General features: G+C 48.4%; 2 protein-coding genes across 2 annotated transcripts in view; both read left to right on the forward strand.

Annotated features, from left to right (window-relative positions):
* The first annotated feature begins 15,148 nt into the window (after positions 1-15,148).
* Positions 15,149-50,191, forward strand: FAIM2 (Fas apoptotic inhibitory molecule 2). Its single transcript, XM_032786822.2, has 12 exons — positions 15,149-15,940; positions 20,716-20,905; positions 28,103-28,206; positions 28,952-29,016; positions 30,899-30,952; positions 35,774-35,824; positions 36,569-36,608; positions 37,975-38,012; positions 38,879-38,966; positions 40,488-40,583; positions 45,822-45,875; positions 49,966-50,191. Exons 1-12 carry the CDS (start codon positions 15,926-15,928, stop codon positions 50,113-50,115), a joined length of 945 nt encoding a protein of 314 aa, XP_032642713.1. The 5' UTR covers positions 15,149-15,925; the 3' UTR covers positions 50,116-50,191.
* A 20,458-nt stretch (positions 50,192-70,649) lies between these two features.
* The window catches only part of BCDIN3D (BCDIN3 domain containing RNA methyltransferase), a 4,934-nt gene continuing 4,364 nt past the window's right edge, over positions 70,650-71,219 (forward strand). Inside the window, exon 1 of the mRNA XM_032786668.2 lies at positions 70,650-70,865. Coding sequence (XP_032642559.1) covers positions 70,662-70,865 — 204 coding nt within the window. The 5' untranslated portion in view covers positions 70,650-70,661. The remainder of the gene's footprint in view (positions 70,866-71,219) is intronic.

A 71,219-nucleotide genomic window follows, 5' to 3' on the forward strand; every position in this document is an offset into this window, starting at 1 on the left:
AGCCGAAATCCCTTGATTGTCAGTTAGGCTCTTAAGGGCCTAATTCTCTTTGGAAAATGAGACGTAGGCTCCTAAATCAATTAGGCATGGTAATGATGAGTGAAGCAATGTTTAAATACCTTGAAAAATCGGAGCCAGTGTCTACTTAAAAGCTGTAAGTGTTTTCCTTTCAGAAATTTTCCTGTTATATCAGCTGAGAGTGACTGTCTGTCTGTCTTTCTGAAGCTCGATCCCTTCCATGCAGATGTATGGCACATCACAGCCATCCATGCCCAGGAAATGGGGCCAGGGCATGAGAAACTAGCAGGGAATGTTTGGAACCTGGGTGTATCCTCACCTTTGCTGTGCAAATCTGGGACTGCATAGCCTCAGCGGTGTCTGAGAGCCATTGTGGGATCGTTAGTCAGCCCGTATGTCCCATGACTATCCTTATGAATAATGGCAACAAAGGCAGAGTCACCATCCTAATTTTGCTGGTGCCCGAAGGCCTTTGAGCCTTTCTCAGAACAAGTCTAACGTAATTACAAAGATAAAGGCTGTGTGCCTGACTAAATCCCTCGAGAGGAATTGATGCAACAGAACCAATGCCAGCTGTAAATAAACAAAGTGAGTAACCCATGCCCACAAGCCTACAAGATCCATTGGATGGAATGCCAAGTTTCTGCCCTGTCTTAAAGTGGAGTTTGATATATTTATGAATGGTATTATACGGCTGGGGATTGTATGATAGAAGGGGGTTGGACTCGATGAACAAGGAGGTCCTTTCCAGTTCTACCTACCTACATGCTGCAGAACAGCTCAAATGCAAACCGAACAGAGGAGAATTAGACAATTTGTCTAGGTAGGGTGACCAGACAGCAAGTGTGAAAAATCGGAACGGGATCGGGGGTAAAAGGAGCCTGTATAAAAAAAAAAGACCCAAAAATCCCTGTAAAATCAGGTCATCTGTTCGCCCTATGTCTAGGGGAAGGTTCTATCCCTTTTCCTGTCCAGCTTATCCCTCAGGACCGGCAGGGGCTGCTGTTCCCAGGTGCCAAGATGGGATGTCTGATGGCTCCTCTGTCTGCTCCTGTGGAAATCAGGAGAGATCATGCAGCTCTCTTTAGCTGGTACACTTGATAAGTCCAGATGAGCCGCAGTGGGTACTCCTCAAGCATAAGGTAGTATGGATCAAGCTTTTCAAAAGGCGGCCATGGGTTCAAAGAAGAGTCCTGAGAACGATCAAAGGATTAGAAAACATGCCTTAAAGAGAGAGACTCAAAGAGCTCAATCCGTTTAGTTTAACAAAGCGAAGGCGAAGGGGTGACTTGATTACAGCCCATAAGTAACAACACAGGGACGCAGCTCTTCAATCTAGTGGAGAAAGGTCTAGCGTTGGACAAGTCTAGACTAGAAATAAAGCGTCAATTTTTAACTGTGAGAGTAATTAACCACTGGAACCATTTACCAAGGCTGTTGGTGGATTCTCCATCATGGACCATTTTTAAATCAAGATGGGATGTTTTTCTAAAAGATCTGTTCTAGGAATTATTCTGGGGAAACCCCATGGCCTGTGTTACACAGGAGCACAGAGTAGATGATCACAATGGGGCTTTCTGGCCTTTGAATCTATGAATAACAGGACCGTGGTTAACTCAGGGGCCCATAATGCATTATCCAGTGCCCAAGGGAGTTGGGAGCCCAACCCAGCTGACCTTCAGTGGAAGTGGGCTGTCTCCAAAGCGACCAGAAGAGTAAGATCCTGACTCCCCATTGGCTTTCAACGGGAAGCAGGGAAAATTTTTCAAAAGTGCCAAAGTCCCACTGAAAGTCATGCCTTTTGGAAAAATACCTCTCCAGCGCGTGCCCTTGGGCCTTTTCCCTCTCTGTGCCTTGTTTTCCCCTCCCGCCCTTAGCTGTGCCCTGTCCTTTTCGATTGTGAGCTCTTTGAGGCAGGGGCCTCATCCTGTGTGTGTTTGTGTGTATGTACAGCTCCTAGAACAACAGAGCCATGATCTTGGTGGGGGCCTCTGCAAGCTGGTTAAAATGGAAAAGAATTGCCCACCGTCGCCTTCTGCTTCCCAGTCCAATACTGTGTCCTTGAGACTGCCACTCTGAACCACAGGGCATTTAAATATAGATTTGAATTTTATATTGATGGTGTCTATTAAAAACCTGTGAATTTCTTTCTTTCTTTCTTTTCTTTCTTTCCCAACGTCTGTACTTCTACCATGTTTTCTGCAGATTATTCCCTTCCATGCTGATGTATGCCAGCCCTGCCCAAGGGGAATGGGCCAGTGCAAGGGGCAGGGAACGATGGGAACATGGATATACCTGCAAATCTGGGCCGTTTCAATGTCAGCAGTGTCTGAGATCCAACATGTGATCCTGAGTCAGCCTGTCCGTCCCATGACTGTCATTAGTGATAATGATAGCAACTGCAGAGTCCTTATCATCTTTTTAATTTGCAGATACGCCCATGCACCTATAATTCTCTTCCCACTGGTTTCCCATCCACTGGCTCTAATGTGGAATACTTTGAAAGTCAGTGGGACTCAAGCATCTAAGTCATTTGGGGATGTCTACACTGCAGCTGGGCACAGGTCTCCCAGCCCAGGTAGGCAGATGCTGCTAACAGGTATCAAGTTAGTATGCTGAAAAACTGCAGTGTGGATGTTGTGACCCGCTAGGCTTGAAAGGCCAAGATGTAGCATCCTAACTGCTATTTTTATCAGGCTCACTGGATCCCTATTAGCACAAGTCTGTCTCCCCGGGCTGGGAGGTTCACTCCCAGCTGCAGCATAGACCTATGCTGAGGTGCTTTGGGAGATTTTACCCAGTGCCTCTAAATCACTTGAGTGCTTTTGAAAATCCCAGCTGGGTCGATTCTCCAGCTTAGAAGCCACCAAGCTGTATTTCGTTGAGTCCAAGTGGAATGGCCCAGGCTTCTGACTATGCCAGAGTGAAACCGCCTCCATTCCAGGAATGAACCAATACAGAGAGGAAAAGAAAACTCCTTCCCATCAGAGCAACCTGCCCCCCTGCCCAACTGATACAATTCTTGTCAGCTTGCTTGCAGCAAAGATCCATGAACATGGCTACTGCTGAATATGCCAGCTCTGATGATTTTGGAATGAGTCTCATGAGACTCATGATAATGTGTCTCCTTAAAGCCCCAGCTCCTGGAGGCAAGTGGATAGGGAATGATTTCAGCCTTCATTCTTCAAGCAAAAGTAAGTTCCTAGCCCTCGTGGCTGCGGAGGAAGCTTCAAAATGTGACCCCAGTGCATCCTAAAGCCTCAAACAAACAAAAAATAAAATAATAAAAAAAAAAAAGGCAGAAGGCAAATTAAAAAAGGAGCAAATCTTGGATTTTTACACAATCTCATGATTTTAAAGCCAATCACATGATTTTTAGTGAGCCTGGCTCATGATTTTTGAACATTTGGGGTTGACAATACTGTATATAGTACCCCCATTCCCCCCCTCCCCACCCCTGACAGGCAATATTGTTTCCATCTTATCCAGGCTGGGTTTTGACCTTAAGACTTGCATGCCTTCTGCTGTCTGGCCAGACAGCATGTCTACCCTGAGATGGAGTGGCCATGATCTGATGAATATAGATCTGGGACATCAACAGCATGCTGGAGCCATCTTAAGCTGTGCTGTGCAATATCAGGTCTGTGGGGGCTTGGATTTGCTGTGAGCACTGAATAACAATGGTGATAACACTCATCGCTGCAAGGTTCCATAATGGCAGACCCTAAGGGCCAATGAGAAGTTATTTAGCTCCGCCAATTGCAACCTCCCCAGAAGCAGTGGAACCGAGCAAGTCCTGCTATCCTAATACACATCTGTCAGCATCACCAGGCGTAGCAAAGGCAGCCAAAATGCAGCCAGCATGGACAGCTTGTCCGGCATCCATCACTCCAGGAAGATCACTTGACATAGGAGCTAACGTCTTCTCTGCCTATGAGCTGAAACCAGATAGTATTTCATAGACAATGTCCTGTTCACCCAGGGGCAGCCTGGAGCTAAATAGCCAGCCCTATCACTGTCATCTTTGTGCCTCCAGGGAGGTTTGAGACTAGGAGACAATTGCACAAGAGAAGATCTTGACGGTACAGGCCAAAGGTTAGCATAGTTCAGCTGTTGTACCAGCAGTTTCCCTTCCATCATGCAGGGATCTGCAGACGTCCCATTCCTAGTCTGCATCAGCGGTTGGTACGATATGACGATGTCTGCATTTTCCAGGAAGAAGCAGCAGAACCTGAAATTGCGTTCAGGGCTCTAATGGTTACATAGGGCAAGTCGATAGAAAACTCAGCAAAAAATTAGCAAAACGTTTGTTGTTTTTCATTGATTCTTTTAAAGAAGAATTTCTACTAGCTCCAGAGGAAACTCTGTCCCCCCGCTACTCGCATTGAGTAGGTCGGTTGGTCTGTCTGTCTATCTGTCTGTCTGTCTATCTATCTATCTATCCCCATCCACCCTCTCTATCTATCTATCTATCTATCTATCTATCCCCATCCACCCTCTCTATCTATCTATCCCCATCCACCCTCTCTATCTATCTATCTATCTATCTATCCCCATCCACCCCATCTATCTATCCATCTCCATCCACCCCCTCTATCTGTCTATCTATCTATCTATCCCCATCCACCCCATCTCTCTATCCATCTCCATCCACCCCCTCTATCTGTCTATCTATCTATCTATCCCCATCCACCCCATCCATCTATCTATCTATCTATCTATCCCCATCCACCCCATCTATCTATCTATCTATCTAATCTGATCTCGGAGATTTTATTGTTGCCATGCCTACAGTATCTAGACATCTGCCATTGACATGTAAAATCAATAGCAAAGTCTCTCCTGGGCTTCACAGAATCTCTGGCCCTGCTCCATTTCTGGGGGATAAAATCTCCACTTGGGATATATCCATTTATTTGTATGGTTCTTTTGGTTGATATTTTGTTACAGTTTTTTAGAGTGGGTTGGCTGGCTAGATAGGGGTGTCCTTGCTGTTTTTGGTAGGGTGGAAAGGCTTTTCGGAGGAAGGTGTCTGCAGTATTTCCTAAAGACAGTCAAGCTCTGCCTTCACCCACTCTCCTCTGGAAGCTCATTCAACAGCTGGATCTTTCTTGCTGCAGAATGGTTTGTCTTCAGCTCTTGCATGCTTTGCTCTGGGCTTTGGGATCTGCATGGTCCCAGATAGGAATGCAACAGTCGCAATGGTTGGTTATGCTGGAGTATTTCCCCTGAAGTATATAGGTCTACGGGGGGGTGGAATTAGTTACTCCTCAGCTTGAATGAGGGTAGCTGGCCCCTTATTGCTAGGGGATATAATGTGTTGTAAAAATCTCCAAATGAGACACTGCAGTATCCGTGTGGTTTACAGAACGTGCTGGCCTCTGATATCATTTGTAAAGTATTGTTTTAAACAAAAAAGAAATTTTGGAATAGATATTTCAAGGTGGTTGTCGAAAGTCACCCATCTAAATCTGTATTTAGGGGAAGATGCTTATTTAAGTTAATATCTTAGGAGCAAAAGTCTAATTGACTTTCAAAGGGATGTGTGCACCTATATCACTGATAACTATACTGAGCTCTTATCCAGCGCTTTTCAGCAGCAGCTCTCAATGTGCTGGACAAAATAGGTCAGGCACATGATCCTCATTTAACAGATGGAGAACCTGAGGCATGAGGTGGTAAAATGACTGGCCAACCATCCTGCAGCGGACCTGTGGCAGAGCTCGGGATAGAAAGCAGGTTTCTGAGTGGCAGAGCTGTGCTCCATTCACTAGGCAGCACTGCCTACGCTTAGTGTATGTCTCCATGGCAAGTCTCCAGCTGATGAGCTTGCAAGGCTCAGGATATGGGGCTCTAAAACTGCAGTTTTGGCTTGGGCTGGCGCAGGGGCTCTGTGCTCCCAGCGGGGAGAGGGTCTGCATGTTTATATTGCTGTTTTTAGCTGCATAGCCTGACCCCAGTGAACCAGAGTCAGCTGACCTGGGTTCTGAGATTCAGTGTGGAGGGTTTTTTAACCCAGTATAGGCATCCCCTTAGGAACTTTGTAAACACAGAAGTGCTTTTGACAGTCCCAGCCTCAGATGCCTATAGCTAGGTTGGCTTTTTGGTTAAGCCGAGCACCCAGAACTCCAGCCGAAATCAACGAGAACTGCCAACATTCATCACCTCTGAAAACAAGGCCACTTATTTAGCTTACAAAATATGGGGTTTGGGGTGGTTCAGATGGTCACACATAAAAATACTGACTATAATTATCAATGGGTACATTTCAGTACATCAAGTAAATTCTGCTCTCAGTTAATCTGCTGTAAATCTGGAGCAGTGCATACGCCCACGGCTTGAATATTGTGTGCAGTTCTGGTAGCCCCATCTCAAAAAAGATATATTGGAATTGGAACAGGCAACAGGAAAGGGCAACAAAAATAATGAGGGGTATGGAACAGCTTCCATATGAGGAGAGATTTAAAAGATTGAGACTTTTCAGCTTAGAAAAGAGATGACTATGGGGGAATATGATAGAGGTGTATAAAATCATGACTGCTATGGAGAAAGTGAAAAAGGAAGTGTCATTTACTCCTCCTCATAAAACAAGAACCAGGGATCGTCCTATTAAATGAATAGGCAGCAGGTTTAAAACAAACAAAAGGAAGTACTTCTTCACACAGTGCACAGTCAACCTGTGGAACTCATTGCCAGGGGATGTTGTGAAGGCCAAAACTGTAATGGGGGTTCAAAGAATGAGAGAAGTTCATGGAGAATAGGTCCATCAATGGCTATAAGCCAAGGTGGCTAGGGATGCAACCACATACTCTGGGTGTCCCTGGCTTCTGATTCCTGGAAGCTGGAAGTGGACGACAGGAGATGGATCACTTGATAATTCCCTGTTCTGTTCATTCCCTCTGGGGCACCTGGCATTGGCCACTGTCAGAAGACAGGAAACTGGGCTAGATGGACTATTGGTCTGACCCAGTATAGGTTCTTATTTGTATGCTCTTTGTTTGTATGTTCTTATTTCAATGGATTCACTCCAGATTTGCACTGGTGTAACTGAGATTGAAACCTGCCCCACAGATTTCAATGTAATTGCTGCTCTCTCTTGTAAATTGGACAGGAACATTTACTCGTGAGGCTTCCCAAACCTCTCATGTGGATGCACAAGGTGCTAAAAATATCCCAGTCCCTTTGTTTCTTCCATGTCGGGGTGGATTAGTTTCTGGAGCAGGGAACCTGTTTCTTATTAATCCACAGCAGTGCCAGGGAGTAGCAGCTGGTATATCTGCTACTATGTGAGTCCATTAGACCATAGGTTCTCAAAGTGGGGATCACGAGCAGGTCTCAGGGGGCAGGACGACCTGGCAGAGGTCCCAGTATGACAATAGATTGCATTGACAAAACCATTACATGGGGAAAAGGATGCAGTCCTGCTATTATGATCTTGAATCAATGCCCAGTGCTCCCATGTGAGGACATTCAGTGGTCCTGAATCAATGCAAGCTCTTTACCGTTGACTCAATTTCACATGACATTCTAGTACGCAAACTAGGGAGGTGTGGTCTAGATGAAATTACTATTAAGTGTGTGCAGAACTAGATGGTTCTTTATCAAAGCGGGGACGTATCTAGTGAGGTCCAGCAGCGTCCGTCCTGGATCACCTACTATTCAATATTTCATTAATGACTTGGATGATGGAGTGGACAGTAAGCTTATAAAATGTGCAGATGACACCAATCTGGGAGGGGTTGCAAGCACTTTGGAGGGCAGGATTAGAATTCAAAACATCCGTGACAAATTGGAAAATTGGTCTGAAATCAACAAGATGAAATTCAATAAAGGTAAGTGCAAAGTACTACACGTAAGAAGGAAAAATCAAACAAACAGCTACAAAATGAGGCATAATTGCCTCAGCCGTCGTATTACTGAAAAGGATCTGAGGGTTACAGTGGCTTCGAAATTGAATATGAGTCAACAATGTGATGTTGTTTTGGAAAAGGCTAATATCATTCTAGCTGTATTAACAGGAGTGTCATCTATAAGATATAGGTGGTAATTGTCCCACTCTACTCTGCCCCTGTGAGGCCTCAGTTGGTAAAAGGTTGAGAAAACCTGACCTGTGAATAGGATTGGAAGGATAAGAGTTTTATCAGTAAATGTTGATAAACATTGATTTCACTGTACGCACAAAAACCCACACACAAAATTTCCATCGATAATAATCAACATTTACAGATAGGCAAAAAGTAAGAAAAATTCTTCTTGAGAATGTATTAGTTTGATTTAAGGCTATTTACTTATATATATTTTTGACATACGATGTTTACGATGTATGTTTTAATTGTTCTAAAACATTAATTTTTTGAATCTCAATTAAATCTAATTAAATAATTGCCTCACCTTCCCCATTGTATGACCCCCATAATTTCTTGCAACTGTGAAAATTTTAATGGCTAAACATAGAAAAAATGCTTAACACCTATGATTTTGTACAAGTGTGAAAATTTAAACTGATAAAAATTGAAAAAAAAATGCTGAAAAATAAACATTGATACTATCCATCAAAATTATTTTTTAAAAAAAGTGTTCTGCCAAGCCTATAAGGAAAAGTTTAAAAAACTGGGCTTGTTTAATCTTGAAGAAAGAAGGTTGAGTGGAGACCTGGTAGCAGTCTTCAAATATGTTACTGGCTTTTATGAAGAGGCCAGTGACCAATTGTTCTCCATGTCCACCACAGGTAGGACGGGAAGTAATCGACTTCATCTGCAGCAAAGGAGATTTAGGTTAGATAATAGGAAAATTTTTCTAACTATAAGGATAATTAAGCACTGGAATAGGTTTCCAAGGTAGATTGTGGAATCCCCATCACTGGAGGTTTTTAAGTACAGGTTGGACAAACACCTGTCATGGATGCTGTCAAGGTTCCTTCCCCACTCTGAACTTTAGGGTACAGATGTGGGGACCTGCATGGACACTTCTAAGCTTAATTACCATCTTAGATCTGGTATTGCTGCCACCACCCCCAAGCACTACCTTTCTTCCTTGGGTAGTCTTGAGAGACTTCACCAATTTCCTGGTGAACACAGATCCAAACCCCTTGGGATCTTTAAACAAGGAGAAATTAACCATCCCCCCTCCTTTCTCCCACCAGTTCCTGGTGAGTCCAGATCCAATCCCTTGGATCTTAAAACAAGGAGAAATTAACCATCCCCCCTCCTTTCTCCCACCAACTCCTGGTGCATTCAGATCCAACTCCCTTGGATCTAAAAACAAGGAAAAAATCAATCAGGTATTAAGAAAAAGGCTTTTAATTAAAGAAAAGAAAGGTAAAAGAAAACCCTCTGGGAGAGATTAGCATACCAGCTACTCTCACAGACAACAGATTCCAAACACAGAGGATGTGCCCCTGGGCAAAAATCTTAATACACACAAGAATACCCAAATTTGATAATTCCCTTAATGGTACTAAGACAAGATACAAAGAAAATAAACACAAACCTATTTATCCCTTTCTAAAACTTACTACTCTGATAAGAGGCTGGTTCCTTGATCTTTTTCACTCCGGCTGAAACTGAGACTCTAAAACAAAGGAAAACTTCCCTCCTTCCTTTTGAAACATCTTGTTCCCCCATAGGTTCCTCTGGTCAGGTGTCAGCTAGGCTAGGTGAACTTCTGAACCCTTGACAGGTAAAAGAGGCATTAACCCTTAACTATCTGTTTATGTCAGAAGCTCTAGGTCTGTTTGGTCCTGCCACAGTGCTGGGGGCTGGACGTGGTGATTTCTTGAGGTCTCTTCCTGCCCTACCTTTCTGTGATCCCATAAAGCCTTTTTGATACTTATGCTAGCCCCCCTCCAAAACGAACACTTGTCTCAGGGACGTACTTGGTCCCGCCTTAGAGCAGAGGGCCGAACTAGATGACCTTTTGAGGTCACCTCCCAGCCCTACCTTTCTATGATTCCATGATACCCCTTTTCATTTTATTCAGCACAGAGATTCATGTTGCGATCTATCAAGAGGACGCAGTTCCACAAAGCAGAAAAACTAACTTAATTTCTCTAAAACTTCCGGGGGCCCATTACTGATGCTTTACAAACTAGTTCAGACGCAACTCTGGATTTTAACTCTCATGCCACATTGAGGTTTTCACCATGAAGAAACTCAGGAGCAAGTCTAGCAAAGCTGGTGTAATTCTTATTTTTTCTCTCCTCCCTACATTCATCACCTAGGCCAACCTGTCAGATTGCTCTGTTACTTTAAGGCACCTGCAGGTCACCTGTTGTTCAATTGATGAGCATTTCAGAGTTCAGTGGCATGCATCTCCGGATCATGTTGTTATATAAAGTACCTTCCTAATAGGTTGCTTTAGACAAGGGACCATACACAGGCATGGAAAGACCATATTCGTTTCAAATGTCACCTGAACCTGTTTCACTCCCAGAGTCCTGGCAGTGCAACCTTGCATACCTGTGCAACCACCTTCACTTAATAGCATTTAATTTACAGGAGAGTGATAAGAACATGTTCTTCTGGGGAGGGGGTGATGACCCAAATGTTCTCCTAAGTAGCTGAATAATTTAATCTCAGGGAGTGTCTTGTCTTAATATTTATCCGTCCATTCATTGCCACCCTGTGGCATAGTTTGTTCTACTTTCAGGGAGGGTGGAATTTTGTTTGCTTTAGTTTTTAACTTTACCATTGTGACTGTTTTGTGAAAGCAAAACCACTCCCCAGATCTGCAGGCATTTAAAGAAGCGTGGAGAAAGTTTTCCAAAGTGGGTTGGGCCCAGATCCATTAAGGTATTTCAACCTCTCAATACCTTTGAAGATCTGGTAATGTAGTGATGTAGGTGCCTCAGACCCACTGAGAGTCAATGGCACTTAGGTGGCTAAATTACGTAGTTGCTTTGCAAAGTTTCATGTCAAGTCTCCATTGGGGGCTAGACAGTGGTGTAGTGTAGCTGGGATACTATCTAGTGTGCCCTCCACTCCACATATCTCCCCCTCCCCCAACCCTTCTTAATAGTTACTGGGTTGGGAGCACAATCCACCCATGTCGGGGTGGGGAGAGGGCAGTGTGGGGTCAGGGTGACAGGCATCTCTCCATTCCAAGACGTTGCCATTTAGAACTACACCATAGAAAGAGCCTTCAATGCTCTAAGGTGACACAGCTAAGGAGGCTGTTCATGGGGGGGATTGAACCTGTGACCTCTGGATCTGAAACAGCTCTACTGCTTGAGCGACAGCCTGCGTTAGCTCAGATATTGTAGCAGACTCATAAACCTGCATGGGGTCCAGCCCCTGGAGGAAGAGAGAGGCCTATGCTGTGTAAACATGAGGTACACTAGGAACACAGGAATTACCAGACTGGATCAGAACCATGGTCCATCTAGTCCAATGTCCTGCCTCCAAGAGTGGTCAGTACCAGACGCATCAGGGAAGGTGCAAGAAACCTTGCAATGGACAGTATGGGGTAACGTGAGACTAGGACATTTTCTTAACCCCAACTGTTAGAAGGTAGCTGATACCCTGATGCATGAATATCATTATTCCTTTCAAAACCCTCTTTACTGTTTTTATCAGAGGTGGGTGAAAAACAGTTTTTTTGGGGGGCGTTGGCAATTTCAAATTCCAGGGAGAAAACCCTGCTTGGGTTTGGAACAAACATGACAGTTTTTCAAATTTTTGGCAAATTGAAAAGTCGAAGAAAGACATTCATGTTGAATATTTTGTTTTGATGTTGAACTTTAAAAAAAAAAAAGTTTGTTTTATTGAAAAAAATCAAAGCCAAGGAAATGTTGAAACCAAAAGTCGTTCGAAACGAAACAATCAAAGCGTTTCATTTAGAAAATGAATGCTGATGTTATTCTGCTCATTGCAGGTTATAAAACCTCACCCACCCACTCTTGTTAATAAACCCCCTAACCTCTGCCTGGGAGGGATAGCTCAGTGGCTTACTTAAACCGAGGGTTGTAAATTCAATCCTTGAGGAGGCCATATAGGGGACTGGGGTAAAAATCTGTCTGGGGATGGTCCTGCTTTGAGCAGGGGATTGGACTAGATGATCTTCTGAGGTCCCTTCCAATTCTATGATCTCTAAGCTCCATCTTGAAGCCAGTTAAGTTTTTTATCCCTACTGTTCCCCTTGGAAGATTGTTTCAGAACTTTGCTCGTCTGATGACTAGACACCTTCACCTAATTTCAAGCCTAAACTCGTTGATGGCTAGTTTCTATCCATTTGTTCTTGTGTCCACACGGGCCCTTAACTTAAATAACTCCTCTCCCTCCCTGGAATTTATCCCTCTGGTGTATTTATAGAGAGCAATTTCTTTAGGAGTCAAGGGCAAAACTCTCATTGACTTCACGGGGCCAGGATTTCACCCCTGCCAAGGAGCTGCATATTCCCATAGCAATGATGCCCATTGCCATGGGGTGAGGTGTAAGGCTGCTTGTGTTAAGACAGCAGTTACCTTAATTCACCCAGCAGGTTTGCTGTGCCTTCTTTTTGACACCCATGGATATTCCGCACAATTGCATTAAACCGAAATTGCTAGTGGTTTTGAGCAGGAGTGACGTGTAATCCCCTCCTAAATGACTATTAATGATTTTTTTACAGCTCCCCCTGCTTAAACACAGCCTAGCTTGTCTTTTCTGAACTGACTCATGCCAGGACAACGGAAAGCATCCTTCAAACGAATGAGCAACCGTGAAGCGGCTCGATCGGTGAGCCTACGTAGCTCAAGTGGAGCAATTCCAGACTGATGCTGGTTCAGTTCACACAGCTTCTGTGTGTAGACAAGGCCTAATGCTTTCTGTAATCTGGAGCAGAGTGCACCAGTGGATTGTACAGGAGACAAGGGTTCAAACCCTGGCCTGTATAGGCCAGACCTTCCAGCCTGCAGCTCACTGACAGAAGGAAATTGTACAGCATGTACAGGGATAGGAAGCATTTGTGAATGGCTGGATTTGTGATGGAGCATGGGGAACTCTGGCTTCAATTCCTTGTCTCTGCCACAGACTTCCTGTATGACCGTGGGCCAGTCTTGTGATCTTTCAGCTCTTTCTCGATAAAATGTGTATAATAATGATCCTTCCCGCTCCCTGTCTGGAACGAAAACTCTTCTGTTTTCGGGCAAAGAAAAACCTGTGGCTGGCCCATGCCTGCTGACTTGGGCTTGGGCTGCAGGGCTATTTCCAGGCTCTGTGACCCTCCCCCTCTTGCAGCCTGAGCCCAGATGTCTACACAATGGTGAAACAGCCATGCAGCTTCAGTTAGCTGGCATGGGCCAGCCACGGGTGTCTAATTGCTAGGTAGACCCACCTCTGGGTACTAACATGGCCGCACAACCACAGAAGCTAAACACCTCCCACTCTTTTTCATAGATTCATAGACTCTAGGACTGGAAGGGACCTCGAGAGGTCATCGAGTCCAGTCCCCTGCCCTCATGGCAGGACCAAATACTGTCTAGACCATCCCTGATAGACATTTATCTAACCTACTCTTAAATATCTCCAGAGATGGAGATTCCACAACCTCCCTAGGCAATTTATTCCAGTGTCCAACCACCCTGACAGTTAGGAACTTTTTCCTAATGTCCAACCTAAATCTCCCTTGCTGCAGTTTAAGCCCATTTCTTCTTGTTCTATCATTAGAGGCTAAGGTGAATAAGTTTTCTTCCTCCTCCTGATGACACCCTTTTAGATACCTGAAAACTGCTATCATGTCCCCTCTCAGTCTTCTCTTTTCCAAACTAAACAAACCCACTTCTTTCAGCCTTCCTTCATAGGTCATGTTCTCAAGATAATGTGTTTATTCTCACAACACCCCTTTAAGACAGAGGCAGTGCTTTTAGCCTCATTTTACAAATGGGAAACTGAGGCACATAGTGACTGGGCAGAGGCCATGCAGGAAATCTGCGACAGCTCAGGGAATTCAGCCTACATCACCCAAGTCCCAGGCTAGCATTCTAACTATTGCATGGTCCTTCGTCTTTCTGGGCGGTGGCTGACTGCCTCTTGCTGGGCATTTGTAATGGACCTCAGCAACAGGCAGTTTAGAGAGAGCATGTGAGAGCCAGATCCATCCCCTGCCTGCTCTCCAACCCCCCCCAAGCCACGCACAGGAGTCAGCAAACAAACCCCATCAAGAGTTAAAAATAATACAGGCAGAAGTCCAGCAACAGAGTGGAGGCTGTGCAGTTTATTACACTGAAAGTAACATATATGATGACCTGCCCTGTGGGCAGTTGGCCCGTGTATGAATTCAGTGCAAGCAGTTCATGGACCTCAGGGACAGAGTATGGGGTCTTGAGATCAGAGTGGCTGAACTGGAGGGGCTAAGGGAAGTAAAGAGGTACATAGATAGGACTTTCCTGGACACATTAGAGCTGTCCCACTCCCAGCAAGAAGAATGAAAGTTTGGGAGAAGGAGAACATCAAGCAAGAACAGAGGGAGGCAATCCCATAGTTGAGATCTACCTTCCAGATGATGTCATGGTATCCACTTGCACTACCTAATCCACCATGGGAGAGGGCTAGCTCAGTGGTTTGAGCATGGGCCTGCTAGACTCAGGGTTGTGAGTTCAATCTTTGAGGGGGACACTTAGGGGTGTGTGGCAAAAATTGGTCCTGCCTCGTGAAGGCAGGGGGCTGGACTCAATGACCTTTCAAGATCCCTTCCAGTTCTAGTAGATTGGTGTATCTCCAATTATTTCTTTCTTTTAATGGAGTAAAATCCCACCCTTAATTTTTCTGATTACACTTTACATTAAAGTTCCCATGACAAGGGTAAAAGTGTTGCAGAGTGGAAAGGGTTAAAGACTGCAGCTAGTCAAAATTCTGAATGGGGGCTCCGACCCTGGAGTGTTAAGTCCCTGTTGAATCCCTCCTTGCGTTACAGAGGTGAGGTTGAGTCAGGTCTGGGAGTGGGGGCTCCATCCCCTGAGCTGTGAGGTCTGTGATCCCCCCCCACCTGTGTCACAGAGCTGGGTCTGAGCAGGGGGTCTGTGTGGGGGTTGCACCCCATTGCGGTGAAGTTCTCGATCCCCTCCCTGCACCATAGACCCGGGTTTGAACTGGATACATGAATGGGGGCTGTGAGGTTCATGATCCCCTCCCTGCATCGCAAAGCCAGGGCCAGGGCGCATTTCACTCCTCCGTTTCACGCTACAGAGCTTGTCACGGGCCGTCCTTTGATCCCGCAGCAGCTCCAGGACAAGGCAGAGCCTTTCACTCCAAAGCCGTCCTCTCCTCCGTCCCTCTGCCAACAGGGCAAGTGGAGACGGCATATGCGACTGTCAGGGCCGCCAATTTCACTTGGATGTATTCCTGGAAGTTTCATCACATGACATAATTGTTCATTAAAGATTAATCTTTAATTCCTGGAGACGCCAGGACAATCCTGGAGGGCTGGACCCTAGCCACAGTGTTGCGGTGCCATGGGGAAATTACTCACACACCGCCCCGCCCCACCCCCAGGCTGCGATTGGCTCTGATGTGATGTAGCAGAGAGAGAGATGCTGCAAGAAGAGCATCATTTCTGCATCCCTCCACTTCCCCAGCCCCCCTCAGCTTCATCCTGGCACTTGCTGGGTGTCTTTTGTCCTGGCATGTGATTGCATCCTCCCTCCGCCCCCCTCGGTTTTGCCTGGTTTCCTTCCCCCTGCACTGCAGCGTGGAAATGGTACAGTCCTTTCTCCAGCAGACTGGTACCTCCTGGATGTTGCTGGAACATAAGAGCATCAGCACAGGCTGCAGAGGCTGGCTTGACTGCAGCGAGCAAACCTCTCACCAGGCGGGCACAGGAGAGGCCAGAGGCGTTCTCTCTGCTGCTGCTGCTGCTGCTCCTAGTGCTCTGCACAAGTGTTGGTGCACAACTGTCAGTGTCCCAAGCAGGAGAGCATCCCCCGTGAGGCACGATGACCCAAGGGAAGGTAGGTCGGGACTCAAACACCAGGCTCACTTTTCTGCCCCCAAACTTTGCAAAGGGGGAATGGGACTATTTAGGCCCAGGGATTAAAAATTGTAGTGTTGAGATGGAGCCAAGAGCTAGGTGTCCTTGCATGGCCCAGCTGCATCGTGCATGAATCGGGGGCCTATAACAGAAGGGATCTGGAGGGGAAATGGAGTGGAGGGTTATATCACCGGGAGGTTATAGGATGAGTGTTCTGATTCAGTCTGTATTTGTGCACAGCCCTACGGTATCCTGCCCATGCCGAGTTTAGCTCCATCCTTGCTCTTTGTTAAGGCGATGTTTTCTGTACCACCAGCAGGTTGGCCAAAAAGGAGCAGGTTTAACCCCTTCACCCCCTGAGATGTAATTAATTGAATTGGGGTGGGGGAGGGGGGTTGTGCTTTCCCACCCACCCACCCCTATCTTGAGAAGTCAGTTGCTATGGCAACACAGCATCCTCTGGTTCCTCCCCCACCACACACATATCTATATATATCTAATCCTGGATGCTTCTGGGCTGCAGGATTCTCTCTGGCTGAGTTTTACTTTTGAGCCCACACGGACATGATGCGCTGTCACTGTACACACCAGATCAGTGGCTGTCTAGATGTAGACAGTGCCCAGCTACCCCAGCATGGGCTAGTTACATAACCCCCGACCGATATGTATCCAGGGGTTACATAACCAGCTAGTGGTCTGTCCTGGGACAGTGAGATGTGTTTTCTTTCTGGGTAGCTATGGCAAGGATGCTCCTTGATTGGCAGGGGGAGAGTCAGAGACAATATTCTGTGTGCGGTTGGTACCACATGCTATCTCTGATGGGATGCGGTGGGAATCTGAATACAGGAGGGGGTAGATGCTGGGGTGGGTACCAGCTCCTTATACAAGAAATCATTGCATGAAAAGACCATTTTGCAAGGATTCTGTTCCTCTTCCTCACCTTGCGTGGGCTTTCCCCCCCATTTGAATGAGGTCATCTCATCCTGGCTCATATGGCGTCCATGCAATGTCTGCCATTGGTCGATGACAGACAGATGTCATCTGATTCGTTTATACTGGTTTTGCCTAGCTGACGATTGGTTCGTGTCGTGTTATGATGGATTTATTGTGGCTTTCTCTAGCCAGTGATCGGCGCTGGTTGAGTTCACCGGGCCCATCGTTGGTGCGATCTGAGTTGAGGTTGCCAGTGACTGGTGCACGTTGAGCTGACACAACCAGTGATTGGTTGTTATTGGTTTTATCTAGTTGTTGGCTGGTGCATATGCAGCGAGCTCAGCCTGTGATTGGTGTGTAGTGAGCTGGCGTGGTCTTTGAGTGGTGTTTGTGGATACATACAAAACTGCGGGGCTGGCACGTAATGGGCTGGTACCATCTGTAGCTGCTTTGCCCTGTGTCATGCTCATAATCTCTCGCTATACAGGTACATATCCTCTCTATATAGGTACATCTTTGCCTTTTTTATAATTTTGGGATTGTTTATGGGCCCAAGCCTTCTTCCCTTAAAATCAATGACAAACTATCGTTGATTTCATTGATACTATTAAGAACATAAGAACGGCCGTACTGGGTCAGACCAAAGGTCCATCCAGCCCAGTATCCTGTCTACCAACAGTGGCCAATGCCAGGTGCCCCAGAGGGAGTGAACCCAACAGGCAATGATCAAGTGATCTCTCTCCTGCCATCCATCTCCACCCTCTGACAAACAGAGGCTAAGGACACCCTTCCTTACCCATCCTGTAATACCATTACGCTTAACCACCTAGATTATCAAGTTCTCTTTTAAACCCTGTCTATAGTCCTACCTTCACACCTCCTCACAAGGGAGTTCACAAGTTGACGCCTCTGTTGAAGAGAACTCCTTATTGTTTTTAAACCTGCTGCCTATTAATTTCATTTGGTGGCCCCTAATTCTTGTATTATGTGAACAAGTAAATAACTTTTCCTGATTTACTTTCTCCACATCAGTCATGATTTTATATACCTCTATCATATCCCCCCCAGTCTCCTCTTTTCAAAGCTGAAAAGTCCTAGCCTCTTTAATCTCTCCTCATTAGGGACCTGTTCCAAACCCTTAATCATTTTAGTTGCCCTTCTCTGAATCTTTTCTAGTGCCAGTATATCTTTTTTGAGATGAAGAGACCACATCTGTATGCAGTATTCAAGATGTGGGCGTACCATGGATTTATACAAAGGCAATAAGATAGTCTCCATCTTATTTTCTATCCCCTTTTTAATGATTCCTAACATCCTGTTTGCTTTTCTGACTGCTGCTTATATAGCACTTTTCATTCACAGATTTCAGAATGCTTTGTAAAGTAGATGAGTAGCATTATCCCTTTTTACAGATGGGGAAATTGAAGCACAGAGAGGGGAAGTGAATTGCCCAAGGTCACCCAGCAGGTCAGAGCTAAAAACAGATCTGCAGTCTCCTGGGTTCCAGTCCAGTGCTCTATCTGCTAGGCTAGAATGCTTCCTATGTTGGGCCACATCTGTCAGGGGTGATGTAGGAATATTTAATCCTGACCAGCCCAGTGGGGCTGGATTGGAAGACCTCTTGAAATCCTTTCCAGCCTGAAATCCTATGATTTCTAAGACCTTGGTTTTGACCATGGAGGTATGATGCAAAGATGCCTGGAGTACACAAGACTTTCCTTAGCAAAATGATAATACTTGTGTATTTCTGTGCATAAAAGCCTGGATAATTGGTCCCTGCATCACCTGTGAATGAGTTTTACTAGTCTGAGTGGCCTAACTGGGGAAAGGCTTTGGCTCAGGGCTTTTCCATTAGTCATAGACACAGGTGTAAAAGAATTATTACTGAAACTTCCAGCTCTATTTTCACTCTGATTTATGCTCTAGCTCAGCCAGAAGTTATGGGCTTGATGCAGGAATGACTAGGTGCAATTCTCTGGCCTATGCAATGCAGGAGGTCAGAACAGATGAACAATGGTTCTCTCTGGCTTAAAAACTGTTATTTAAATGGTAGTTTCAAAGAAACTTGCTGATGAAAGTGGATCTGCTTCATGTCCAGCTGTCTGGGCTCCATTTGGGAACAGAAACACTCTGCTGATAGTAAAACAGTCCCATGGACATAGAGATTCTTTGATGTGTTGCTGATGGGTCTTTGCTGGATGTTTCATACACGGAAGTTTCTCGAGAAAGTTCCTGGTGTGCTGACTTAGAAACCAATGACAGTGGATAAAAAGCACCTAAGGGCTGATCTACAAATATATTTAGGTGCCTAACTCCCATTGAAAGTCAGTGGGAGCTAGGCACTTTTGAAAATCCCACAAGGCCTCTATCTGCATCTTTAGGTGTCTAAATGCTTTGCCATTCTGGCCCTAGGTGATTTCAATGGGATTTAGGTTCCTAAAGTACCGAGATATTTCTGAAAATTGTACTCCATGTAAAGGATGGAGACCGCAATTTTAAAAACTGACAAGTGGAGCTGCTTGGTTTTTTGTCATCTAAACCTTTTCCTTGGGGGTGCGGGAGGAGGGAGGAGAATTTTTTTGACCAAATGAAATTGTTCATGGGTAAAATGTTTGGTTTTTAGTAAATAAAAAAAAAAATGGGATGGTGAGAATGGTGAGTTTCTTTTTTCTTTGTTGAAGAACTGAACATTTTTTGTAGGAAATGTAGAAAAAAATCAATTAAAAAAAAAAGTCCCTCGGACATTAATTCACATTTGTCGTCAAGCGCTAGTGCCTAGTGATTTTGGATGCCCACTGTGAGACGTCCCAAGGCAGCGAGACTCCGACTTAGGTTAGCGAGCTGCAAGTGTCTCTTTGCAGCCCATGATATTAAAACACATACGATTTAATTATGAACCAATCGAAGCTATTAACCGATCAGGATGCTTTTACTATGTTATTAACCAATTGTAGTTGCTAAAATAATAAGACGTGGTCAGTCATTTAGCTGTGAGAAATATATATATACATAGTAAATGAAACAATGAATTCACATGACTGTGCTCTTTGGGCTAATGTTGATTGCTAATTTGGCTCCTGAGGTCAGAGTATCACTGCTCTAAGGGTTCCAATGGACAGAGGACTCTCCCTCAGCCATTTCCACCGGCTGTGCCTCCTCTCACACTCAGTTGCCTGTAATTTATTACCCTCTGTGTCCTCCCCAACTGATTTTCATCATCTATGGTTTTTTCCTCTCTTCCTTTCCGATCTTTCCATTTATATCTCTAGTTTTCCCTTTCTTCCTTCCATTTGTTCTCTTCCGCTCCCCTCTTCTCTCCATATCTGTCCCTAGCTGGACCTCTCTTTCCTCTGTTTTTTCCTCTCCCTGGTCGCCCCTCCACTCATATCTGTCCCTCGTTGGCCCTCTCTTCTCCTCCTCCATTTGTTCTCTCCCACTCCATATCTGTCCCTCATTGGCCCTCTCTTCTCCTCCATTGTGTCCTCTCCCACTCCATGTCTGTCCCTCGTTGGCTGTCTCTCCTCCTCCATTTTGACCTCCTTCCTTCTTCTTTTGGGATGGGGCCTGGCGTGAGGCTCTGTTCACCCTCCGCTTTCCAACCCTGAATATCTCCGAGTGTACTGGACTGAATTCACGCAAAGGCGAGATCCAAAGCCCATTGAAGTAGATGAGTGTATTTCCAATGATGTTGCTGAGTTTAGGATTAGGCCCAAACCCGAGTTGCCATCTGTGATGTGTCAGCTGATGGTTCCAGCTGAGAGGTTGTTGTTCCTCTTCGTTCTATCTTGGCTATTTTAATCCTAATTTCTCTTTGCCACACAGCTCTCTGTGAATAACAAGCCTCCTAACTCCGAGGGACAGCAGGGACAAGGAGAGAAAAAGGACAATGCGACCGCCCCATCGGCACCCCCGACATATGAGGAAGCAACTTCAGGGGAAGGGATGAAAACGAAGGTGTTCTCCCCTCCACCATCTGTGCCTCTCCACCCCAGCTGGGCTTATGTGGACCCCAGTGAGTACTTGCTTGCCCTGCATTGCTATTAAATTCACTCAGCCAGTTTATTGTCCCCATTTTACTGATGAATGAAGCTGAGGTATAGAGACTTGGCCAAGATCACAGAGCAAGTCAGTGGCAGAGCCAGAAATAGAATCCGGGAGGACTGACAGTAGACTCTCCTCCTTCTCAGAGCAGGAGATAGAATCTAAGAGTCTTCACTGCCAATCCTTTGCTCTAACCGCTAGACCCTACTCCAGGGGTGGCCAACCTTTTGGCTCCGGAGCCACATGTGGCTCTTCAGAAGTTAATGTGCGGCTCCTTGTATAGGCACCGACTCCGGTGCTGGAGCTACAGGCACCAACTTTCTGGGGGGTGTTCACTGCTCAACCCTTGGCTCTGCCCCCACACCACCCCTTCCCAGCCCCTCCCCTGAGCCAGCAGTGCCCTTGCTACTCCCTCCACCCCTCCCAGAGCCTCCTGCATGCCACAAAACAGCTGATCAGGAGGTGCGGGGAGGGACGGGGAGGTGCTGATCAGTGAGGCCACTGGTGGGTGGGAGGCACGGGGAGTGGGGTGTGGGGAGCTGATGGGAGGCTGTGGCTCTTTGGCAATGTACCTTGGTAAATTCTGGCTTCTTCTCAGGCTCAGGTTGGCCACTCCTGCCCTACTTCCTCTCAGAGGGGGATAAACTCAGAAGTCCTGACTGTACGGCCCCTGGTAGGGCTGATTTCTTAGTAAGAAAATAGCTAGTCATGTTATAGTGAATCTCAGGTCGTGTCTTTGGTGGATGCATCTGACTCCTGGCTTGGTTGGATTGAATTTCTAGAGGGGTGTGTGTGTGGGGGGGGGGGATTATTTCTGTTACATCCTGTAACTGCATCCTTAGGGCTCTGGTGACGCTAAAGATGCATCCATGGAGACCTCCTGCTGCAGGGAAGCATGGGACTAGTAAGTTGCTGAGCTGTTTATCTGGAGCTCCCTGAAGACACTTGCATCTTGACTGCCTCTGAATCTTTCTTCCTCGTCCCCTTCTGCCTCGGTGCACCTGCCCGTAACAGAGAGGCAATAAAAAACGCGTAATTGCAAGTTACAATGTTATATATGCACTGGGAGATTGCTTTGACCTATCGACTCCAGACCCATGCAGTTTATGAGCCTGGCAGAATTCCTGTGCTGCAGCTGTGTGCCCAGTGGTATGTGCCATCATATGGATTCCCCTCACCCACCTAGGATCTCCCTGGCAGCTCCCTTGATGGCCACCACATTCCTCTTTCTCTGATCTCTCTGACCCCTGCCTGGCTGCAAGCTGGGGGATCCTATATCCGGGCTGTATGTGTGTGACATTGCATTGTGTTGCATGGACAGGCACTGTGTAATGTACAAAGTACCCAGAGGCAAACATAAATGCATTGAGTGGGGCAAAAAGATGCAGCTTGGTTTATTTTAGCGTGGGAGGCCAAATAGTACCTGCCCTGCTCTTGAATAGGCAGGAGCACTGAGTTCACCTTATTAACAGAGTGGCCAGATCCCGAGGCTCGCACACAGGTTAAATTCTCATTGACTTTGAGCGTTTGCCTAGGAAAGCAGTGAGTTAATGGTCAAAGCAGGGGAAGAAGTGGCAGCATCTTGCAAGTAAGGAGTGAACAGCACAGGCTCCGGCTTGTAATTTTTCCTGGGGGTGCTCAACACCCCCTCAGCCCCAGGCCTTGCCCCCACTCCCCCCCTTCCCCGAAGCCCCCCCCCCTGCCCTGCCTCTTCCCACCCCTGCTCCATGTTGGCCCCACCCCCACTCCACCCCTTCCCCCAAAACTCCACCCCGTCTCTTCCCCACCTCTTCCTGCCCCCTCCTCCGAGCGCGCCCCATCCCTGCTCCTCTCCTTCCCTCCCAGCAGCTCCTGCACATGGTGAAACAGCTGATCGCGGTGGGTGGGAGGCACTCGGAGGGAGGGGTAGGAGTTGATCGGCAGGGCCACCGATGGATGGTAGCTGCTGGGGGGTGGGGTGGTTGAAGCTGGTTGCCAGTGCCTGCTGGAGCACCCACGGGGTCGGCGCCTATGGTGAGCCGGCTTAAAGGGAAAGACGGCCTAGTGCAGGGGTAGTCAATTATTTTTTGTCAAGGTCCAAATTTCTTGGTCAGGGTATAGTCAAGGTCCAGGCTCCAGAGAAAATAATCATAATAATAAAATAACGATATTGATAACAAGTAATTAAAAATATTCCTGGGTCTGTTAAAAGCGTCTGGTGGTCCAGATTTGGCCCGCAGTCCACCTACCCCTGGCCTAGCATTTAAGGTGTTAGCCAAGGATTTGGGTCAAATCTCTGCTCTGCAACAGCCTTCCTGGGTGACCTCGGGCAAGTCACTGAGCCTGTCCGTACCTGTTTCCCATCTGTAAATTGGAGGTAATAGATCACCTTCTGGAGTGGTGCAGGGAAGATAAATGCATTATAGATGGCAAGGGGGGAATTTGATAGCAGCCTTCAACTACCTGAAGGAGGGTTCTGAAGAGGATGGAGCTCAGCTGTTCTCAGTGGTGGCAGATGACAGAACAAGGAGTAATGGTCTCAGGTTGCAGTGGGGGAGGTCTAGGTTGGATATTAGGAAACACTATTTCACTAGGAGGGTGGTGAAGCACTGGAATGAGTTACCTAGGGAGGTGGTGGTGGAATCTCCATCCTTAGAGGTTTTTAAGGCCCAGCTTGACAAAGCCCTGGCGGGGATGATTTAGTTGGTGTTGGTCCTGCGTTGAGCAGGGGGTTGGACTAGATACCTCCAGAGGTCTCTTCCAACCCTGATATTCTATGATTCTATGAGACCTTCAGCGCGTAGGGTAAGAGGAGCTGTATGAGAAACCATTGGGAGGTGAGCTTGCATGCCTGGATATAGGGCAGGTGACAGTGATGCAAAGAAGGAAGAGAGGAGATGGTCTATGGGGAGATATGGAGCTGCAGTGCTTGGCACTCTTGTGTGATGGCTGTGGCCAACCCAGCAGAGACAGAACAGGGCTAACCAGATGAGTCTATACAGCTTGAGCTGGCAGCTGTAACAGACTCATGTCCTCTCTGGCATGGAGGGGTGGGGGGCGCTAGACATAAGCAGACTAAACAATTGCTTAGGGACCTGGGACCCCATCTGCTTTTTTCTGTCTTGTGTGTGGGGCCTCCCCCGTGAGAATATTCCTGCTTAGGGCCCCCAGTGGGCTAGCGTTGTCTCTGGAAGGGGGCGGGGGACACACATTGACAAGGGGCTTTAAACCTTTGGAACTCTAAAATAATAGACCATTCATAACATGTGCACAAAACAGGAGAATTACAAGGATAACCACCCTTCAGGCTGCAGAGCATGCAACAATGGCTGTTCTGCAGAGCTCTCAGTGAACCGTATGGTATTGCACAAGAGGCTCCGTGCAAGGTGGTATTTTTCACCTTCCCACAATGCTGTGGGCATTAAGCCCATCAGTGAGAGCTGGGATGCAGGACTAGATGGGTCAGTGGTGAACTGGGTTTGGTAAATCCAATCCCTGACCTTGCCATGTGTGACATTGAAGGTACATTGCTTAGCATAGACTGGTGCTGGTGCTGGATTATGGAGGGCTGTGTTGAATTTAACTGCACCCTGGATCTGAGGCTGAGAACAGAGACGTTACTGGACTTCCAGCAGCGAGGACTGCAGGCTGAGGCACTTGGGACACAGGGACTCAGGATCCTGCGTTCTGTTTCTGGCTATGCCAAATATTCCCCATGTGACCTTGAGCAAGATATTTAGGCACCTACATCCCTCTCTGTGCTTCAGTGTCTTCGTTTGTAACCTCCAGCTGTTGACACCTGCCTGCATCACAAGGGGACGGTGGAGCTAAATTTGGAATTGCTTATAAAGATCATGGAAAGCCTTGGGTGGGACTTGGTAATCTCTTGGTAAACACTTCCTTCTCAATGCCAGCGGCTCGCTGCATTTCCCTGGGAGGGGCTAGAGAGGAGCAGCGTGGTCTTAAATCTCTTGGTAAACACTTCCTTCTCAGCACCAGCCCCTTTCCGTGTCACAAGCGACAATATTATTGTCATCTGTCCACACTATGATTATTATCAACAGTGCCATCGGCTTCCAGTCAACTCACTTATTGAATTAACATCTCAATGGATTATGTGAGATATATCAACCTTTGGCATTCATGGTACCCCTCTATCATCATTGTCACTGTACATGCCTGCCTATATATCTATCTAACTATGGTATTTCACACTCTGTCTATCTGATCTGATGTACAGTATAGGATGGACGAATGTTTTGAGCACAGAGCTGGGAGCCAGAGACTACTGAATTCTAAACTTGACTCGTATGCCTGTTCTGTGCCTCAGTTTCCCCATCAGTTATCCCTGATCCTCTCTCACTAGATGGTATTGCCTAGTGGCTAGAACACTGGACTGAGACTCAGGATGACTAGGGTCTATTCCTGGCTCTGCCATTGGCCATCTGGGTGACCTCAAACAAGTCACTTCCCCTCCCTCAGTTTCCTCATCTGTAAAATGGGGATAATGATACTGACCTCCTTTGCAAAGTGCTTTGAGATCTAGTGATGATAAGGGCTAAGGACTATTATTCTGCAGCAGCATCACTGGTTGCCACGGCTACGGTTACATCACCTCCTGCCCCCTACTGTCAACTCAGTCATCCAGATAGTCCCGTGTACCTGACGTTTGCTGCAGGCCTGGCTTACGTGTGCTAAACCTCAGCGATGATCCACGGTGCAGGTTTTGGCTTCCCTGTTTGTGTTTCATTATAAGCAAAGAAGGCCTCTTAATAAAGAGCTCTCAGCTCAGGTGGTTTGGGAACAGATCTAGAAGGCAGTAAGGGGCCTCAGTTCTCTCTGATCTAGGATCAGTGCTGAGACACTCTGTGTCTATGAGCAAGTCAGGCAGCAGCCCTGTGTGTAACTCACATCAGGAACAGGACAGAGGACCTCCTTGAAAAAGCAGCCTGTGCGCCTGGGATAAAGTTATCTCAGGGGAAATAAGTTGTCGCAAGAAATGAGGCAGGCACCGGTTAATCTCAGCACCAGAGGATTGCAGAGCTAGCTTAGCAGAGGGCTGTGGGTGAGGGGACAGATGCATCCATGTGGGGATATTTAATATTCAGTGAAAGGTGATGCCTCTGGCCATGGCTGGAAAGTAAGGGTGTAATCTGAGCCCTCAAGCTGGCTATTAAAGATCCCATGACACACTTAGCAAGAATCCGGGTGTTCACCCTGTGTCTTGGTCACACTTCTAATTTGGATAATTTACTTCCGTAAATTCTCCCCAGAAACAGGATTCTGCTCTGACTCTTGTTTGCTGTTCAACAGCTGCTGTGCCTCGCTCCCTGAAACTTTTGAAACTTTCTTTTGATTTCATTTTGATTTTTGATTATTTTTTTATTTTTGATTTTCATTTTGATCGTTTCTTTTGATTTCATTTAAAAAAACAATTCAAAAGCATGAAAAATGTTTTGATTGGGTCGATACAAAACAGTTTGTTTGACCCCCCCCTCCTGTTTTTTCTTTTTCTTTTTTGACTTGTGAAAAACTTTCAAAAAAGGTTCGTTTTCTATCTGACCTGACACAATTCCTTGCCCTGCCCCCCAACTTTTCAAAAGTGCCAGTGAACTGAAAAATCCATTCTTTGCCCTGCTCTGCCATCTACTCCCAAGACACAGGAACCAGCCTGATGGTCAGGTTATGGAGCAATCTTCAAGTGGACCATTGATCTCCTCCTGGTATGACAGAACTTGCCTGGGCTCAGTGGTCATTGTAGCCGGTGTTCTGAGATTAACAGCTCTTCAGTTGAGTTTGTTTAAGGAGAACTGGGACATACTTTTTCTTTTCTTTTTTTTGAGTTATGGCTGTGTAAATCAACTGCCTTTTATTGATTTATTTTTTTTTACAGTAGGTTGTGACCTTTTATGTTGTCACATACGGCAACTCCCAAACCGCTCGTTTAACAGTCTTAAAACTTTCCATGCTTTCAGTGTTCAAAGGTGAGGAAAGGGAAGATTTCCAGAAAGGTGCTCCCTTTATAACAGTTACAGACTGCTGAGAACACAGAGCCTGGTTCTCAGCTGATTAAAGGCCATTTTTTGCCTCTCTGGCTGTGTAAAGTGGACTCACAGTGAGTTTAAACCGGCCCCTGAGAATTCACTTTTGTGGAGGATTTTGTCGACTTAGGGGGTGGGTAGGGAGCCTGGCCAGAGGACACTCTGCTGTGACAGTTGTCTCTTTTTCAGAGCCCATAGGGAGCCACCATGAGAAGTTAGGGTAGCCCAAAGGCTGCTCTAATATATACTGAGAGTGGGCCCTGCACAGTCTCGAATACAAAGTGCCTAATGCCCTCTCGCCATGCCCAAGTTCAGGTAAAGATAATTGGGTGGGCAGTGTTCGCCAGGGCCCCCATCCTCAGAGTCCCAGTGAACTGTCAGCCAGCAGCCAGTTTGTCCCACATTCTGTTGAAATGACTCTCTCCTTCTGCTGAACGACAGACGCCAGGCAGGCCAGTCATGTCCCACAGCTCCTGGTGCCAGCACACTGGCACCTGATTTCTCTGCCTCGGGGTGCGTTACAATGGAGAGGGAAGTCAAGCTCCGGAAGGCGACCGGTGGCTTTGCATTAAGTCCTGCCTGCCCACACCCTAGCATCTGCAGTTGTTGCAGGGGTTACGCGATTGTTCTGATCCTGTAATGCCAGGGCAAGGCCTGTGGTTGCAGCTCCCAGGAGATCTGTGCCTTGAGTTCTCCTCCACAAAGCGGCACTTATCATTGTTGGAGTGTGGACAGCAAAACGCTTGTGCCTCCCAGCTAGGAGCTCCTGATGAAGGGTCTTTTCTTCTCTTGACCTTTCCTTTGGTCTTGAATTGTGTCTCAGGCCAGGCATGGCACTGAGGCAGGATCTGAGCTCAGGCAGGATCAGGATGCAGCGGATAATTCAGAGTCAAAGCCACAGGCAGACGTTCCTGATGTGGTTGGCTGGGTAGGAAGATCAAGGGCTGAGGAAAACAGGATCTAAGCTGGGATGCCTAGTGGAAGTATCTCCCTGGGCTGGTGATGCAGAGTGTGTGGCAAATATCGAGGTTTGGGGGGTCATCTAGGCCTGCTATAAACTTGAATCCGCCCCTGGGGAAGCAGCAGGGCACAGCTGGGGTGACGGGCAAAGCTGGGAGGTGACATCTGATGTGCCTTTTTCTTTCCAGGTGCCAGCCCAAACTACGGCAGTGGAGGGTACCCCGGGGACACAGAGCTACTCACGACCTTCAACTGGGATGACAAAAACGTGCGCAGAGTGTTCGTCAGAAAGGTACCACCTGGGACAGCCTCCCAAGCTTACATAGGGATCCTGGCTGAAGCTAATGGGCCCCAGGAGGAGTGTTTGTGTGGGGGAGGAGAATGAAGTAAGACGCAGCTCCACGATCCCAGCCAGTGCAATGATGCACTAGCTCAGGGCAGGGCTTCGATGGCTCAGGCTGGTGAGACCCAGCGAGCGCCGCGCTGCAGGATCTTAATGCTCACGTCAGTCGGGGCACGTTCAGATCTACATCTGAGCTGCCTGGCTCAGGCCCACTGTGGACGATGAACCCAAAATGGCGCAGAAAGAGTTAATTAATGGTGTCGTATCGGATTTTGGTGATACCGCAAGGCCATCTCCATCCCGCGTTTGGAACACATGTTCTTAAGGAGGATTAGGGCAGCATAATGGTTCCTGGGCCAGATCTCCAGGTGGTGTAAATCAGCATAACTCTGTTGAAGTCAGTGGACCTGACCCCCGGACTGGCTCTAGTGAAGTCGACAGGGCCAGATTTCCAGCTGGTGTAAATTGGTGTTGCTCCACTGAAAGTAATGGGCCAGATTGCCAGTCCGAGTAAATAACACAGCTCGATTGATGTCAGTGGAGCCACTTACATCACTGAGGATCTCTCCGAGGGTTTCCATCAGTGGAGGATCCAGCCTCCTTCTACTGGAAGGGAAGCACGGGGGCAGAGTTTGCCCCCAGCCAGGCATGACTGTGATCCGCACTGACAAGATGCTGTGGTTTCTCGTTCCAGGTCTATGCCATTCTTATGCTCCAGCTCTCTGTCACAGTCAGCATTGTGGCTCTCTTCACCTTCTGGTAGGTCTCTGAGTTAGCAACAACCCTCAGCTCTGATGTCTTACTTGTGCACATAGGTATCTTTTCCTCGGGTATCGGTCACTCAGGTCCTTGAGTATCTTTCATTTGGTCATTATCAGTTACTCGGGTACCTGGATAACTTTCCCTTGAGTGCTGTCTGTCACTCAGGTACTTGGGTAGCTTTTCCTCGGATGTTATCCGTCACTCAGGTACCTGGAAATTTTTTTCCGTGGGTATTAACTGGCATTGATACCTGTGTATCATTCTATTGAGCATTATCTGTCACTCTGATACCTGGATATCTTTCCCATGGGCATTATCAAGTCAGCCCCAGATATGTGGGTATCTTTCCCTTGGGGAGTAGCTTATCTATACTCAAGTAAGCAGTGGCTCCGATAACTTAGTGTTTTGGGTGCACATAGACCAAATTACATTTAGGGTTAATAATAGATCACCATCACTTGAAGAAGTTCAGCGACTTATCTAAGAAGTTGGCAGCCCTTTCCCTCCAGCAGGCTTGGCTGCATAATTGATATCAGTGGGGTGTCTATAGCTGGCTCCTTTTGAAAAAAGTAGTTCATAGTTAATATGCATATTTGGGGAGAGCCCTGGATTCCGAGTTAGGTCTCCTGGGTTCTAATATTGACTTCAGAAGGGAGCGTGCAGCTGCCTGGGAATCAGTCTCCCTGGCTTCTAACTCTAGCTTTGCCACTGACTATGGGCTCTTGGGCAAATCTCCTCCCCTCTTTATGCCTCAGTTTCCTCATCAATAAAATGGAGATCATGACACCGGCCTGTTTGTGATGCTTCTGTAGCTGATTTGTATAGGAAAGTGCTTTGATGACAGGTTCTTATCATGAATATCACTGCAGATATCACAGAATCATAGAATATTAGGGTTGGAAGAGACCTCAGGAGGTATCTAGTCCAACCTCCTGCTCAAAGCAGGCCCATTGAACGAGGCAGCGTACACACACATAGTAAAAGACAGTCCTTGCTCCAAATAGCCGACAATCTAAATGGAGACTGCACTAAGAAAGGATTATTAGACCCTGTGTACAGATTAAGTGACTCACACAAGGTCCCATGGGAAAGCAATGAGGGAGGTGGGAACTGAACCTGTTCTTTATGCAGCTTAAGCTAGTGCTGCCTCCACAAGACTAGCCTTCCTATTGAACAGTTTTGTTTATTTCCAATCAGTTAAACCTCAGCAGGGAGGAAGAATGGCCGAGTGGTTGAAGCGCTGATGTGAGCGACCCAGGTTCAACTCCTGCCTCTGCTATGAACTTCCTGTGTAACCTTGGGCAAGTCACTTAGCCTCTTAAATGCCTCCATTTCCCACCTGAAAACTGGAGGTCTCACAGAAGACATGGGCATTGCTAGGATACCATCGCCCATTGAAACATAGAAATGATACCCCTACGACTACACCCGTCGTAGATTCCAAGGCCCGCAATGATCACTTAGTCTGTTTTCCTGTACAACACTGGCCATAGAAGTTCCCCAGAACAATTCTGAGAGCTATCCTGGGATACAGACATACCCAATAGGCAGCATAGATGCTTCTAAACTAGTCATGTTGCTAGTGCTTATGCTCACATGTGCATGTATAACCCATTGGTGAGTACAGATCCTGGTCAGCACTGACCCACAGAGGGTAGGAGCTATGGAAGCTTGGTGCTATAGCAGCTCCTGCTTTTCGCTCTGGAGATCCGGGTTGAGTCTCTGGTGTGTCTGCCAAGATGGTGGCCACCACCCGCCTGCCACTCTATACCCACTATGCACTTCCTTGGGATACGTTTAGCCAAGTCTGTGAAGTGATTGCTGTTCCGTGTCCTGTAAATGACCCTCCCTCTCCCTTTTCTTTCTCTGTCTCCTGCAGTGAGCCAGTCAAAGGTTACATCCAGTCAAACCCAGCCTGGTACTGGGCTTCCTAGTAAGTATCTAATGCCTTTTCCCATTCTTAAATGGTGGAGCAGATTGTGTATGGTTGAATTTATTTGGAGGCACTTCTAGAGCACGCTGCCACATCAGAACGCCTGCCCCACGTGCTGGAGAGGAAATTCACCTTTGAGACGAGAAACAAACATGAGCCTGTGGAAAACAAGAAGTGCACAACGGAAACTTCAATATAACCTTAGCTAGAGTGTTTGCTACTGTGCTGAGATGAATGCGAACAAAACACTTAACACTATCAAATGTACTGCAGGGCACTTTAAACAAAATATTGTTAAACAGGCAGCCAGTTTCGAAATATCACCTTGTGTTGTTGAATTCAGTAGAAGTCAGAGTTGAGAGGATTTTCCAAGCTGCAGGGTGAAATGTTCAAAAGCGCCCAAGTGGCTTAGAAGCCTGACTACCATTGACTTGAGGTCCTAAGTCACTTAGGCACCATAGAAAAATTTACTCATAATCTATCACTTTTTAAATTGATGAGAAAGACCAGATGGCAAAATTCTACTGTGCCTGCACAAACAGGAGGTCAGACAGATGATCACAATGGTTCCTTCTGGCCTTAGAATCTATGAATCTGTGAAACCACTCCAACTTAAATGCTCATAGCTTGAAAATTACTGTACCAATTTTCTTTATTATCATCAATAATAATAATATAACAATAACAACAATATTTTTATTGTGGTAGCCCCTAAGAACCCACTCATGGACTAGGACCCCATTGTGCTAGGCACTATAAAAATGCAGAACAAAACAATTGATCCTGCCCCAAAGAATTTACAATCAAATTATAAGGCAAGACACAACAGCTGATTACAGACAGACAAGGGAGCACAAGAAAACAATGAAACAATATTGGTCAGCATGCTGAGCAGAGGCCTCAGCAATCCAACTGCTTAACTGTTGTCATATTTTCTTCAAACGTGGCCAGCTTGCTTAGATCTCAGTGAGATCTACAAAACCAGCCAAGTTTGATATATCTGCTTTTATCCAGTATCGTGTTATCTCTGTGAAAAACTGGCACGTCGAATGGGTGCATTATGTTCATGCACTCAAAAGCAGCTGCATGGATGTGATTCAGACTATATAAAAGAAAATTCACCTCTGAGCTGAGACCAAGCATGGAAAAAATCCAAGGGGAATTAGCTTGACAAAGTTATGAGTAATGGTAAAAGAGAGTTAGAATGGAAGCTGAACTCAACTTTGACCACTAAGGATACATCTACATTGCAGCTGGGGTGTGTGACTTGCAGCTTGTGTAGACATACCCACAACTAGCTTTAATCTAGCTAGTTTAGGTACCAATAATGTTATGTTCACGTCATACACACAAAGAAATTAGATCAAAACATAAATACTCTTTTTGGAAGGTTGCAACATAACATTGCTTTATTTCTTAAAATTCAGAATGATAACACATAAGAACCCAAAACAGAGAGGGAGAAAACAGGCTGCTCCCTGAAGCAGAGAGGCACAACTCACCCCATCTTACTATAATCTGTCTGCAAACTCACTGCTGGTGCTCCCAGATGCTTCACTACAAAGCCTCCTAGCCTGCATGCAAGTCCAAGAGAAGTCCCATCCCCCTACTCTTAAATTTATAGCTTGCGATTCCAACCCAGTGCTCATTATCACAAGTAGCAGCAAAGGCGTGGTGATGTGGGCTTCAGTTTGGGCAGCACACGGCCCCCCTGGGTACAGGGCCAGTGCAACCCAGTAGGTGACCTATGCGGTTGCCTAAGGCGCTAGCATTTTGAGTCCTTCGGCAGCGACTGCGGCGGCTGGATCTTTGGCCACCCCGGTCATTAGGCGGAGGGATCTGGGGCAGAGGGGCACAGGGAGGGCCGCCTGCAGCAAGTAAGGGGGAGGGGGTGGCACGCAGGGGAACTATCCGCCTCAGCTCACCTCAGCTACGCCTCCTCCCCTGAGCACGGCGCCCTGCTCTGCTTCTCTCCCTCCCAGGCTTGCGGTGCCAAGCAGCTGATTGGCGCTGCAAGCCTGGGAGGTGGGAGAAGTGGAGCGGTGACAGTGTGCTCGGGGAGGAGGTGGAGCAGAGATGAGCTGGGGCGGGGAGCTGCTGCATGGCTCCTGGGGCCAGGGGGAGCTGCTGTGGCAGAGGGGGGCGCCACAGGGCAGAGGAGGGGGAGCTGCTGCGGGGGGGGCACCTCAGGGGGGGGGGCGGGCGGAGAGCCTGCCACTGGGCTCAGGGTGGGAGGACACAAGGTGGAAGTTTCACCTCGGGCACGAAACGTCCTTGCACCACCCTGCTTGGGTATGTACTCACTTGTGTGGCCCACATATCCTCACTGCTATTTTTAGTGAGCCAGTTAGTTCAAGCTAGCGTGGGTATGTCTACATGCACTGCAAAATCACATCCCTGGTCACTTACATGTGCTTTGCCTGTTGCAATATTTGGGCCAGACCCTCAGCTGATGTAAATGGAAGTTAAGCTGCGCAGATTTATACCAGCTGAGGTCTGTCTGTCTGTCAGCCATTAAAGAATGCAGCAAGAATAAAGGAGGAGTTGAAAAGTATTTATGAGTCCGAACTGGAATGCACTGGATTCGAGCTCAGATCCCACCCATTGGGCATGCTGACCAGTCATCAGGCCTGAACAATCATTGACAATGTATCTTTTTTAGCTGAGCTCCGAGTTGTTAAAAATATTTGCCCGTGCAGCATTTCCTGTGTCCTCTGCAAAGTTAGTGTCTGCACTCCAGCAGTTAATTAAGCAGGTGGAGCAAATGGCCATTAACAGGCCACGCTGTTTCTTGTTAGTTCACACCCAAAACTCAGAGGTGAGACACTAGCTTAGAGAAAGTTGGAGAAAGACCCAAAATAGCAGCCGGAGGAGGAAGCTGGTGAGGATGCAGCGTTCATGCCCTTAAAGGATAACACATTCTCCTCAGCATTGGGAGCAAGGTTTGGTAGATCTGAGAAAGCCCCTTTTGAGAAGCGTGGATTCAGATCCTGTTCCAGATCTGAGCTTCTAATTAGGACCCATACTTGTTATTCAGGCAGATCCCCCAGATATCTCTCCAGCTGCCTTTCCATCTCCTGGCCTCATCGTTTGTCCGTATTCTTCCCTCGCAGTGCAGGGAATGTGTCTGATGCCAATCAGTGTTATTTTGCAGCCCCTACTTTGGAGAAGGGATCCTGGATCTGGGATTTCTCTCTTTCCTTCCCATCTACCCACTCTATTTATCTATTCTTTCTTTTCTTCCTTCCTTCCATCCACCCACACATCATGTCTCTCTGCTATCCATTCTACTTATCCTGTTGTTTTATTTATTCCCTCTGGGCCTGATTCCCATATACACTAAGACCCCGTTACACCACTCTGGCTCTGGAAAGGGACCTTACAGTGGTGTGACAGTAATGTCCTCCCACTTATAGGTCCCTTTACACTGCCAGAGAGGCAGAATGAGGCCTTAGAGTGATAAGAATCAGGCTCCCTTTCTCTCTCTCCGTCTGCGGGAAGCCTCCTTCCACTCTTCCATGATTATTCCAGTCCCCAGCACTTTCTGTGGCTTCCTCCTGCAGGAGCAGAGCACAGATATATCAACGACATGTTTACCAGGGACTGTGAGGTTTGCCACATGAGCAGCCAGTTCTCTGATCACCATCAATGCCTTTGGAACCTGCCTTCTCACCTACCGCCAGGCTGCCTCAAGCACTAGGGGGTTATCGGTTTATCGTTACAGGATAACTGTTGACCCTATGGAAAAACTTGGGGCAGTGTGATGCTCTGGGGAGGGATGGAGGATCCCTTCATTGCTGGGAGCGGGTCAACTCTCTGGAGCTGCTCATGTGTGGAGATGGTCACCTCTCTGGAGATGGTCAGTTCTGGACATGGTCAACTCTCTGGAGATGGTCGACTCTCTGGCAATTTGGCTGCTTGGTTTGTGGACCCGTTTAATGGGTTTTGGGCTGTGTGGGGTATTCTCCCCTCGGATTCCTTTTCCTGTTGAGTTTCTTATTATTACTTATTTATGTATTATTGTAAAGGAAGGATAGTCTGGTGGTTGGGGCACTAACCTGGGTTCAAGAGACCTGGCGCTGAGTTCATGCCCTGCTACAGACTTCCTTGAGTGCGTCACATAGGCCTAAATCCTCAAAGGTATTTAAGTGCCTAACTCTAGGTGCCTAAATATACCTTTGAGGATCTGGGCCTTCCTCCCTCTGAGTCCCAGTTCTCCTTCTGCAAAATGGGGGTTTCTAGCACTGTCCTACCTCAGAGGAATGTTGCACTTGGACACTAGGACAATGGGTGTCATACAAATACCATAGGGTACAGCTACACTCCAAAAAAAAACCCCTCCGGTGCTGAGTCTCGGAGCCCGAGGCCACTGACTAAGGCTCGCCCTCTGGGACTAAAATAGCAATATAGACATTCGGGCTCAGGCTGGAGCCTGGGCTCTGAGACCCACCCCTCTGGCTGGGTTTCGGAGCCAAGGCTCCAGCCCAAGCAGGAATGGTCACACTGCTATTTTTAGCCCCGTAGCATGGGTCAACTCAGCTGACCTGGGCTCTGAGACGTGCTGCCGTGGCGCTTTTTCTGCAGTGTAGATGCACCCAATCTGTCTTAAACCTCCTCCTGTCTCCAATCTGGATCTGGATGGTAAAGCCATTTCCCAGGGTGTTCTAAGGGAGTTCGGCTGTGTAGCACCCTGGTGCGTCAGCAGCAGAACGCAGCAGGAACAGTCAAGCCCGAGAATTGCTCCCTCTCCCACATCAGCTGCATTCAGCGCCAGGTTCTTCCTCCGTCACCCATCCTTTGTCTTGTTCTTCTTTCTCACAGTGCTGTGTTCTTTGTGACATACTTGATCCTGGCTTGCTGCTCCGGACCCAGGTACAATACTTCCTTCTGCTTTAAGCAACCCACTGAACTGATGTACTAGAGCTTTCCTATCACCGCTCAAATCCCATATGTTCTTGACTCATGGCCTGCAGCACACGGTATCCATACCAAAGTTGGATCTCCGAGCACATGCAGCCCAGATGCTGCATTGTCTGTAGCAAATGGGTTGCAGTCATGTCTCAGTGCTGTGCTATAGCAGAGATAATGCAGTTACGTCTCCTTGCCTGAGATTCATGGGGCCACGTGCTCCTAGGCAGCAGACATGATGCAGTTGTGTGTTGGTGCACGGGGCAGTTGCGTGTTGGTGCACGTAGCGGTTGTGTGCTGACGCACGGAGCAGTTGCAAGTTGCTGCATCAGAGCTGCAACTTGGTAGGAAAACTCTAAGTTGTATTGTAACTGTAATAGCAGAGGTGCTGCTCTTGTATCTCGGTGATGCCCAGCCATAGATGCTGTTTGTTGTTATACAGTGAAAAAGCTGCCGTCTTGTCCCAGAGCTGGAGATTCCTGGTTGCTTCACTATAATATAGCGGATGCATTTGTGTCGCAACCTAGAAGTCCCCTGGGCACAGCACTATAGTTACCCAGCAGAATTAACGTCGTGTTGCCTCACCGGCCTGTGGTGCACAGATAATTAATTATGTAATTCACATTATGCAACACATTATGCAATGACTTTAAATCACTCTGCTCTTTGGATAGTGTTGCTGACTGACTGTTTTCACATCACTTGCAGGAGGTATTTTCCATGGAACCTGATCCTCTTGAGTATCTTTGTAAGTAACGTACCTGCACGGTGACCGACCTGCCCTTTGGAGTGTCATCAATTTCATAGAGATTAAGGAATCCAGATGGGACCATTGTGATCATCTCGTTAACACAGGGCATACAGATTGGTCCAGTAATTGCTACCTTAAACCCAATCCCTGCTGGTGGAACTAGAGCTAGATAAATTGAGATGAAGTGGGACTCTGTAAACAAAAAGAAATTTAGGAGGACGCAGGGGCAGAGGGGTATCCGGGTCCCATACAGCAATGTGGAACTAGGGAAGCATCATTCATAGCCCTACGCATTGGGATGTACCCTATTAAACCCCTCATGTGGGCTTTACCCTTTGAAGGTTAGCATCCATCATCCAGAAACAGTTTCCATTGGGGCACCTGTTAAAGGGTTTCGCTGCCCTGTTGATAAAGCTGGGTGCCACAACTGGAGGAATTGAAAGATGTTTACAGTAAATGGATGCCTGTCTCTGTATGGAGCTAAGCATCTGTCTGTAGTAAGCGAACGCAGCTCGCAGCGCTGCAGTGACTGAGGGGGGGATGTGGAGCAAAATTGGGCTGGATTCAGGAACACCAGTTTCATCTTGGTTCCCAGCCTGTGAGCAGACTGTGGGATTGCAGCACTGCCCCATTGCAGCCGCCAACTCCTGTCTATGGGTTGGAATAGCTGCTGCTGCCCTTCTGTGACTCCTAAGTGGTCCACGTAGTTAGGGTTGCCAACATGGTAATATTTATAACCTGGACACTCCAGCAGGAGTGCCAGAACCTCCCTTTCCCCACCTCCTCCTCTTTCTGCCCCCCTCTTCCCCCCAAAGCCCTGCCCTTTCCTCACCTCTTCCATTGAGACCCCATCCCTGCCCTGCCTCTTCTCCTGAGGCCCCACCCCCGTCCACTCCTCTTCCCCTCTCCCCCAGTCACTCGCTGCTTTTCCCTTCCCACCCACCCCTTCCCGGGTCAAGAGGGTAGCCTGCAGAGTCGGGGTTGGGAGCTGCAGCCACCCAACGAAGGCAGAAGGTGACCCTAGCTGAATAGGGACTGGAGCCGGTGATGACCCGGCACCTCTCCCGCTCACAGTAACTGGACTTTGGGAGTCCGTTCAATAGATCTGACCGGACACTGTCAGGTCCCCTTTTCAACCGGACTTTCCAGTTGAAAACCAGGCACCCGGCCGCCAGACATGTAGCCTCATCACTGGGATAGGCCTGGAGGAACCTACACCCTTAGTGGCCAAGAGAACTGGGAAGCCTTCTGCCTTCACCCCACTGCCTCCATGAAGGACAATTATGGGACAGCTCTGAGTAATTATTCGTGGAGTAACTAACGCATACTCCAGTACTAATGCTTTCTCTCCCCCCACCCCTAGACTCTCTCCATGTCCTATCTCACTGGAATGCTCTCCAGGTAGGTCAATCAGTTGGACATCAGATTTCTTTTCCTTATTTCAGCCCCATGTCCCAGCTCTTTCCTGCAGCCCCCTTCTTTGGCTTCCCACGTTAGAATGATCTGAGCGGCACCAGCCCTTTGCTCCTTTCTGAGCTGCTAAAATAGCCAAGCAAAACCTGACCCTTCCTTTGACACCAGCTGCGACCTCCGGTGGAGGCCGGCATGAACTCCGGGTGTTTTGCCAACAGCTGGCTGTGGGGAAGCTCAGATCAACTCCAGCCCAAGAGAGAGCCCGCCCGCCACCACGCGTTGTTGTAGGGGAATGGGCTTTTGGGGAGTCCACTGCCATGCCTGTCGCGGCATTTCCAAGCAGGAGGTGCTGTAAGGAGCAGGGCATGAAAGCTGCCTGTGGGGTGGCTCCGGGCTCTGCCATTCCCATCCTCTCCCAGCCGCTGTGTAGGGAACAGAAGCAGTGTCTAGGGGGCAGTCCCACCTCTCTTAGTGCAAAGCACTGGAGGAATATTAACAGATCCAGACTCCTGCTGGCCGAAGAGGGATAGAGGGAAGCAAATTGCAGGCTCAAGCCTGGCCTTGCCAGCAATTTTCTTCCATCTATAGCAAAAGGAGGATCCACACATCAGTCATTTCTTAGGCTTTTCCATACCTATCTAGCCAGGAACCCCCACTGTCTAGCCATACGGGAAGTGAAGGGTAATTTCAACCCCTGATGCTTATTCATCTGACCCTAGCATCCATGCTGTATCTGCCTACCTCTGCTAAGCCCCTGGAAAAGCTAGATAGGTATGGAAAAGCCTAATTGTCTCTCTCCTTCCATCCATTTGTGGGATCTAATTAGAAATGTGGTTTCTGTGTTCCTTTTGCAGCTATTACAACACCACATCGGTTCTCTTGTGCCTGGGGATCACAGCCTTGGTGTGTCTTTCCGTCACCATCTTCAGCTTCCAGACCAAGGTTGGTGTTGATTTAGTTGGTGTTGGTGGATTTAGTTGGGGGTTGGTCCTGCTATGAGCAGGCAGTTGGACTAGATACCTCCTGAGGTCTCTTCCAACCCTGATCTTCTATGATTCTATGATTCTGAGGTGAGACTATCCCAGCCTGTTGGGCAGGGGGACGGGGGATACATCTCAGGGTGGGGAGGGAGCTCTTGATAGGGAAAGAGGAGCTGACTCTCATACAGCAAATGGTTTGGCCGGGAAGTATGGATCTGGGAGAGCAGCTAAAGGCTGGGGCGGGGTGGGGGGGAGGTGGGGGAAAGGAGGGAATGTCTGACAGGGATGGGAGTTGCAGTATGGGTGCAATATGGGTTCTGGCGAGTCTTGGATTTTGGGTGCAGAGGGATGACAATGCTGAAGTGGATAAATATTGGATATAGGTGGTGAATAAGCTGTATAATAATGATAGGATTTGGAGTTATAAGGTCCAGAGTGTGATGGGTGCTAGGCTACAGGACTTGGGGTGTAGGTGGGGTATGTTGAGTCCTGAACAATAAAGTTAAGGGTACAGGATTTGGGGGTAGGATGAGTGCTGGGGTAGAGGGTTTGGGGTATAGGTGTGGTATGAAGGGTGCTGGGTATAGGTGGGGTCTGATGGGTGCTGGATATGGGGTTTGGGATATAGGTAGGGTCTGATGGGTGTGGGGTATAGGTGGGATCTGATAGGTGCCAAGTATGTGGTTTGAAATCGAGGCGGGGCCAAATGGGTGCTGGGTAGCGGGTTTGGGGTCTAGGCAGGGTCTGCTGAGTGCTGGGTAGGGGGGTTGGGGAATAGGTGTGATATGAAGGGTGCTGGGTAAAGTTGTGGTCTGATGGGTGCTGGGCATGGGGTTTGGGATATAGATGGGGTCTGATGGATGTATGGTCTAGGTGGGGTCTGCTGGGTGGAGGTTTGGGGTATAGGCAGGATCTGATTGGTGCTGAGTATGGGGGTTGGAGTCTAGGCGGGGTCTGATGGGTGCTGGGTATGGGATTTGGGGTATAGATAGGGTATGATAGGGTGCCAGGTTTGGGGTCTAGACAGGGTCTGATGGGTGAGGGTGTGGGGTTTGGGATATAAGAGGGGTCTGATGGGTGCTGGGTATGGGGTATAGGCATGGTTGAAGGGTGCTGGGTATGGGATTTGGGATATAGATAGGGTATGATAGGGTGCCAGGTTTGGGATCTAGATGAGGTCTGATGGGGGAGGGTGTGGGGTTTGGGATATAAGAGGGGTCTGATGGGTGAGGGTGTGGGGTTTGGGATATAAGAGGGGTCTGATGGGTACTGGGTATGGGGTATAGGCATGGTTGAAGGGTGCTGGGTATGGGATTTGGGATATAGGTGGGCTTGTGACTGACAGGGTGATGTGTGTGATGCTGGGTGAGTGGCTGGGCAGGGGGCATGAAGGAGCCAACACCTCATCACTGAGTCCTGTGCGCCTTGCCCACCGCCAGCCAGCCTAACCAGTAAAGCCAACGGCCCCTTTTTGCCTCCACAGTTTGACTTCACCTCCTGCCAGGGCGTTCTCTTCATCATGCTCATGGTGCTGCTCTTCAGTGGGATCATCCTGGCCATTCTCCTCCCCTTCCAATATGTAAGTGACCTCTTCTCTCTGTGGATCCAAATTCGCTCCCATGGCGCCTCCTCTGCAGGGAGGATGTTCTTGCTGCATAGGGTCAGATGGGGATGGCCCGTGGTGCAAACAGTGATGCAGCCTGATTCCTAGTTGGCAGGGGCAACTCCTCTTATTTGGGCACAGGGGTTAAAGGTGGGTAAGGGCCTCCCTCCCCACTTTGGCTGCTTCCCTGTCCTTTCAAACACCGGGCTAAGCTGCTCCCTTGGAATAATCTGGATGCATCTCCCGCTAGAATCAACAGGTTCTGATCTCAGTTAGGGCTGTGTCAGCCCAGTGGTGTCACACTGGATTGACACCAACGTAACCCAGATCAGAGTGACGCCGGGGGTATGTTTGTGAACTGAGCAGCATTGCCTCTGGATGGAGCGAATAGTTCCCTCTAGCTGCCCGTAAGTGGATGTGTCCTTCTAGCTACCCATCAGTGTGTACCTAGGTGCCGACTCCGTGTGTGCTCCGGAGTTGGAGCACCCACAGAAAAAAATAGTGGGTGGTCAGCACCCCCTGGCAGCCCCATGGGTCAGCGCCTCCTCCTCCTGCCCTGTTCCTCCTGCCCACCGGTGCCCCTGCTGAACGGCTCCTCCCCCTCCCTTCCGGCGTCTTCTGCCCGCCATGATCAGCTGTTCCGTGGCATGCAGGAGGCACTAGGGGGAGAGGGTGGAGCGCGGGCAGGAAGAGGCAGGGGAGTGGGCCGAAAGAGGAGGGGAGAGGTGGCGGCTTGCAGGAAGGGGTGGAGTGGGAGCGGGGTCTGTGGTGGAGCACCCCCGGGATCTTAATAAGTCGGCACCTATGAGTGTGGAAGTCACCTATGAGAAGTGTGGGGCATCTGGGCACGGTGAGGCTAGACAAACAAAGTGGCAGCTCAGGGTGATAAATGGAGACTCTCGGTGAGCCGGAACTCACAGCAATTTGCCCCTTTATCAGCATTTTACAGCTGCTGTAGTTTCCACTGAGGATAAATTGCTGAACGAGAGCTCCCACAAAGGAGGGGGTGGGCGGAAGCGGACGCAAAGGCTTGGAGATTGGGGAAGCCGTCACAATCAATCGTGTTAATAATCGTGCAGCCAGGAAGTGCAAACCGCTGAGCCGCCAAACCTTCCATGGGTCAGAAACAGCAGAGGCAAGTCGCCCAGGGTGTCCTATCAGGGAGCAGCCGAGAGTGACAGTTCAGCTTCCCACTCCGAAAAGGGCCAGGGGAAGAACTGCTCAGAGCCACTGTCCATTGGTGTGGCCGATTGGTTCAAACCGACGGGGTGTTAAGATTGGAAGCTCTGTGGGGCAGGGCCTATTTTATTGTTCTGCGGTTGTCCAGTGCCTGTGGGGTCCTGGTCTGTGACTTCAATGCATGTAACAACAATGAAAATAATTAATAACTCCCTGATGGCCAGTCCTGCAACACCCATTTCTCCTCCCCGCAGGATCTGAGTAACTCCTCCTGAACTTCATGGAGTGACTCTGGATTTATACCAGTGTTGCTGAGTAGCAGCGACTTGAACTGCTTTGGGGGGAAAACCCCCCCATCCCCGCCTTGCTACTGCAGAGTTGAATAAACAGCCAAACCTTTTAAATCCAGGAGCAGAATATCAGCTTAGTCTTAGTGATTGTATTCAGAAAAAGCTAAAGTGCTGGTAGAGATAAGCTCAGGAAATTGCCTGTAGCTTGTTGACTACAAGCCATGAATGGAAGGAGGTGATAGACAAGTCAGGGGCTCTGGGCAAATGGGGTTAATTGTATCCACCCCTATCCAGGGGGCAGCAGCGTGCCCGAGTGGTGTGCATACTAGACTGAGCCTCAAGAGATCTGGGCTCTATTCCTGCTACTGGTCTGCTGGGTGATCTTGGGCAAGCCACTACCCTCTCTGTGCCTCAGTTTCCCCATCTGTAAAATAGGGTTTGAGATCTACGGTTGAGAAGAGCTAGATTATTATTACACATCTAGTTTTCTAATCTAGTCCCATACACATCTATCTAGTTATTTTTCCTTCCTTTGCACTGAACCAGATTATGTTTTAGGGATTTTGGGGAGTGGCTGCCTGGAATATCTGGAGCTTCAGGTCTCTCCCCACACCCTTAAAATCCTCTGAGCTGAATAAAGCTCCATTCCCTTATGTGTGGATGTCAGATGTCAAAGGTGGACATGGGGGACTAACTACAAATGGCCCTGGTGCAGCATTTCAGACCGTCCAATGTTGAGAGATGGCGAGGTCCACAGTGAAAACTAACCCCATTGAAGAGCATCAAGGCAGGGATTTTCAAAGTAGCCTAAAAGAGTTAGGTGCCCAATGGGATTTAGGTGCCTGACTCCCTTAGGGTGTGCCTACACTGCCGTTGGAGGTGTGATTGCAGCATCTATAGACACACCTGAGCTAGCTTTAATTTAGCTAGTGCATGAACCAATTGCAGTGAAGCTGTGGTAGCACAGACTGCAGGGTGAGTGAGCTGATTACAGACACATGGTCCCAGACTGCCAGGAACCCCATGCAGCTGTGGCTGCACTGGTCCCAGAGCTAGCTGGATTCAAGTTAGTTTGGGTCCATCTGCATATGTTGCAATCACTCTTGTGACTGCGGTACAGACATTTTTGGAAATCCCAGCTCATGTGTTTAGTGTCCCTTTTGGATCAATGCCAGACAACCCTCCTCATTCAGCCCAAACCTCTGCCCTTTGTGCCTTGCCCGGGAGTGGCACTGATCCTAGATTGACACTGGAGAAATGGATAATGAAATCTGGTCCAACTGAATTAAAGGATTTGTTCCTTCTTGGGAGATTGCGTTGGTTGAAGATGATGACCTTTGCCCTGGTGGCACTGAAGGGAAAGGTACCAGGGGGTCCTGCCTCCCATTCTCCTGCTCTAATGACTGCACCACATTCTCCTCCCCGAGCTGGGAAGTGAAACCAACAGCTCTGGCTCAAAAATCAACTGCTTTAACCAGTCCAGCACACCCTGCCCTTAAAGCTTGGACTAGAACCCAGGAGCGCATTCCCCGTTAGCTGCTTTAACCACAGCACTGTGCTGCCCTCTCAAAACTGGGTGTAGAACCCACCTTTCCTTGCTCCCACTTACATACTTTAATGATCTTCCCTTCTCAAAGCTGGGAATGAAAGCCAGGAGACCTGATGGCCAGTAAGCTGGTCTAACCACTGCACCAGGAGTCCAGAGGCCCAATCAGTGGCCCTGATCCTTGCCCTGTATTCCCCTCTCAAAGCAGAGAATAGAACTCAGGAATCCTGATGTTTAGGCCCCTGTTCTAGTCAGTAAAGTGCTGGCTACTGATCAACGTGTTTGAATAAAACCAGCAATATCCAAGAGGCCACATCCATGTGGCTAGCTCTTGGGGGATTATTGTCATGCTCACCTACCTCACCACCCTCCTGCCATCACCCCTTTGCCACATTTTCTGTCTCTTTCTGCTCTGGCGGACGCGTCTGGCGCTTGACGCTGTTCAGGCCCAACAAAGGTGTTTGTTGTTCCCGACTGACATCCTGCTGCGGGTGGCTAATGACGGTGATTGATTGCAAAGGGGAAGAGGGGGGGTGCTGTTATCCCAGCCTTTGGCGTCTTGTTTTCCATCCAGGAGCTTTTATTTTGCAATTCTTCATCACTGAGCGCTCAACGGACACTGGGAAATGTTGACAAAGGAGGACGTTGCCCAGAGTCTGGCAGCCTCCATTAATCACTTTGGGGCTGCAGTTGTTTACTTGTATCCGACTGGGCCCTATTAGCTGTTCCAGGGCTCCCCAAACAGTTGGGCACATTCCTCTAGGCTGGAGACAGCTGCATTCATAGAATCATAGACTCATAGAATATCAGGGTTGGAAGAGACCTCAGGAGGTCATCTAGTCCAACCTCCTGCTCAAAGCAGGACCAATCCCCAACTAACTCATCACAGCCAGGGCTTTGGCAAGCTGGGCCTTAAAAACCTCTAAGGAAGGAGATTCCACCACCTCCCTAGGGAACCCATTCCAGTGCTTCACCACCCTCCTAGGGAAAAAGTTTTTCCTAATATCCAACCTGGACCTCCCCCACTGCAACTTGAGACCATTGGTGCTTGTTCTGTCATCTGCCACCACTGAAAACAGTCTAGATTCATCCTCTTTGGAACCCCCCTTCAGGTAGTTGAAAGCAGCTATCAAATTCCCCCTCATTCTTCTCTTCTGCAGACTAAATAACTCTATTTCCCTCAGCCTCTCCTCATAAGTCATGTGCTCCAGCCCCCTAATCATTTTTGTTGCCCTCCGCTGGACTCTTTCCAATTTCTTCACATCCTTCCTGTAGTATGGGGCCCAAAACTGGACACAGTACTCCAGTTGAGGCCTCACCAATGTCGAATAGAGAGGAATGATCATCTCCGAGCACAGCTGCTTTAAGCAACTGTCAGTACTGGACTCTGAATGGAACCGGTTCTTTCTTGGAGGCCCAGTGCTTTCGCTCATGACTTGAGGACACATAGCTACTAAGGCCAGTGTTTTCGAAAGGGGCGTCTGATGTGGGGTGTCTTGGTATGAGATGCCATGGGTCTGCCATTCAGAACGGCAGAGCATTCACTGTGCCAGCGGATGTCAATGGCAGCCGGGGGCGTGCAGAAAGGAAGGGCAAGCAGGGGCACCCCCAATAATCGTCAGGGGCACAGAACTCCTGCAGGCGCAGTGGGAGATGGGGATGGATGAGGGAAGAGCAAGTTCCTACCAGGCCTGTGGGGTGGGGGAGAGATCCTGCTTCTGAAAGCAAGCCCTGTAGAGTGACCAGATATCTCAATTTTATAGGGACAGTCCTGATTTTTGGGTCTTTTTCTTACATAGGCTCCTATTATCCCCCACCCCGTCCCAATTTTTCACATTTGCTGTCTGGTCACCCAAGCCCTGGGTGACTCACATTGGGCACCCAAAATCCTGATCCACGTGGTCCCTTTTCTAACTGTGAGGCCTGTGTGTGTGTGAGATCATGCCTTTTCTAAAGGGTCACTGTGATCCTTATGTGGCCGGCTCACGTGGTCTGGTGGGTCATGTGCTGGCTTAGGCAACAGGAGACCTCAGTTCTACGCCCATCTCTGCTACTGTCTTGCTGGGATACTGTGGGCCAATCTCTGTGCCTATGCTGCTTTCCCTAGATTGTGTCCTCCATGGTGTGAACCAAGCCCTCCCTTCTTGCTGGTTGGGTTTCTCCCTAAAGCTGACTGGTGTATCTGTCTATTTCCTGTAGGTGCCGTGGCTCCAAGCCATATATGCCGTGCTGGGTGCGATTGTCTTTACTATGGTAAGCGGCGCCGAATCCCAAGGAATGGGAATTTGATTGATTTATTTGGCCGAGTTCAATCAGGTAGCAAATCGCCTGTCCCTTGCAAGGCAAGACGAGCATGGGGAAGGAGAGGGAGGGGAGTTGTACTGTGGGAGACCTTTCCCTTCAGGAGACCTTCATGTCCAAAGGTGGATGACGAATAGCAAGCCCCATAGGATCATCTGGGCCTAGTCCCTAGTGTGCCTGTGTCTTTATCACAACATCAGGGCCGCGTCTGGCACAGCTGATGGCCCTGGTTTAAGGCCAGACACGGTATGGAGTAGTGGAGGGAGTGAGCTGGGAGCAGAGCTGGGAGAGCCGCTCCAGACGGAGGTGCTTTGGCAGAGTGGTGTGTGTCTCTGGGCGTGAGGTGGTCAAGACCAGGGCAGGGAGGCAGCGAGGGGGAAACCTGCTGGTGACCGAGCAGCCTGGGAGGAACTCTGCAACGCTCCAGGAAGCAGAGACCTTCAGCGTGGAGAAAGATTCATCTGGATATTGATTGGGAGTGGGAGGTACAGCGGGGACTTCATTACCTAGAAAGGAGATCGAATTTCTAAATGTCCCAGCTGGGGGGCCAGGCCATGGGAGACCCAGACAGAGACAGGTCACTGTGGGGCCAAGGAAGTAGCCACAAGGGGGTGCTGGAGGTAAGGGCCCCCTGCAATCCTGCATCCGGCCCCAAGGTGAGGGGCACTGGCAGAGCTGTGGGTGCGGGCAGCCCAAGACTAGAGTAGCAGAGAGTGACGTGGGGGCAGGATTGACGTGTGGAATTTAGGACGGAGATAGCAGGCAGAGGGGGGTGCTCCATTGCAGCCCAGGGGGTTGGTGCCAGAGCTGTGGGTCCCATGCAGAACTCCTTGTCCCCACTCCCAAGGCCCCTAAACTTTTGGGTCAAAAATACTTGCTGTATTACACCAAAAACAAACGCTGGGCCCGTATATGAGCGAGCTTCCAGGCAGCTTATACAGCAAATGTTTCTCCAGAGCGTATTTCAGAGGAGTCACGTTTGCCGTTCAGAAAGCAGGAAGCACTCGCCAAGGGAACGTGCGGGGCCACACCAAATGGGGGGTAAGGAGGAAATCCACCTTGGGGCGAGGCAGAGCCATCTGGGACTGCTAGGAATAGCAACAGCAGTTGAGCAATTTGTTTAATAGCTAATAAAGTCAGTTATGAAGAACTCGGATGTTTTACGATCGCCTTGTAAAACGTGCCCAGGGTTAAATGAAATATAACTGGCTCATAAACGTAGATAGTCAGATCCTCAGCTGCTGAAGCCTATGGACCGGGCCTCTATGGCCAATTATTATTTGTGTCCCAGAAGCCCTTAGGAAAGCCAGACCCCATTGTGCTGGGCATCGCATCTTCGCACACGCTGCCCCAAAGAGCACAGTGCAACCAGGGAAGGCACAGGGACGGGGCGAAGGTTAATAGACAAGACAGACTCAAGGTGGTAGTGGGAATTGGAGACTCAGAGACCAGCCCACAGTCACACAGGTTGACAGCAGAGCCAGCAGTATCATTCAAGTCCCCTGATTCCCCATCTCCTAGACCGGGCCCCCTCTCTGTGCAGTTTGGCAGAGTCACCCAGTCACCGTGCTGGGAGGGGAGGGTATAATTCTTTATAGCTGTAGCGTGACTGCACCTGGAATGTGACACTGGGTTCAGGACAGCACGTTACCAGGCAGATATTTGCTCAAGTGGGAGGAAATGCAGAGAACAACAACAGAAACAATCCTGGGGCTGGGGGAAGGGACTCACAAGGAAGAATCAGGAGCACTCCTTGGCCAAGCAGCGGCCAAGACGGGGGTGAGACGATGGAAGTCCCTGAAGGTAGTTATTGCCAAGGAATCGCTGGGGGTGGGGTATAACCGGGAGGAATGGGATGAAATTAAGAAAGGAGGTAACTTCAGCATAAGTTGCTTGACCACAAGACTAGTCCGGGTGTGGGAGTTATCTCAGTCAACCTGTGGAACTCCTTGCTTGAGGAGGTTGTGAAGGCTAGGACTATAACAGGGTTTAAAAGAGAACTAGATAAATTCATGACGGTTAAGTCTGTTAATGGCTATTAGCCAGGATGGGTAAGGAAGGGTGTCTCTAGCCTCTGTTTGTCAGAGGATGGAGATGGATGTCAGGAGAGAGATCACTTGATCATTACCTGTTAGGTTCACTCCCTCTGGAGCACCTGACATTGGCCACTGTTGATAGACAGGACACTGGGCTGGATGGACCTTTCGTCTGACCCACTACGGCCATTCATATGTTGTTATGTTATCTCCTCAGGGGACGTGGCCAAAGCTTAGTGGGTTGGAACCTGCAAACTGGACAAGACAAAGCCCTTGATTATATGTGATGCGGTGAGGGAGGGCAGTCCTGCTGGGCGCAAAGGCAGAGGCGCTGGCCCGATGGCCCGTGATCTGCCCTGGGGTTATCAGAGAAGTCCGTGGCAGAGGTGGAGCAGAGCCAGACAAAAGTTTAGCCATAACCTGAAACTCAGGACAGGCTCATAGAAACAGTTGCTTAAGGATTGCAAAGCTCGGGAAGTCACGAGTTTCAGGCATGAGCCTGCAAGGTCCCTGGTTCTAGGCCCCCCCTCACCGTTGAACACAGTGATCCCGATGCTTTCAGTCACTCCAGCCCCCTTCATCTGCATGTCACCTCATCTGCTGCTGGTACCAGACTCTAGCAAGGTGGGTGGGCACCGGGGGTGGTGCTCAGGCAAAGAGCTTTAGCTGCATAGTGACAGGCTGCAGCATAGCCTGGAAATTAAGATTGGGTTCTCAACTCCCACTCGGAGAGAACCCTCCCTCCTTCTCCTCGGCTGGAATTGGATTGCTCAGCGCTATGGGCAGGGCTAGAATGAAGCCAGTTCGGGTCACTCTTGTGACCTGCTTCCATGAGCCATACTGGGAGCTGCATCCTTAACCAACGGTGCATAATTCCTCCTGCATCTCCAACCACCGTGAGAATAATCCAGTTAAACTGACCAGACAACAAGTGTGAAAAATTGGAACAGGGGGTGGGGGGCAATAGGGGCCTATATAAGAAAAAGACTCAGAAATCAGGACTGTCCCTATAAAATCAGGACATCCGGTCACCCTAAATCCAATGCACTGCGGGATAATGGTGTGGTAGCCTGGCCAAATCTCCTTTTGGAGTGTAGCACTATCTATCCACCCCCCTACACAAGTCATCCAGCAGGCCTGGGGGAGAGTAAGGACTGGAACCCAGGTCTCCTAAGTTCCCATCCACGGCTTTGCCCAATGGGCCACGCTGCCTTGCCAGAATAAAGTTTTGAAGTGTTTTTGCGGGGTGTTAAACAGCAGCTGAGTTCCACCCAAGAACCAGCTGCATTTTAATAGTGGGTATAATTAAGCAATTCTTGTAACTGTTGATTGGGCTGCCTGGGGGCGAAAGGGGCCTATGCCAAGGGGGATTAGGGGTTTGGAACAGGTTCCATATGAGGAGAGATTAAAGAGGCTAGGACTTTTCAGCTTGGAAAAGAGGAGACTAAGGAGGGGGATGTGATAGAGGTATATAAAATCATGATTGATGTGGAGAAAGTAAATCAGGAAAAGTTATTTACTTGTTCCCATAATACAAGAACTAGGGGCCACCAAATGAAATTAATAGGCAGCAGGTTTAAAACAAATAAAAGGAAGTTCTTCTTCATGCAGTGCACAGTCAACCTGTGGAACTCCTTCCTGCTAAGAGGTTGTGTAAGGCTAGGACATATAACACGGCTAGGTTTAAAGAGAACTGACTCAAATTCTGAGGTTAAGTCATTTTAATTGTGCTATTACGCCAGGATGGGTAAGGAAGGGTGTCCTAGCCTCTGTTTTCAGGAGGATTGGTAGAATGGATGGTCAGGAGAGAGATCACTTGGATCATTGCTGTTAGGTTCACTTCCCTCTGGGACCACCTAGCATTGGCCACTGCTGGTAGACAGGATACTGGACTAGAGGGATCTTTGGGCTGACCCAGGATGGTCGTTCTTATGTTCTTATGTTCAAGCATGTGATGCATTGCCTGATCCTCTTTGCGGGTCTGTTTTCCCTCTCTCTCTCCCCAGTTCCTGGCATTCGACACGCAGCTGCTGATGGGGAACCGCCGGTACTCACTGAGCCCGGAGGAATACATCTTTGGAGCCCTCAATATCTACCTGGACATTGTCTACATCTTCTCCTTCTTCCTCCAGCTCTTCGGCTCCAGTCGGGAGTAAGCGCAGTGAGAAAGCGTCTGTCCTCACTCGGCAAAACAGAAAAATGTTAAAAAAACAAAACAAAACAAAAAGAGGGGGAAATATAGCCAGCCTTTCTGGTCCCTTTGCCAGCTCCATTCCATCTACTGAGCAACCCCCCTGGTTCCTTCTGCAGCTTGTACATATGCTGTTAACCCATTGTGACCCAGAAAGCAAACTGGGGTGGAAATGCTAGACGTCCTCCCACCCCCTGAAATCAAACCAAAGCAGAGTTGGTAGTGCCGGCGGGGCAGTGGGCTGGGCTCTCCCATTTGCAAAGGTCACTAGGGTTCCCCATCTGGCTTTGGCACATTATTGCATGTAGGTATGTTGCTGTGTGTGCTACTGGGATGCAAAACCCGGCTGTGAAAGGGAAAAAGATGGGGGTTGGGAATTTGCTTGGGTCCTGGCAGGAGAACCAGCAGCTGGACAAAAGAAGGGAGTAGGTTAGGGTTCCAGGACTGCCTAGGTATCCACCTTCCCTCCTCTCTCCTGCCTCCATGCACAATCTGAGTCATGTGATTCCAGTAGAGACGCAGCCCAGAAGTGAATGGCACCTCTTGGCAATCTCGCTAGCAGACATCTACCTGGTGCAAGAACAGCAATGCTCCATCAGGGCAGCCCCCTAAGAGACATCCCCAGCACCCTCCAGGCCTTCCTATGTCTCCTTTCTACCAGACCACAAAACTGAGAACACACTTTCCTCCGATAATGCCTCCCACGCCAGGCTGATCACTGATGTGGGACTCACCTACCCAGCCAGCTGCCTCAGGGGATGAGTAGACTGGAGCTGTCTAAGGTATGGGCCCCAGGCAGGATTGGAAACAGGTGTCAAGGGGTCATGGTACCCTTTCCATATTACTAAATGTGGAGGGAGGCTAGGTCCTAGCTAGATGGGTCCCAGGATGGAGAAGGTTGAGAAGCATCAGCCTATGCAAAGCCAGGATCCCTGTGTCCATGGGGAAGATAGTGAGATTGGACAAAGACCCGAGGAGCTCATATGGGCTCATTAGTGTCCTACAGCAATGGCTTCGAACTCTAGATGCTCCATCATGCAGTGTGTTCGGGGTCACCACCACCACAAATGCAGTTGTATTGCTTGGTGAGCATGCCCAGCTTGGAAGGGCAGAGAGGTGTCTGCACCACACCCCAGCGGTACTGCCCGGATGCCCTAGATGCGTGCTCCCAGCTGCAGATTGGACAGCGGGCCCTGGAGAGGTCTTCTTTCTAACCACTGGAGAGCATCACATCTGCCAGCAGGCTTGGGTGGCATTAATGCTGTTGAACAAGCTTCCCTGACCCCACCCTCCTCCATCGCAGCAATGCAGCAGAAGGCTCCTCCTCTTGAGGCGACTTCTGAGATGCTGAAACTACGGAACTTGTAAACACTGACATCATGTGAGTCACCCAAGAATGGGGTGCCAGCTGCAGGCACCCTAAAGGTGGAACTCCGTGCAATTGCCAGGCCTGCTACCTGTCAGCTGGCATGAAGAACCAGGTGTTTCTCGCACTACCCTTTGCTGGTGAGCAGATGTTTCATCACCTCTCCATGGAAGGCACTTAGTACTCAAGAAAAAATAGCTGACCTGCGGCCTGCCGCCAAAGAGGCTGAGTCTGATCAGATTAGCAGGGACAGAACCAAACGAAGGAGGAGCTGTGTTGCAGTTGGACAAAATACCGACATCTCCATTTTTAAAAGCCCATTCTACCAACATGAATAACATGGCAGAGGAGCTGATCTAGGGTTATCCTGCCCCATTGTTGCACCTTCAGGGGGAACCCAATGTAGTTTTGAAGAAGGAAACTGGGGACTACACCCAGGAGTACCCAAGAAATACCCACGTAATTTAGTGAGGGCTGCCCAGGTGGCATTCCAAGAAACCACTTGGAATAGAGTGCCAGGTCTTAGTGCCCTGTGCCAGGTTGTAGGACCCTGAGGACAAAAAAGAGCTGTCCTGCTGAGTCATCCTGGCAGCCAGATCAGGTGGATCCTATTAGCGCCAACCCAGGATATAAAAGGGATTTTCGAGTGTCTTCCTGAGACAGAGAAAGCACTAGGGTCAGGGACAGAGGCGGTCCTTCAGGGAGCAGTTGCAGAAACAGCAAAATTCAGGAACACGCTCTGGTGACAAGTTTCTATTTATTGTTATTTAACTTAACAGTAGAGGGGGCCCTAGGAAAAAGGGTAAGTTTGGACTCAAGCCTGGGTGTGTGAGGAGAAAAGGGGGAATGCCCATGCTGCTGACACCGAGTGGACGCTGAGAAATGCCCACTATCCAGATGGATTGCTGAGGAGCACCCAAGAACCGCCCAGGCGGGGCTCTCTCCCACAGAACTACCCTGAGCTCATGCTATGAAAGGCCAGGTAGTGAAAGCAGCCCCTTTGCTATTCAACTATTCAAGCCCTTGTTTTCAGCTCCCCTGCCCTCCAAGCGGGGCTGCCTTTGGATGCCTCCAAGTGCACCAGTATCTGTTAATATCCCCCATTTGGAAATCAACTGGCTAATTAACTGCACGGCCCCAGGCTGAGATAAGATAAGAGGCATTTAACTAGTATTTAAAAGGCGATCCTTCCCCCTGATAGGGCCCTTTATCTGAAATCTCTTTGAGAAGACCAGGGTATGTGCGTCAGCAGGTTGCTTCTAGCCATTCCAACCCGCTGGAGGGCGAACCCGTGCCAAGCTCTCCATACTGTACATTCCTTCTCTGCTGCTCTCTGGCTTCCCAGGCGCGCACACGCCTTCCACATGTGCCTCTGCCCCACGTTGAGCGAAGCAAAGGAAAGTTACTGTGCCCAGAGGCTGTAGGAAGTAAATCTCGGGCTCCTTTCCTGCGCCGCTGCTGATCTCCTTGTTCAGAGATAATCCTGCTCTTCCCACACCCCCTTTCCCTTCCAGTTCTATATTGCCTGATCGAACTGCATCACTTTTGTATGCATTCGGGACACGGTGTGGGCACTCAGAGGCCAGGGGGATGGGCGTCTGTGGAAGGCCCATGGGCGTCTGTGAGAAGCCCCTCTGAACTTTGCAGCGGGAATGGGGGACAGTTGATGGTGTTGTTCTGGATTTACACCAGTGGTGGCAGAAAACAGGCTTTGGCCCCTCTGGGTTGTATGGCGACATGTCTAGTGTACTCTGCATCTGCAAGTGTAGCCATGCCTTGAGTGCAGGGGGCTGGACCAGATGTCTCGAGGTCCTTTCCAGTTCTATGATTCTATGTCAGTTGGAGGTGTGGTTGCAGCTCAGGTAGGCATACCTCTGCTGGCTTGAATCGAGCTAGCAGGGTTAAAAACAGCAGTGACGCCACAGCAGGGCTGACCCTGTCTTGGGCTAGCAGAGTGAATACTGGGTCATTACCGCTGTTTTTAGCTGTACTGGGTAGTTGAAGGCAGGCCTACCTGCCACCATGACAGTATAGACTAATGCTGGGTGAGGATCCTCAGAGATCTGCCGGCAGAAAGGGGCAGCTGTTTACTCAAGTTATACTTCTTGGTCATAATAATTAGCACTTAACATCTTTAAAACTTTTTACAAACGTATAGGCCAAAATCATCAGCCATGGCCAGTGAGTTTCATTATTATTATTCATGTTGCAATAGGTCCTGGAGCCCCCCTCACGGATCAGGACCCTATTGCTAATGGAAGGTTAAGATGCTAAGAGTTTGATTCCCTTGCATTCTGGGGAGATCAAAATAGCAGAAGAGATCAAGTGCTGGCTGCAGAAGCCTTCCAAGCCAGGACCCAGTTCACCATGGCCCTGCGTCATGAGTCTTCATTTACATCAGTGCAAAGTGGGCACGAAACACAGGTGTAAATGGTGACATGTGGTGCGGGTTTAGCAGAGAAGCAGGCCTGAATGCTACAAGGTGAAAGGAGACAGTTGGGTACATACCAGTCCTGGCACAATTTGCTTCTCAACATATTTGCCCTGCCCATCTCCTCGAGAATGAGTTCTTACGAAAGATAACTCCAATCCACGGATTCATTTGTTTATGAAATTCCTATGGCTTGCAATCAAAGCAAATAGGCTGTTATATATTGTTGCAAATCCATGATTGCATTGGCTCTTCCTAGATGTTGCTGCACTGCACACAGTGGCCATTTAGAACTTCACGGTGACAGTAGAGATAGAACATGGATCTTTCTAGTCCAAAAGCCCAACCCCCTGGGCTAAAGGAGAATCTCCATTAGCTGCTGGCAGTATAGGACCTATGATACACAGTTGAATTCTGTTTCTATCTTGTAGAGTGCGGTGGTGCAGATATATATTAGCTGGGTCAGTGCAATATCTTGCACAGGATACTGCAACCCTTAAAACAATATAGAGAGGAGGGTGGAGGAAGGGAAATAAGTGCCCTGACCAAGAAAATTATTGAGCACTTGGAAACGGGACAGATGCAATTACAGGGGAGAAATTGTCTGGATATCACCCTCACCCATTCCCTAGTTGAACCCTCTCTGCAAGGATCTTAACATAAACTGAAATCACAGTTTCCCTCATTATCTACCCCCAGAGAGCTACTGCAGAGAAGGGCAAATGCTTCCCTCTGCACCTATGCCAGGGCTGATTTTTAAGGCTTTAGCAGCCTCCTGAGTTGCAGTCTTCCAGCCCGAGAAGGACCCGGATCTGGATACTCATATACATCAGGGAAAAGTTCAGCTCCAGGTCCAAACTTTGCAGCTGCCTCCTGCCTCTACAATGGGTAGAATCAGAACCCTGAATCCAAATGCCTCCTGGATTTTGGGAGAAATTTGGATCTGGCTCCAGGTCCAAAGTTTGCCCCCTCTCCCTACAAGCAGCTTGATCCAAATGCCAGGTGTACTTTGGGAGAAGTCCAGATCCGGATCCCCACTTGGCCCTATCTCTTCTGCAGCGTGGAGTGATTTGCCTTTCACTACCAAGGCCTGAGTTGCAGCTTCTGCTCCTGGTCCCCCTGTTTTCCAGTGGAAAACACCTGCATGGCACCTGCTAGTCTCTCTCCAGGGGAAATCAATGGAACCAAAATAGCTTGCTGCCCCTTTGTGTTCCTTGGTGGAATTGCAGGGGCTCCCATCCTTGCATTGTCCTGTCTGTTCAGTCGCTGCTGCTGCTGCTTAGCTTCCCCTGTGGATTGCAGCCGATCCAGCTCTCCAGGTAGGGGCCCGATCCTGTTTCTCGTTGAAGCCAGCAGCAAAAGTCCTCTGTGCTCAGATACAACAGGGATGAGGAAGGAGTTAGCACTGAGCGAGACGAAGCCTCCGTTGGTTTCAGTGATGCAGGAGAGGGGCCCTCAGGGGGACCCATCAGAGGGCGAGGGCTGGGTTTTCCCTAGGTGGGCTCGGGTGAGGCGGGATTGTTTGTCTCCATCCGCACAGCTCCCCTTGCTATGTCCTTGTGCTCTATCCTCAGAATCCCAGCTCCGCCTGTGACCAGCGCACTCCTTCCATTCCTTTGATTTCCTTGTAAATAAAATTTTGTATTTTCTCTGGACTTTGCTAATAAATTGTTGCAAAAGTGGGAGGATCCTTGTTTTTTCTTTTTGACGGAGCCTAGAGTGGAGGCAGAATAACATACAGCAGGCTTTGTAGATTAGATTTTTTTTTTTAAGGCCGGCAAGATCATAGATTCTAAGGCCATAAGGGACCACCGTGATCATCTAGTCCGACCTCCTGCACAATGCAGGCCACAGAATCTCACCCACCCACTCCTGCAACAAACCCCCAACCCATGGCCGAGTCACTGAAGTCCTCAAATTGTGGTCTGAAGACCTCAAGCTGCAGAGAATCCCCCAGCAAGTGACCCATGCCCATCTAGCCTGACCTGTATAAAACAGGGCAGATGATTTTATCTACTTATTGCGGGATTGTGCTGAGTAATTTGTGTTTGACTAAAGCATCTCTTCCCAGAAAGGCATCCAGACTTGATTCCAAAACTTCAAGAGCTGGAGAATCCACCACGACTGTTAGTGGCTTTTGCCCAATAATCACCCTCACAGTTAAAATAAAGCGCACCTTATTTCTCATTTGAATTTCTTTGCCTTTAACTTCCAGCCATTGGTTCTTGTCCTGCTTTTCTCTACTAGACTAAAGAGCTCTTTAGCAGCTGATATTTTCTCCCCCTGAAGCATAGGCACCGGTTTCCTCCAGGCCTGGGAGGGGGGCGTATTCAACCCCCCGCTCAACCCCAAGCCCCGCCCCTTTTCCCAAGCCCCCACCCTCCCCGCGTCCCACCTCTTCTAGCCCAATTCTGCCTCCTCCCCCCAGCATGCCTCCATCCCCCACTCCTCCGCCTCACTCTCAGAGCCTCCTGCACGCCGCGAAACAGCTGATCCCGGTAGGCGGTAGGCGCCGGGAGGGAATGGGAGGCACTGATCAGCGGGGTGGCAGGTGGGCGGGAGGTGCAGGTGGGAGGGGGGGACTGGGTGCCAGTGGGTGCCAAGCACCCATTAATTTTTTTCTGTGGGTGCTCCAGTGCTGGAGCACCTATGAAGTTGGCACCTATGGCCTGAAGGTACGTATACACTAACCAAGTCACCTCTTCTTTTGTATCAGAGGGGTAGCCCTGTTAGTCTGGATCTGTAAAAGCAGCAAAGAATCCTGTGGCACCTTATAGGCTAACTGACGTTTTCGAGCATGAGCTTTCACCCACGAAAGCTCATGCTCCAAAATGTCTGTTAGTCTATAAGGTGCCCCAGGATTCTTTGCTGCTCTTCTTTTGGATAATCTAAATTGAGCTCATACATAGGCGCCAACTTTCCCCGGCACCGGTGGGTGCTTGTGCCCCTGACCCCGCCCTGAATCCATCCTTTCCCCGCCCCCATTCCAACCCCTTCCCCAAAGTCTCTGCCCCAACGCCACCCCCTACCTGCCCCTATTGGACCCCTTCCCCAAATCCCCACCCCGGCACCGCCTCCTCCCCGAGTGTGCCACGTTCTGCCTGCTCCCCATGCCCTCCCAGCGCTTGCTGCGCGAATCAGCTGTTTCACGGCACAAGTGGCGGAAACCAGTGGGAAAAGCAGGCACGCGGCGGTGCCCAGGGGAGGAGGTGGAGGCAGAGCAGAGGTGGAGGTGAGTTGGGACGGGGGGGCAGGGTGGGGATTTTTCCCTGTGGATGCTCCAGCCCCAGCGCACCCATGGAGTCAGTGTCTATGAGCTCATATATACATCTCTACCCCAATATAACGCTGTCCTTGGGAGCCAAAAAATCTTACTGCGTTATAGGTGAAACCGCGTTATATTGAACTTTCTTGGATCTGCCAGAGTGTGCAGCCCCACCCCGCCCCACTGCTTTACAGCATTATATCCGAATTTGTGTTATATCAGGTCACGTTATATTGGGGTAGAGGTGTATATAATTTTATTCGCACAGCTAAATGACTGATCAAGTATTATTATTTTATCAACTACAATTGGTTAATAGCCTAGTAAAAACACCCTGTTGGATTGGTTAATAGTTAAATCACACTGTGTTTGAATATCATGTGCTGTAAGGAGCTGCAGCAGACTTTAAACAGTCCCTTGTGGCTCACAAGCCTCAGTCACAGTATCACAGGTATATATATGTCGCAGTTATTAAATGTGAAACCTATCATGGGGCAGAAGTCCTAGAAAAGTAACTGATCTGGGTCATTGCCATATATAAGAGGGATAATTAGGAACTCTGTGGTGAAGCCTGTTGTGATCCTCAATAGAGTAAATTGCTGATGACTTAGGCTGCTTTCAACACGCCTGGCTTCTTGAGTGGCAGTGTTTAATTAGCCTGGTTTCACCTGGTTGTGCTAATGCAATATATAATAGCCATTGATCCTCAGTGAGGGAAGGTGTGTGCCTGGGCTCAAAGGAACTGCTGTCTGGGATCAAAGCAGTGGTAGGATCCTGTGTCTGACAGAGACCAGTATCAGCTGCAAGAAATCCTAACATGTGAGTTAAGGGGTACCCTGTCTACTGGATTCCCCCTCAATTAGAGGTTGGTTAACACCCTGAAGCATGGGGGCTTATATCACTGTGCATATCTCATAGAGCTGGAAGGGACCCTGAAAGGTCAACAAATCCAGCCCACTGCCTTCACTAGTAGGACCAAGTACTGGTTTTTGCCCCAGATCCCCAAGTAGTCCCCTCAAAGATTGAGCTCACAACCCTGGGTTTAGCAGGCTAGTGCTTAAACCACTGAGCTACCCTTCTCCCCTAGAAATGTGCTACCCCTAGAAGACTTGGTATGGAGCAGACAGCCAAGAGAGCTGGGATGCAGGCAAGGAGCCCCTGGATCTAGGCTATATAAACTGGAAAAGGAAGCTGAGCAAGGGAGGAGGCACTAGGAGCCATGCTGGCTGCTATAGGGTGCAACCCCCCGGTCACTAGCCTGACCTGGGCCCTCATGACTTTTTCAGAGTAGAAGTTTGGTTGCTCCAACTCAAGGTTCTGTGAGGAAAGACCATGTGATCTGGGTGGAGTGGCTCCTCATCTGACGTGATGCTGAAGGGAAAGCGAGAGAGCCTGCCTGTTCAGTTTGTTACACATAAAGGTACAGCTCCACTGTAATTAGACACCCGTTGCTGGCCCATGCCAGCTGGCTGAGGAGATTTTTTCATGGCGGGGTAGATGTTTGGGCTGTAGGACCTTGCGAGATGGAAGTGTCCCAGAACTTAGGCTTGTGGCCCCTGCCAGAATGTCTACACTGCAAATAAACAGCTCCCTACCACAAGCCCTGTGAGCCTGAGTCAGCTGGCACAGGCCAGCCACGTGTTTTTAATTGCAGTGTAGACTACCCTAAAAGAACTAGGAACTTTGCTAGCTGGAGTTGGCTCACAGGCCTTCTTAGAGGGGACTTTTTTTTTTAATGTTCATTTGGTTTTTGCTCCTCCCTTTCTCAGATTCTGTATATGCTTCCTCATTTTTATTTACTCGTATTCAGTATAACAGCAGATGGTCTCATTTGCCACAGAATTCTCCAGATTGTCTCAAATCCCGCTGTGCTTTAGTTCACAATATTTTAGGCCGGTGGTACATGTACCCCTAGGGGTACACAGAGGTCTTCCAGGGGGTACATCAACGCATCTAGATATTTGCCTAGTTTTACAACAGGCGACATAAAACGCACTAGTGAAGTAAGTGCAAACTACAATTTCATACAGACTTGTTTATACTGCTCTATATACTATACGCTGAAATGTAAGGAAATGAATTGGAATATAAATATTGGACTATTTTCTAATTATATGGTAAAAACGAGAAAGTCAGCAATTGTTCAGTACTAGTGTGATATGACACTTTTGTATTTTGATGTCTGATTTTGTAGGCAAGTCATTTTTAAGTGAGGTGAAACTTGGGGGTATGCAAGACAAATCAGGGGTACAGAAGTCTGGAAAGGTTGTGAGCCACTGGCTTAGGCCAATGAGTTCCACTGGCGAATTGAAAAGAATTCCTTAAATGCACATAGCACTTTTCATCTCAGAGGATCCAAACCCCCAAATCACTTTTCCCAGCCTCTGAAATGCAGCTACCTGGGGGTGGTGAAAGGTAGCAGCAGCTTAAATAGCACAGCAATGAGAGATAGAAACTGAGAACAATATGGAATCCAGCTGAAACTAAAGGAGAAAAGGCACAGAAGTGTAATATCAACAGCCCAGAGTTGTCATCGGGGAGGATTGAATCTGGGACCGCTGGAGCTTAGTGCATGAGCCTCTACCACATGAGCTAAAAGCCAGACTTGTTAGCTAAGGCTGTAGAGCACACTCATTCATTGCTCTCTTTAAGTGATCTCAATGCCACTAGATGGGACACAACACCACACCCAGGAGGTGTGAGGGTTACATATGCAGGATGGAATTACCAGCATTGCCATTTGGCTAAGGCGAAATAATACGTGCAAATAGCGATAATTCACTGATTAACTGAACCAGTCCTGGGGAATTAGCCCTGAATTGAAAGACAGATCCTGAGGGATTTGAGAGAAGCTGACCGAGTTGAGTAGGAGAACATTCTATTCGAATAACTTGATGCCACCTGTTCTGGATTTATTGTGGCTAATACAACAGGAGCATCTACATGCCCTAACCAAGTTTGATTCCTCCCTGTTTGTCATTTTCCTCACCCTCACATTGAGACTGCATAGGCTAGATGATTTAATAGGGCTTTACCACTCCAATCTGTGATGCTAGTGTGCTTAACATTCCCGTAACAGGTGGATTTCAGCATGCATTATATTCGGGTTAGTTCTGGTGTGGGAAGTTAGTGATACTCTACTCAAGCTCCGAGAAGGTTTTCTTTGCTGCCACATGGCCTGTTCCAGTGCCCCCCTGTAGCCCAGATCCTCAAAGCAGGTATTTAGATTCCTAACTGTGGTTGCATTCAGTGAGAATTAGGCACCTAAATGGTCATTGGATCAGGTTTTTAGGGACCTGAAACCCTTGTATGGTGTGGCAACACTTTGTGCTTTCCCCTAATCCTCTTCCCCTATGTGATGGGGCATCTGCCTCACACTGGCCCATAAGGGGTTAATAGAACCCTAGGGAGGCTGTGCAGGAGGCAGTCAATTAGAGATGGGCTGCGAGGAGCAACTAATCAGGGCCAGGCAGGCCCATATAAGAAGGACTGCAGGCTAGAGCAGCTTCAGTTGCTCCCTGGTGCTTGAGGAGGGAGAATTGGTGGCCTTGCAGGAGGAAGAAGGCTAGCACCTTGGGCAGGATCAGGGGAGTGAGAGCTAACTCCTGGCTGGCTGTTAAGACTGGCATAGGGAGGCCTGGAGACAAGAGCAGAGAAGGTGCTAGGGCTGCGGGGAAGTGGCCCTGGGAAGTAAACTGAAAGGTTGGAGGGGACACAGAGCATAGCTGCCATCCACAGGGTCCCCGGGCTGGGATCTGGAGTAGTGCATGGGCCTGGGTCCCCTCCCCCCTCCAAGGTCTTTGGAGCAACACAGGTCCAGAAGCACAAGTGATGGCAGGTGAGACACTACTGAGAGCCAGTGTACCGACCTGTGGAGCTGACCCATAAGATGAACAGCAGGAGGCGCTAACATGGTGAGTCCCACCCACTCACACCCAACACACACTCGCATTGGAAGCAGGATGTGGAAAAATGAGGCACAGTTTGTAGGAGGCTGCATCGGCTTTCCCCTCTGCTGACCCACAAATGTCAGGAGCTCTAGCTATGTGGTATACAACTTAGCACTGCATGGTATCTGGTTATTACAATGCTCTAAATGGCTGTGGCCGGGGAAATATTATATGTTATAAGAACGGCCGTACTGGGTCAGACCAAAGGTCCATCCAGCCCAGTATCCTGTCCACCGACAGTGGCCAATGCCAGGTGCCCCAAAGGAAGTGAACCTAACAGGTAATGATCAAGTGATCTCTCTCCTGACGTCCATCACCATCCTCTGACAAACAGAGGCTAGGGACACCCTTCCTTACCCATCCTGGCTAATAGCCATTAATGGACTTAACCTCCATGAATTCATCCAGTTCTCTGTTAAACCCTGTTATAGTCCTAGCCTTCACAACCTCTTCAGGCAAGGAGTTCTACAAGTTAAATATATAAAGATAATATATCATTATACGTTTGTAGAAATTCTTAGAAAAGCAACTGAACTGCGTCATTGCCATACAAACATCATTCTAGCCATTAACATTTATCTAGGAGGGATAATTAGGAACTCTCTGTGCTGAATCATGTAACAATCCTCAACAGAATAAATTGCTGTTGACTCAGGCTGCTTTCGACACTTGGCCTTTTGAGTGGCAGTGTTTAATTAGCTCAGTTTCACTCTTATTGTGCAACCATCAGGTATAACAGCAGGTAATTCTCAGGGAGGGTGGGTGGGTGACCTGGTTCATGGGAACTGCCATCTGGGATCAAAGCAGTGGTAGGATCCTATGTCTGACAGTGGCCAGTAGCAACTGCTTCAGAAGAAGTCGCAAGAAACCTTAACATGTGAGTTAGGGTGTCTACAGGGGTGGATTCTTCCTAACCCCTTCAGTTAGAGGTTGATTTATGCCCTGAAGCATGAGGGCTTATATCACTATGTGATGGGGTGTACTATCCCTAAAAGATACAGTCTGGAGCTGATCGCCCAGACAGCTGGACCGCAATCAAGAAGCCCCTTGCTCTGCCCTGGGGGCTGGGCTATATCAACAGGAAAAAGGAAGTTGAGCAAGGGAGGAGGGACTAGGACAACAAAAACTAGGGCCGAGGTCAGGCTAGTGATCTGGGGGGTGATCACTAGCCTGACCTAGGCCCTAGTGCCTTTGTTGTTCAGAGTAGAAGTTTGGTTGTTCTGACTCACGGCTCTGCGGTAAGAGCTGTATGATCTGGGTTCAGTGGCTCCTCTCCTGACCTGATGACAAAGGGAAAAGGAGAAAGCCTGTCTGTGCACTTTGTTTAATAACAAGGGCTGAATGTACACTGAAAACGTACTGTGACACAGCGACATTAGTAAGGCAAAATAACCACGGCCCTTTAGAGACGTAGGTGTGCCGGGGTAGACAGCGCTTGGTCAACGGAAAGAATTCTAACTACCATCTCTTGGGGAGGTGGATTAATTACAGCGACAGGAGAACCTCTCCCGTAACTGTAGTGAATGTCTACACTCAAGCACTATGGTGGCACAACTTTAGTTTTAAGAGAACTAGGCATTGCTCTGGCTGGGGTTGGTTAGGAGGCCTTCTTAAAGGGGATATGTTGGTTTCTTTTGCTAATTTCGTTTCAGCTTCACCTCTTTCGGATCCTCTACACACGTCCACGTTTTTATTTCCTCCTGCATATTACAACTGTGGATGTTCTCATTTTCCATAGTTTTCCAAACCTTTTCAAATCCTGCTCTTGTTCTCAGTCACGGATGAGCCAGAAGCCGTTGTAGGCAATCACGTTATAGCACTGGCTCCATAAACTTATCAAGTTCAGTCTTAAAACAAGTTAGGTTTTTGCCCCTGCTAGTCGTCTTGGAAGGCTGTTCCAGAACCTCACTCCTGCTTTGTTGCTGAAGTGAGGGCCAGTTAGCAGAGGAAGGCCTAGTTGCGTAGTGAACTCAAATCGTCAAAGTGAGATTTAGTAACCCAGACTTTAATTTCAGAAGTATTTAGGCACCTAACTCTCACTGAAATTGATGGGAGTTATGTACCTTTGAGGATCTGGGTCCACACATCTGGCGTGAGGCCTAGACACCAGAGCAAAGCCCAGTTTCCATTTTGCCAACCCCAAATGCTCAACATTAATGAGCCAGACCCCCAAAACATCATGAGATTGGCTTAAAACTAATGAGACTTTTCAAGAATAGTAAGTCTGGAGTTCTACCTCTTTGACTCCTGGTTTCTGAGCCTTTAGGCTGCACTCTGTTTCCAAGCTTTTCTCTACAACCAGGAGGACTAGAAAATTAAATTTTTTGTTTGAAATGAAAGCTGAGATTCTATGCACTCTCTTGAGGTTGGGAGCTGGGGCTTTAAGAAATGCACTAGAAATCACAAGACCTATGATAAAATTGCAAGAGTTGGCAACAGTGTCGTTGCCATAAAGACCAAAGTAAGGCTTTATGGTCACCTCAGTGAGCCCTAGCTATCGGATTGAGACCTAGTTGCTAGAGTAAAGCCCAACAGGAATACACATGACTCAGGGCTTGTCTATGCTACCGCACGGGGTCGAGCTAAGACATGCAATTTCAGCTACCTGAACAGCATAGCTGAAGTCGACGTACTTAGATCTACTTACCATGGTCTTTTCACTGTGGTAAGTCCACAGCTGATGCTCTTCTGTTGACTCCACTTGCACTTCTCTTTCTGGTGGAGTACTGGAGTCAATGGAAGAGCACTCAGAGGTCAATTATCGTGTCTATACTAGATGCAATAAATTGGCCCCCGCTGGATCGATTGCTGCCCGCCGATCAGGCAGGTAGTGTAGACAAGCCCTTAGGTAGGTCTTCTGGTTGCTCAGCTTTTCTGAAATCTGGACTTTTGAATCAGAGGGATACAAAAATATAATCAATAACTTAAAATTAGATTAAGGAGAAATTTTTTGGTGAATAATAAATTCACCAAACAATGAATTTTTCAAGGCATTGAAACACTTAATTAGTTCAGGTCAAATTTGGCAGTTTCAGCTGAAAAAAATATTTTGGAAATGACAACCATTTTGACAGTTTCAAAATAACTTCTTCAGGCTGGAAAAAAATGTTGATCTGAATCAACATTTGAAACGCGTTTGCCCCACATGAATGTTTTTGCAGTTTTTCATTTAGTTGAGAAAAATCAAAAATTCTGCTTCGCTTTAAAATGAGCCACATTTTCTCCTCAGTTGTTCTGCCTCTGAAACAAAAAATCAATTATTTACTCAGCTCTTCCAAAACCTTTAGAAGTTGCCCATACTAACTTTCCTCTAAAATCCCAAATGCGACATCAACTAACACAGTGGTTCTCAAACTTTTTTTTCCCGTGGCCGACTTGAAAATCGCTGACGGTCTCAGTGGCCCACTTAATGACTTTTCCAAATGTTTGTACCCTTAGCTAACTATTGTAAAGTGCTTTGGATAAAAGCACAATATAAAAAAACCCTTAATTATTAACTTTTTTTGTTCTACAAATAAAAGCTCCCAACTCATATTCTGATATCAGTAATCTTACCTTTCTAATGCGATGAATGTGCCTTCTCTCCCTGCACTGTGGCAGCCCCTGAGCTGGCACTGGGAAGGAGCTGGGAGTCTTTCCCTCTCTCCTCTGACACAGCAGCTCCCGAGCTGAGGCTGGGAAGGTGGGCCATTTCTCCCTCACAGCCGCAGCCCTGGAGCTGAGGAAAGTCACCTCTTTCTCTGTCCACCACAGCTCTGCACATCCCAAATTCCCCCCATCCCCTCTTCTCACCCCACTGTCCCCTCCCACCTACTCCCTATTCCCCCCCAAGGCCACCGCCTCTTCATACATGTGCATCTTCTCCAGGGTCCAGGCACCTAATTAGTGGACCAATGCCTGTGTGGCTCCACTAATTAGGTGGGTGGCCCTTCATTCTCTCGTGTGTGCCTGGGCAGCCGCACACCTTAGAGGGAACTATCTGCAGACCACCTGAATGGATCTCTGGTCCGCGGACCCCAGTTTGAGAACCTCTGAACTAACATACACAATGCTGTGATTTGGAACAAATTTTTCTCCAGCTCGTGTTTGAGTTGATTGGCAGATCCCTACTCCTAGCAATGTAATCTCACTTACTTTGGCACTTCTTTGATGCTTCATAATTTTTAATCTCTGCTGCCAAAACCCTAGATTTATGATCTGCTACAGTAGTGTTAATGCCATTCTAATTATGGCTGCCATTGGATTGATCTCTTGCCATGTACTTTGCCTGATCGCTTCCTGCTGTGTATTCTGCAGCTCACTCCACTCGGCACTCTGCTGGTGCTTGCCCCACTACTTTTTTCATTTGAAGAAATGTTACCTGCATTACAATGACTGCTGCTACCTATATAATCTATAGATGTTCGGGGTAATCTAAACTAGATTTTTCACCAGGACTCTGGAATCCATTCCCAATTTTTCCACTGAGCCTAGTGCATGATGCTGGAGCAGGACTCCAGGAATACTCTGTACATACCCATGCATCAGAGACAGGCTCAGTAAAACTCAGAATTATAAATCCCACTTCTGTATTTCAGTGACTTGATTAGAGGAGCTCCCTTACTCGCCTGTCACACAACAGTTGTTGCTCTGGTTCATTGTCAAATAGCCTGGCCAAAAGAAATGATAGATTTGTGATTAAGGCATCAGCAGGGGCAATCTGACTTCAATGCCTTGCTCTGCCACAGATTTCCATTGTGAGCTGGGGCAAGTCATGTGATCTTCCTATGGCAGCATTCTCCGCCTGTGAAATGGGGATAGTTATGCTTCCTTTGTCTGTCTGGTCTACTTAGATTGTAAGTTCTCTGGAGCAGGGACTTGCTCTTACAATGTGTTTGTAGACAATGCACTCCAATGGGATCTTGATTGGAATTTTTAGGGGCTATATTAATATAAAATAATAATTAATAGCAACTGTCATTTTCTGTCTCCCCAAGCACCTGAATTCCATCTTAAAGCGCCTCTTTCCCCCAGGAAGTTTCCAACCCTGTTCTGATGGACCAGAAATTCGACTCCCTAGCTCTGCAAGATATCTCACCACCATGGCTAAAAACTCTGGATGTGTGCCACAGAGATGAGAGGCTCTATTTCTAGATATAAAAAAATCTGCTACTTCTCTCCCACAGCAGAACAATTATTTAGCTTCACTTGGTGTTTGTACAACCTCACTCACACCCTTGGTGCCAGAAAAGTGTTGTCATAAGTAAAATCACCAATAATTAAATGATTTTAATAATTTGTGTCTTGGCCTCAAAGTGGGGATCAATAAAATCACTGCACGGCACCATCATTTCTTACTGCATCTCTGATCGATAACAGTCAGGCCTAAATCTCCAGAACTGGAGCTGCAGAACCTATGTTGGCAAAGCCGCTGGTTCTTTTACAGGAATGCTTCCACTGGCTGGCAAGAGCTGACACTGCTGTCAGTTCCACTTGTGGTGCAAAGATGATCATCTCATCAATTAGCCTGCATAGTTGTCTATCCATCATAACAACACCTAGCTCTTAAGTAGCACTGTCCATCCATAGAACTCAAAGCTAACGGCTCTCCAGCTGTATGGCTGAGGTCATTCTTGATCAAACCCATTGCTAGTGGTCCTGGTGAATGTAAGGTGTGATTAACTTCCACAACAGTTACTTCCCATTAGGGTGACCAGACAGCAAGTGTGAAAAATCAGGACGGGGGTGAGGAGCTTGTATAAGAAAAAGACCCAAAAATCAGGACTGTCCCTATAAAATCAGGACATCTAGTCACCCTACTTCCCATAAAGATGGCTTGTCCATATGAGCCACTCGGCTGCATTGCCAAAGGATTGTTTTTGGTTTTTTTTTTGTAGGCACAACATTAATGGGCACAACCTTCGGGGCTGTTTCGACTCAAGCAGGTATCCATGCTATTTATCATATTTCGATAGCACTGTTCACCCTAGTAGCTGTTCAAGACCATTTAGGCCTGCAAAGCTCTGTCCGCACTGGATCCAGCAATTCTCCTCTCCCTGGTACTGCCTTATCCCTCTAAAACGTGGAGCATAAACACAATAGCTGGTGATGTGGCATGCCATGAAGCTTTAACTGGCACCACGTTGAAGCCGGTTTACCTGTCTGACACTTGCGTTTTCTCCACTCGTGCCTATTGCAATCATCTCACGCTGACGGCAGTGGAAAAATGCTCTCTCCCACACAGCATTGTGTACACAGTACGTGACTTCCTGTTTAGGAGGCAGCAGCCATCCCTAAAATCATGTAGGAGGTGATAGGCTCCAGTGTTTACAGAAAATAAGGTCTACTCTAGTCTCTCTGATGCAATCTTGCTAATTAATAATTAGTGGGTTAATTATTAATTAGCAAGATTTACCCAGCCTTCTCCTTGCTCTGGAGCAAGATTTAACTCCACCCCAGTGTGTACATTCTCTTTTCTCCTCTATTTGAAAAAGAATCATAACCGTGGAGTTTAGAGAAGGAAAACTCCTAGCAGGCCGCTTCCTTCTGCCACTGCACTGGGTTCTGCACGTGTGAGCCCAGTCATAGGATCGGGGCCTAATTGCTTGCTTCCTTTTTGATTCCCTAGTGCACTCTGTCTGTTTTTTTTAGGCCTTGCAAGCACCTGCCCACTGGCAGACTGCAGCAGCTGCGCGGACCCGTACTGAAATCACTGGAGCTCTGCATGGATGCAGTGATTCAGCTGCACAGAGCAGGTTGCAAGATCAGGGCTTTAGTTTTTAAGTTCTTCAAAGCAGGGAGCATTTTTATCTTTGGGTTTGCATAGCAGTGAGCACATTGTCAGTGCCAAACAAATAGTAGCTAAATAGAAATCAATCAAGGGAGCGATACAGCATCTCACCGGAAAGGCGAAATCCTCCAACATTCAATAGGGCTAGGTTAAAATTTTCAAACCTGAGTGACCAAAGATGGGCATTTAAAATCTATAGGTAGGCAATTAATTCAGTGTGCTGATTTTTTTTTTAAGGTGTTGAGCACTCCTGTCCACTTATTTAGGTACCTAAATATGGATGTATGTGCTTTGCTTTCGACCGCAGCTTTGCAAAGCATTGGTTTTTAAGCTTTTCCTGACAACCACTGTATATAATACTTTGCTGACGGACAGGCACCTCTATTAGCATCTTTATTTTTAACTTTCAGCGCCACCATGCGGGCATGTTTATACACTCTCATTTGTGGGTCATAACCCTGACTGCCAAAGGATAATGATTCATTTAAGGATCATTTCAAACACCATGCACATTAGTAGCTGCTTCACTTTTTTTTTTTTTCATCTGAACCTGTATAGTTTTGGGCTGAAAATTTTACTCGGACTGGGAGAGAGGAAGTGGGCTGGGGTGACGTGAGGGGTTTTAAGCTACAATGTTGGCTACCACTGTAAAATGTACAGGGTATCATTTCCTCCTAAATCCAGCTTCCATAGCTCTACTGGCTCTGCTCTTTTCTCATTGCCACCTCTACCCATAGGCACCGACTTTGAGGGTGCTCTGCAGCCAAGCTCCCCGCCCCACCCCCCAGCTCACCTTCACCTTCTCCCCTGAGGGTGCCATGTCCCTGCTTCTCCTCCCAGGCTTGCCATCGTGAAACAGCTGTTTCGTGGTATAACAAGCTGTGGGAGGGAGGGGGGAGAAGTGAGAACTGGGCGCGCTCAGGGGAGGAGGCGGGGAAGAGTCGAGTCTGGGCTGTGGATTTGGGGAAGGGGTCCAATGAGGCAGGTAAGGGGCAGAGTTGGGGCAGGGACTTTGGGGAAGGAGTTGGAATGGGAGTGGGGCAGGGGGCGTGAGCACCAGGAGAAGTTTTCACCCATGCAGGCTCTATCCACATCCTTGGACCTCATTGGCTACTTGAGCAGTGTGTAGGGTGGTCCTGTTAATAAGGGCCTGGCCTATAGCTGATGGAAGGTGGATTCTAGCATTGACTTGCTATGACTGGTCACTCCACTACTCCATGCTTGTAGGGGCTGTTCTGCACTTGGCATCAGTAACATTATGTGTGGGCACTCTTATTCTACAACACTTATTCTGGAACACGGAGTTCTTCGGGAATAGCTATTGTGCTTTAAATTCATAGTTAGTACCCATTACGCCTCTGGCATTTAGGAGAGCGACGAAGTTCCTCCACTCCTATCTGTTTCTGGCACGTCTTTCAATGGTTCCCCAGCTGTGCCCCAGGTTTTTCGGCTCAGCTTCCACAGCTCTTTGCCATGTTTTCAGGTGGCCTCGTTTTCGCTTGCCTTCAGGTGTCCCTCTTATTGCTATTCTGGTGATGGAATCCGTTTCTATCCAAAGTACATTGGCAATCCATCTCCAATGCCTTCTGGTAATGAAGCCATATCTGCTTGGCTATTCTGTGCGAATAGGTCTCACTTTGGGCTTGTTCTGGGCCAAAAGAGACAGAGGTTTTTTTCCTGAGGCAGGTTGTATGGAATGAAGACAGGTTGGACATGTCATACGTTGTCATGCCCCAGCATTCTGCACTATGGTGTTTGAAAGTACACACCTCTGATAAATCTTGAGTTTGGTTTTGCTATTGTGTTTTGATGATTTTGATTGTATTTAAGCTCCTGAAGGTGTTTCTGGCTCTATTGATTCTGTTTATACCCATCTTAATTTAAATTTAAAATTAATTTTCAGGTGTAAACAAACTCTCTTTCCCTTCCCTGACATTTGTCTGTCTGATCTATTTAGAATATAAACTCTTTGGAGCTGGGACTGTCTCTTATTATGGGTTTGTCTACACAGAAAGATAATCCAGAATAAGAAGGTATGTGAATTTAAAGTAGATTAACTATTCCTCGTTAACTCTGTGTGGACACCAATATTCTGGAATAAGAGTGCCTTGTCCCAAATTAGTTTAATCCCAGTGGATTAAACTAATTTATAGTAAGGCATTTTTATTCTGGGAATAAGAATGGAGTAACCAATTAGCAAAATTAGTCCAGAATAAGACCAGGTGTAAATAAAGTCTGAGTGTTTCACATAGTGAGACCCTGCTCTCCGGGGTGACCAAATATCCTGATTTTACAGGGACAGTCCTGATATTTGGAGCTTTGTCTTCTATAGGTGCCTATTACCCCTGGCCCCCTCCTGATTTTTCACACTTGCTGTCTGGTCACTCTTGGGGTTTGTAAGTCCCACAGGACTAGAAACAATAACAACCCTTGGCAGGAAGTCCTGTAAAGAAACCAAAACCCACACATCATAGCGCCTAAATTTCCCATTTTAGCAGCACAACTCCCAGCAATGTGCATTGGGGGGAACCCAATTGCTGCTGCACAGGGCCCTGTGGCTCTTTCCTACCCGCTCCCCTCCCTTCACGCCTCTCCCGTCTCAGCATCCCCCGCCCCAGCGTCTCAGATCGCGCACGCGCAGCTCCGCCGCACGGAACCTTTCTGCCCCCGGCCAGAAAAGCGTCGGCGCTTGGTGGCCGGCCGGGCGGCTGAGCAGAAGGACCTGACAAGATGGCGGCCCCCATGAGGGAGGGGGCCGAGGGTTTGCCCGGCGGCTCCGAGCCCGGGGCGGCCCCCTACGGGAACTTCCCCAATTATTCCCGCTTCCACCCGCCCGAGGGCCGCGTCCGCCTCCTGCCGCCGGCGCTGCTGGGGCGGCTCTTCCCCGCGGGGCCCTCCCCACTGCTGGGGCTGGACGTCGGCTGCAACTCGGGGGTAAGCGGCCGCGCGGGGCGGGGGCGGGGAACACTAGGGTCACGGTAACATGGTGAAGGGGGCCGGGTAGCTTTGGGGCAGTGGGCTTGCGTGGGGAGGGGGCGGGCTGGGTTTACATGGGGGAGGGAAAGAGCGGGGGAAAGCCACGGGGGGGCAGTGAACTGGGGGTAAGCGAGAGTTGGGGGGGGAGCACGGTGGCATGTGCCCAGGGGGTTAAATGGGGAGGGAAGAAGCGTGGGAGCGCATGGGAGCAGTGGACTGGGGGTTAGCACAGGTGGGGGGGGAGTTGCCCAGGGGGTTAAAACATGGGGAGGGAAGAGTTTGGGGGAACAGGTGGGGCAGTGACTGGGGGTG

Source organism: Chelonoidis abingdonii, chromosome 26 (genome assembly GCF_003597395.2).
Source record: "Chelonoidis abingdonii isolate Lonesome George chromosome 26, CheloAbing_2.0, whole genome shotgun sequence".
In the NCBI taxonomy this organism is placed as follows: domain Eukaryota; kingdom Metazoa; phylum Chordata; order Testudines; family Testudinidae; genus Chelonoidis; species Chelonoidis abingdonii.

What these genes read in the sequence shown, in the direction of transcription:
- FAIM2 (XM_032786822.2), top strand. An exon ending in CTCACTGGAATGCTCTCCAG is followed by an intron (nt 38,013 to 38,878) that starts GTAGGTCAATCA and finishes TTCCTTTTGCAG; the next exon opens with CTATTACAACACCACATCGG. An exon ending in TTCTCCTCCCCTTCCAATAT is followed by an intron (nt 40,584 to 45,821) that starts GTAAGTGACCTC and finishes TATTTCCTGTAG; the next exon opens with GTGCCGTGGCTCCAAGCCAT.